At 41.7% G+C, this 72,089-nt stretch overlaps 3 long non-coding RNA genes and 1 pseudogene across 3 annotated transcripts; 2 read left to right on the top strand and 2 right to left on the bottom strand.

Annotated features, from left to right (window-relative positions):
- The first annotated feature begins 22,507 nt into the window (after positions 1–22,507).
- Positions 22,508–25,044, top strand: Gm31472. Its single transcript, XR_374665.1, has 4 exons — positions 22,508–22,664; positions 23,614–23,745; positions 24,550–24,614; positions 24,932–25,044. It is a non-coding gene; the product is annotated as a predicted gene, 31472 (long non-coding RNA).
- Positions 25,045–32,934: 7,890 nt separating this feature from the next.
- Positions 32,935–39,675, bottom strand: Gm38603. Its single transcript, XR_866447.2, has 3 exons — positions 38,129–39,675; positions 37,515–37,689; positions 32,935–34,860 (listed from the first exon to the last, which is right to left on the bottom strand). It is a non-coding gene; the product is annotated as a predicted gene, 38603 (long non-coding RNA).
- Gm13668 (predicted gene 13668) lies at positions 40,253–41,470 on the top strand (annotated as a pseudogene).
- On the bottom strand, positions 51,782–61,786 carry Gm39851. Its single transcript, XR_866446.1, has 3 exons — positions 61,765–61,786; positions 53,025–53,106; positions 51,782–51,886 (listed from the first exon to the last, which is right to left on the bottom strand). It is a non-coding gene; the product is annotated as a predicted gene, 39851 (long non-coding RNA).
- Positions 61,787–72,089: the final 10,303 nt, after the last annotated feature.

The raw sequence follows: 72,089 nt of genomic DNA, 5'->3' as shown, positions 1-72,089 counted from the left end.
CCTTCTGCTGGAGACAATATAAGGACATTGGAAGAAGGGAGTCTAGCTCTTGCTCTTGCTCCTTCGCCTGCTTGCTGCGTGAGACTGAGTAACTGCTAGATCCTTGGACTTAAAGGGGACAGATTCAAAATTCGGAAAGGAGAGTGGCTGATCCACACTCATCCAGCTGTAATCAATGAGCCAGGATTGCACTGGTCTCTCTCTAGAGCTGATGTTCCACACTTGGATGAAACAGTGAATTCTGGGAATGGTATGGCCTCCTCAATGCACAGTCCACCTTTGCTTTGCTTTACTACTATCGCTAGCAGTGGGTACTGGGTCTCCAAAAAAAAAAAAAAAGTTGTATCCAACTCACAAGTCCAAGAGGATGGCTTCTCACTGCCCATTCACTCCAGGCTGCTTCTGCCAGAATGCAGTGCTTTTGTTAAATGCTTCATACTAGTGTCAAATTCCTGAAGAACTCGAATGTGTGCAACTGAAGGGAAATTATCGTGGTGCTAGCCTTCACATTACTAATAAACATAAAACAGGAGAGATGAGACAGAATAGCTTTGAGAGAACACCTGCTGGCCCCACAGCCTTAGATTAGAGGCATTTCTATTTTTCCCCCGGTCCCAGAAGCCTGTATTTCACATTTGAAGACAACTACTGGTGAGAAATCAATGCTCCTACCTCAGGGAGGTGAGATGAGAAGCAAGAAGAGAAGAGGAGGAGCCATCTCTCTTCCCTATCCTCAGCGGTGGGGTACAGCGACAGGGATACACTCTGCACATGGAACACACTGAGGGAAATGTTCATTGCAGAACCCAGATGCCAACGTGGAGAAGAGACGGAGTGCTTCCAGCAGCTGCATCTGGCTGTTTGGCACGCTCTCTGCACGGTGGTGCTTGTCCTGCCCCCCCCCCCTTCACCCCCAATCTGCATTTCCACAGCTATGCCAGTTACCTGCTAACTTCATTTCAGCTTCCCTTATGACACACAGCTTGCTACATATGTAAAGTTACTGCCATAGTTTCTGTTTTCAAACTTCTGTGGACCATTCTAAAGGAAGCCATATCAAGACCCTTTCAGCTACCAAGACCTAAAGAAAAAAGAAGAGAAGAGAAGAGAAGAGAAGAGAAGAGAAGAGAAGAGAAGAGAAGAGAAGAGAAGAGATTCTTTATCCTGGACCCCTTGCATCCAAGCATCCCAATCAGATGCACATGGAATGATTTTGAAAATCAGGAGAAAAGTCTGCTTTATCCCAAGTAAGCATGTTTTTCCTGTATGTGAGGGGCAGAGTGCAAAGGGTTAATCCCAAGGCTGTACAGCTAGGGAGATCCTAAGTAAATTTAACCTACAAGGAAGTTTTTCTTTTAAATCCTCGCCTTTAGCAGAGCCTTTTTTTTTTCCACATCCAAAAAAAGTAAGACACCTTCCATGGGTTTCCCTCTCCACGTTTTTATAATATACCTTTCAGCAAAAGCTTTTACAATGATATTAAACATTAACTCTAGATGGGTTAATCCCAAGACATGGCAACAGCCTTAAGGTTAATAGTCCTTTTAATTAAAGGATAAGTCAGTTATTGAACACAGAAGCTAATCACAAAAGGATTACCAGTGAAAATGAACATAGTCTATGCAATTAGTCTGATAATTAAGTCTTAAGTACTGGACAGAGATCAAAGTGCCTGTAATACGCAATAAAGTTCCAAGAGTTGTAAGGATATTCAAAATGTTAGCTTGTGCTTTATTGCACCTTTCATTTATCATGTACCCATGATAGCAGCAAACACGTTTCCCCCATGGATGTCAGCATGGATAACTGCAACAGCTGTTACTACATAAGCCTGGTGTTCCTCACAATATGATTACTCTGTCAACGACGGCCGTAAAAGGTGGCATCTGCATTCATCAAACAGAGTTATCAATAAATGTAAAGCCATACAACAATTAGAGATCTCAAAGGAAGAACAAATCCAAATAGAAAAAAATGCCAACCACACTCTTTAATTACCAAAATTGTTAATCAATAAAATGTGCTCATAACTTTTAATTAAATTTTTATTTGAACTGGATGTTTGGAGAATCAGATTCTTTGTTTTCATTACATTTAACAGTTGCATTAGAAAAATCCTGGTGGCGGCTGAAAGGCCATTCCCTGGGGAACACTTTGTATCTGTAATTGCATATTCTCACCTACAGAGGGTGTTAAGAATCCTTGTAAAGAAAAGGAGAACAAGGAAACATCTCACAGTAGCGATTATTACAGAGCAAATTACTAGGTAGAGCAATCCAGGAGCTGTCAAGAAAGGTTAGCAAAAAGGAGTGTGAAGAAATCAACCATTCAGCAATTCATCATGGGCCAAAATCAGCTCTGAAGTTAAACCAAAGGGAAGGGCATTGGTTTTCTGAAGTCAAGACTCCCTCTGTTTATAGCAACAAATAAAGATTATAGGTTACTGGTGATGGATAAGAAGATGCAATGACAAGGGAAAAATCAATTACTTTAATCATACTGATGACACTCAGGCACGAGATGATGAGAATAACTAGTTATAATTCCCAAACTGTTTCTGTATACAGTACCATTACTTTACTTTTAAGGTGCGTTGATAAGCATCCGGGTGATTCACATAACCTGTCCCAGAAGTTGGCTGAAAGAAACCCCATACAGAAGTCTCAGTCTCTTCAGGCTGAATGCAACCTTCCCTGTTACACTTTGAAACAATCTCTTTTTTGATTTGTGGAAGAAGAAGAAGAAGAAGAAAGAAGAAGAAGAAGAAGAAGAAGAAGAAGAAGAAGAAGAAGAAGAAGAAGAAGAAGAAGAAGAAGAAGAAGAAGAAGAAGAAGAAACTAGATCTTGACTTTCCTTCTCACCTGGCTTTCCTCTAGGCTGTCACCCTCAGCTCCAGGCCACAGGAGCAAACCACCCACATCTCCTGATGCTGACCGCACTGGTGATGTAAGCGGAAAGTTGTCCATTTGTATTTTTGAGGGTTGATAGTTGAAGAATGAAGAATTCATTTAGAGGTTCATTCTAGGGCTTTCCTTAAACGTACATTGATTTCCTAAATTCCTGTCTGAGATAAGAGTGTGAATGGTAGCCACCCACCTACCCTCTCAGGGTTCCAGCAAGGGCCACTGATAGGACTTGTAACTCCAGCATAGTGACCCTGACATTTGAAAGAGAAGCAGGAGCAGGATGTCTCTGCCCTTCTCCCTTGAAGCAGGATGCAGAAGCGTTCTGACTCTCAGAACTGGTTCCTGTGATGCTCACTTCAGAGACGACGAATCCAGAACAAAGGAAGTCAGGTTGAAGTGTACACCATGAGGTCCTAGCTCTATGTCCAATACTCCTGCATACCTACTGCCCCCTTGCTGATTTTAACTTTAAAATGCAGAAGTTTCCCTGTTTCTGTATTTTGTTCCCAAGGGCTCTTGGACCACATAAAACTTGTACTTGATGTGTATGTTTTTCTCCTGTTAATCTGTCTTTCATTACATAAGCCAATGCTGTGAGCTGGGTGCTGAGTGATAGAAAGATATTACTTTCTCCCCCCTGTATAGCAAATCTCTCAAATTCACAGCCCATAGCAGATAAAACAGCTCGCGTGTGTTTTGCTCCTCTCAAGGAAAGTTACTGTGCTACCATCAGAACACGGCTTGGGGAATTGGCTAAGGAACGGGCTATATTTCACCAAGAGGTTCCCCCTTCTGTTTCCTTTAAGTTCTTGGAAATAATGACTACTCCTCTGGGATCAGGGTCAGATCTTGGGGAAATGACAGTTCCTTAAAGTTAAGTAATGAATAACAGATGCCAGAAACTATTCTGAATTCCTTACAGATATTAATTCATTTAAACCGCATATAACCCATAGGAACTAACTTTGGTTTCACTCTAAGGAGGTCAGGCATGTCCTCTATGTCATATTGCTGCCAAGGCTGAGCTATGAGCCCCACTTACCGACCTCAGAGTCTGTGGCCTTGACTTCTCTTCTGCTTTCAAAACAATACAGTAACAAGAACAAAACAGCATTTATTTGGCATCTACCTAGTATAAATATTCTATTTGATGTTTTATTTCTTCTTGCATAATTCTGCAGATAGGTCTTACAGGTGGAAAAATTAAGACTTAATGGAAGGAGCTGAACCTGCTCCAAGTCAACTCAATCAATAGGTACGCCTAGAGTCAAATATAATTTTGTATGGTCCAAAAAAATTATTTCCTGGAGTCAAGGTAAAACCTGATCACTGGATTTCCATTCCACCAACTAGCAAGGATGGTTGAGCGCATGCAAAAGGAGGGGCCAGGGAAACTCCATGTGTGTGCTAAATATTATTCCTTCCCTTTTGGTAAGAAAGTACACTTTGGCTCCAAGACAAAAGTATTATCAAACTCCCAAGCGGTGAGTTTGTTACTAAATGGTGTTCAAATATTCTAAGGCATTTGAAAGAGGATGTTCCACACTGATATCTTTGTCTGTGTGGCATGGTAGAGGGAGGAGAGACGTGATGACATAAACACTTACACAGAGAGGTTCTCAGACACAGTAAGGTCCGGGATTTGTCACTCCCCTCAAAAATGAATATTGGATTTGTGAAGTCTGTGCTGGAATTTGCTCCTCCATACCAGAATAGGAAGTGGCATTTGGATCAACACCCAGAAAGAAGCATGGTCATCAGTTCACAGGCGCTAACTTGTGTCTGGATAGGATGCTGAGTTTCTTCCCCTCTGTGCTACTGCTGTATGGGGAGATGGGAACCACAGTCTCTCCAAAGACACTCATGGGCCGCCGTCTACCTTCCAATAATGCTATTTCTCTGCGCCTGCGCCTTTTGACATTTAGCATTTAGCCTTTTCCTGCTTTTCCCTCCTATCATTCTCAAGCGTTGTTAGCTCTTTAACCTCATGAAGTTAAGGGTTCAGGTTGGAAACCATCCCACCTGCTTCACCAACTATAGATTCCAAATGTCACAGCAGGACCTGGTCTTTTGCCCCATTGCTTAGCATGGCCTATATTGTTACAGACATAGCAAAGACGGCAATGGAAATGGTACGTAGTCGTGAAATCGTTTAGTATTTTGTTCATACCTATAAACAAAGCACAAGTAATTCCAAGCACTTTAATCTCCTTCATTGCATACAAATGGTAGTCACACTTGAGCATCAAAGACGTTTCAAATCTTAAATGATATGTGATATGTGGGGAAAAAACATTGCAGCCCCAGAGTGTTATTCAATTTCTATGTTTCGAGATGATTGAAAATGAACCTGATTGAAATATGAAAGTCGTATTTTTTAAAACTTTCATTTCGCAAAGGTTAATTGACAAGCAGTTTGAGCAGAGGGAATGAGCTACAAGTAAGTTTCCAATTACCAGAATATGGACTTGGGAGAACGTGTAAAATATATAAATCTTGAAATGCTAAGAGGACTTGCATGTGCTAGACAGAGGAGAAAGCACCACGCACTTGAAGACATTATGAGTCACTTTATAAAGCTATAACTGTCTATATAAAGAAAAATAAATATCTTGACTTTAATTTCAGGAATAGAGTATACAAAATCTTTCCATAAGAACCTTACATGACTCATATGGCAAAGTTCTTTCTCTACTAATAAAAGAAAAACTGCACACGGTTACCATTACATGGTCGCATGAATCTCTACATATTCATATATAGACAGAGATATGCAAATCTGCTGCCAAATAGATTAGCAAAATGTAAGTGGCATGCCGTTTGTAGGAGAGTCTATCTTGCTGCAATTTTAAAATTTCTCAATCCATCAGTTAAATGTGGATTCAGGGCACAGACTCATATTTCCTTGTCAAATAAATTATGTCTTACATCAAAGACCACACAGATTCCTACTTAACAAAACAGGAGAATGTCTGAATAGACCATAAATGTGAAATATGCAAGAGAACAAAATGAGACAGCCGATAAAAATAAAAGATTTGTTAGTCCGCTCAAAACCATCTACAAAATGGTACTGCTGACAATCAGAATCGGTGATTAAAGAAATATTCTTTTAAACTGATGCTAATTTTTTTCCATGAGAAATGAGCTGGGGTAATAATGTGAAATGGTAACAAATTGCTATGCATAAAAAGTTTGTAATTGGGCAACACAAATGTGAATGGGGTTTGTTGTTGTTGTTTGATTACCAAAACATAATATGGAAAAAAAAGAAAAAGAAATGTGCGAAGTCTTTAAGAAATAAGACAGGTAGCAAATTATTGCCTAACTGTAAATTCATGGGTCAATACTATTTGTCGTTTCCATTTGGCTTTTCCCCCCATTCCAAGTAATTTATAGGAATTAATTCTCATTTATAGTAATGTTTCCTAGTCTGTTATAATTTTTTTCCTAAAAAGATACACTGGAAAATGCAGCTGGCCCTGTGTAACAATCACTACTAAAGACTTAGTTGGCTTAATGATTTAGGTAAATTCATTTGTTAGTAGACCTTAGATTAATACCATCCATTTTTATGTTAACTTATTTTATTTATGTGAGTGTTTTGCCTGCATGTGTACATATGTAGCATGTCTGTGCCTAGAGTCCATGGAGACCAGAGGAGGATGTGGGATCCCACAGAACTGGAGTGACAGGCTTTTATGGGTACTGGGAATATCCACCAATACTCTTAACCAGAGGCATCTTCCTAGCCCCCTCTAATTAAACATACAATACAACAAATTATAGCATAAAGAAAATTATTTAAATTTTTCTGTAAAATTCCTTTAAATTGCATTATTTTCTTAAATAAATCAGAAGACAGCTTAACAACTCAGCCAGAAAAGTCAGGAAAGTTGCCTGACAGTTGCTAGCCCAGTATGGGCTCTTAGAAAATGAAGGTTCTATATAATTTAGACCTAATAAAAACTGACAAAGTTCTTTCCTATCCATAGTTCATCATGCATGTTAGCAACTCCTCTAGGCTCCACCCAGAAGCTACCTAGCAACAGCTTGTGTCTTTGCCCAACAGGTATGAGCTAGAGCAGGTGTATAAGAAGACAACTTCTCTCTCTCTCTCTCTCTCTCTCTCTCTCTCTCTCTCTCTCTCTCTCCCTCTCTCTCTCTCTCTCTCTCTCTCTCTCTCTCTCTCTCTCCCCTCTCTCTTGTCCTTCTCTGTCTCTGCCCACCACTATCACCTTTCTTTGCCTGCCTGTACCTCAACTCCATGTCCCCTTCCCATCCTCTAATAAATTTCCTTCTATACTAGGCCTGTCGTAAGGCTGATTGTTCAGTACGACACCTCTGCATGGGCCCACTGAGATGCTCCCTCCTGCTGCATTATACCACCATTTTATAAAACACAACAATGTGTGTGCATCCTTAGCTTTCTCCGGCTGCCATAACAACATACCACATGCTGAGCAATTTACAAAGCAAAAAAAAAAAAAAAAAAGAAAAGAAAGAAAAAAGAAAAGACCGCTTCTTTTTGAAATGTATTTTCTCCCAGTCTTGAGGTCCAAGATCAAAGTGCTGGTTTCACATAAGGCTCCTCTCCTCTGTTCACAGGTGGCTCTCCTCTCTGATGACTGTGTGTGTCTAAACCTTCTCTTTTTTATAAGGAATTAAATTAGATTGGTGGCTCCTTGGAAAAAGCACTCGCCATCAAGTGTGAGCCAGTGTTCTGGTCCTCCAAGCCTACATAAAAGCCAGGTAGATGAGAGTTCTCTGTAATCCCAGAACTCAGGAAACAAAAACAGGATATCTCCAGGGCAAAATGGCTAGACTGACTAATCTTAATTGGCTGGTGGGTCCTGGTTTCGGCAAAAGGCCCTTCTTTAACAAATATAATAGAGTGTGATGGAGGAAAGCATGCAAGGTTAATTTCAGTCCTCAGTGAGCATGCTCATACATGCATATACACGCACATCGATGCACATAGGCACTGTTTGTGGGGATGGTGCGTGCTTGTGCATGTGCGTTGACTAGACTGGGGAGACTCTCCATTCACTCACCTCTTTAAAATCCCTATACCCACCCACACACACTGAGACCTAAGGGGTTGGGGTTTCAGCCCAGGAGTTTGGAAAGGACACACGATGCAGGTCCTTACTGAGCAGTTTCACCCTGCAGATATTCCTTGGGATGAGGTTGGCCTCTACATCTCTGCATTTCCCTGCACTAACACCCAAATTTCTTTGCCCCAAGTCACCCTTACTTGAGTTACAGTGGGAATGAACAGTGTGCCCAGTACACTAAACGGATATGCCAAGTCCACACAGTAGTGGTCTCAAAACATGCTCTGGTTAATGGCATAAGTCGAGGGGACGGAGAGGGGAGACCAATGGCATAAGTCGAAGGGATGGAGAGGGGAGACCAATAGGAAGTTTCACAGCCTGAGCTGCACAGAAACAGATTCCATCACCCAGACTCTTTTCTACTTTTGCTCTCTCTTCCACCCTATGGAGTGAAGGAAATCAAATCCTGAGGAGGAGGGGAGAGCTGGTTATCCTAAATAACAATGGTATCTGTGGGGTCAAGGTCAAGTGGAGATAGAGGAAGAGGAGACCAGGAGGGTGCGCTCCAGTTAAAGGGACCTGAAGAGACTTAGAACACTTGTCTCAGTATCAGCAAGGTGTTGCTTTATCCTTGTTCATCCCTGTTTGGTTGTACTCTAGAAGACAGTGAGTGTGCTCATCAGGAAAGTGTCCCCCTTCCTCAAAAAGATAACAGTGTCCAGGAGGCCTGGGAATCCTCCAGTAGGTTGTAGAAATACACACAGCATGAACATGGAAAGGAAAAACACAAACAACCCATTCCCTGGGCTGTTTTTCTCCTTTCCCAGTTACAAGAGGAGGGCTTGCAAATGTGAGTGTCTGTGTAATTCAAGCCCTGGCGGAGTGCCTTCTACAGGGCTCTGCACTGTGTTCGATAAATGGATGTTGTCAATGACGACACCATTGTGCAGTCACATTTGTTTCTTCGGCCGGATGCACGGCATCTGCATGGTTCCATTGTTCTTTGGGGGCTCTTCCCTCCTTAAAATGATGGATCGCCCGGTAATAAGAGTGCTTGTGCCTTTATCACCGCCCATTGTGCCTCCTTTGGCTTCCCTTTCACTGCCAGGGCCATCGGCTGAGGATCCGCTCAGTCTCTTGTTGGCTTTGTGGTACCTAGCAGCTCCCAGCCATTCTGGTTTTAAAATATCGGAAGCTCTTTGATTGTAATCATCGGGGTTTGTCGGTTAGAGGAGGTACGGATTGTGTTTTAATTGTTCGGAAACAACAGTATCCTGACTAGCCTTAGCCAAGTGAGTCTCCCCTGAGCAAAGATGACCCAGCTGGTGAAAATGAAGGAGCAGATTCAGCAATAAAAACCAGGGGGTGGCCTACCAGACGGGTTATCTTCTTCTTTAACCTTGGAGCCAATCTCCAAATGCAGATGTCGAAAATAAAAATATAAATGAATACATTAAGCACCTAGACTAATGTTTTAGCAAATAATCATCACAAGCTGTAAGCTTGATCCCTCGTCTCTGTATGTGGCGTTGCTACTGTGGCACTCGCTATGATACCCATTACTGCATCCACAGATCAGAGCCCAGGAGACAACAGCCCCTGGAGGAAGAGTCAGTGGGAAAACAAAAGCCCCAGTTTTTATTTTCCACACAATCACAAAGTGCAGTGAAGGTGCTGTGATAGAGTCAGATACCATACACAGGGTACAGCGACAGACTCCACAGCTCAGGGACAAATCTCACTGAGGAGATATGACCTACACAACTACAGTTCCCAAAGGATCCCCCTGATGTTTAGGCCTGAATTAGAAATCTGCATTAACAACTTAGTCATTTTTCTCCTGCATTGTATAACAGTTACAATGTATGTGCCATTTGCCTTACTTAAAGCCTTGACTGTGTCCCCTGGGCTTTCTGATAGCTCTACCGGTGGCTCTGGTGCTACCAGATGTTTTGAACAAGCAATAGCACAACTGTCTTCCCCAGCCTTTGTTGAGCAGTAAAGATGTAAGAGCACTCCATCTGGACCTTGTCCTAGCCCACAGACAGAACAACAGCACCCTACAATGGGTATGGGGGAAGGAACCCTAAAACCAGATCTAAGAGATCGGGGTCCTGCTGCCTGACTGCCATTTCATTAGCAGACGAGGGAAGGTCATTGTAGCACTGTCACCACTGGGGACTGTCACCACTGGGGACTGTCACCACTGGGGACTTTGGGCATCCAGCAAACAAAACCATCCACAAGAAAGTATTGACTAAGCCGCTGCTCTACCCGTTTCCCTCTTCAAATGCTTCTTCAGGCTAGGAATGAGCAGGGAAACTCTTGGCTCCTCATTTTAATGTGATAGTTACATTTTATCTTATTCTAAATTAAACACTTGAAAGAGGCTTTGGCTACTTTGTTCGTCAGTGTTCTGAAGCTTCTAGCTGGAGAGCTGAGGGATATGACTATGGAGTCCATAAGCCATGGGTACTTAGAAATATTTAGTTATCAAGGGCGCAAATTTTTATTCTAACACCAATGAGAAGGACTTATCATTTTTCTTCATTAAAAACAGAGTTGCATGTAATCTTTGTAGGATAAAGCAGAATGTAAATAAAATTAAATAAGATTGTTGACTATAACTATTTTATACACATCTTAACTTGCCCTAACAACATAAGTTTTAACTCTCTTATGTGTATTTTTGCTAAGAAATTTGAAAGATAGATTTTTTTTCACCCCCAGCAATTTCTCTAAAGACTTTTCCAAGGTCACCTAAAAGAAAAACATAAATATCCACTCTTCATCCGAAATAAGTTCAAACCTTTATTTTAATCTTGGCTTTTTCCACATTGGAATGAAAAGGAAATGATAGGCTTTTTAAAACTCCCTCCAGGCCCAAATTATGCCTTAACCTACAATAAGCTGAGGACAGGTAGGGAGCTTTTATGATGATCACCAATCCCTGGCATCTCAAAACAGGAAGTGCAAGCGGGACGCATCCCTCCTTCCTCTGGTTCCACCACCAGCAGCTTCACCCCTCTCCCAAAGCACGCCATGTTTGCTATGTTATCAGGGGCTCTGCTTACTAAAAGGGCTATGCTTGCTCTGCTCATTGTCTCCATACCTGACTTGCCTTCTCAAACATGTTCAATAAATTGCAGGCTAATAAGTAGTTCCCAGACCAGTCCTTAGAAGGGAAACTGATAGATACACAATTCCCAATTTCAGGTTGTGCAATTGGTTTGAAGCAGAAAAGAACACAAACCCAGATCTTTTTATTTACAAGCAGTGGACATTTCAGCCATTAAGTTGAACCTGGATACCAAAATCTATTTAAAAAAAAAAAAAAATGCGCTGAATGCACATTGTAGCTCATGATGCCTAATTTATATACTTTTTGTGAAGATGTTGTCCTTAATACTATAAGTGTAATGAATTATTATCCTAGCCCATGGAAATGTCTAGCAGGAAACCACAGTGATTCAGAGCACAGTGGATTCAAATTCCAGGTCAGGCAGCAGCTGTGTGGCCCTGATGAGTTCCTCCGTGCAACCCTCAGATTTACCTCTACAAAATGAACACAGTGATATCTGCCTCCTTGGGGTTGCAAGGACCAAGAAAAGCAAAACATATAGAGCACACAGCTCAAGATCTGCCCATGGGACTCCCTGTAGCAATAATTTAAACTGTTGGGCAGGGATGTGTTGAATCAATAGAAAAAAAGTGCTATAAAAACATATTTAAGTATGCTTACATGCATATGTTTTTCCTAAGCATAATTAAATAAATATAAGTATGATATATATAGTCACAGAGGGTAAATACATATCACACAGAGTTATATATCTAACATGGGAAGTATATATATATTATATAGAAGGGAAAATGCACAACAAAATATTAAGAAGAGTGACTCTGGAAAGAATATTTTATTTCAATCTATATTCAAATACATTTTCTACAATAAGCATGAATGATAATTTGTGTAAAACAGATTCATATTTTAACATAATTATTGACTCCTATCCATCTGTGTAAAATCTCATGTCTCTGGGGAAAGTCCTAAAATCACTTCAGTGTGAGCTACTGAGTCAAATTTATACCATTTTTTCCCAAAACCATTGCTGTGATTTTCACTTTTAATCCATTAACTTTTGCATTTACTTATTCTCCTGAACACTTGCTATGTGATTGACACTGTCCTTGGTGCTTTACATATTCACACTCGCCTAAGGAAGAAGGCTAATATCCTATTTGAGGAGGAAAGGAGATGCCGACGACAAGGGTTTTAAAGCTACTTCTATCTGGGACAGCCAGACCAATGACACCACAGGCAGGTAGAAAGTTCTAGAACTTATTTTAGTTGTATACTCGCAATAGCCACTGAAATGACTAACATGAGTCATATTCTGCTAAAATGCTAAAAAAGAATATTTTTAAACAATGTGGGTGTGGTTTTATAAAGCATAACTTTACAAAGAAGTCACCAAAATCTATATAAGCTACGTAGCAGACCCCTCTCCTGCAATATTCTTTCCTTTTTAACTGACACTGTTGATCGGTGCATGCCAGGGAACTTCAAGTGTGTGATCTCAAATGTAATGTTATAAGATTGAGAGGTCTTCCTCATTATCTCCCCCTTCACACTCTTCTCTGCACACAAGAAGCCCACGAAGCCAGCAGGCAGACTCCATAGCTGTGGAGGTCACAGAGGGGGCACAGTGGTGTGCAGTACTTAAGCTGGTACTCAATATGATATACCTTCAGAATCAGTATAATCACCCCGAATAACACAGGAATATCGTGGTAATATACAACAGACTATCATTTTTCCTTGCTTTTCGTTATGTGGCTCTGATGACCATAACTCAACAACAGATTTGTCATAGGACCTTGCATGAGAGTGGATAATATCAGTAAGCTTGCATCCACCCAGGGATCACAGAGTGGTTTTTTTTTTCCTAATATAAATCTAGATATATTCACAACCACATTTGCTTCATGTATAGAAACAGCTATTCTCAGACAGCAGTGCCTCGGAGGCTAACTGTGCCAAATGCGCCCCTTCTGTTCTTTGAATGTTTGGCAACAGAACGGAAGCCTTAGCATATATATTGAGGCAGAAGCCTATTACACAGCAGAAGCATCACTCAGGATCCTGGACTGGGTATTGCAGGGAAGTCACGGCAGCAAAGGCCTGCAGCCAGAGCTGAACCTGGGGAAGAGGAATTGCTTTCCCACCTGCCCTAATGCTCACGGTGCAACAGAGGATGAGCCCGTGCTTGAAGCCTTAGCACGAAGCAGCAGTCAGCCTGGGCTGCCCTGGTTCTCCCTTCTTACCACCTGTGCCGACTTCAACAGGCGCCCAGTGTGGGCAGTAGCTAATGGCTACCCTGGTCATTGGCTTCACACCAAGAGATTGGACAGCAGAGAAGTGTTGAGCCATCTGTTCCTAGGGGTAAATCAGAAGACCTTTTCCAACTTCATAGGGGTGAGGGGAGCAGAACTCTCTAGAAAAACGTTGCTGTCTTTCATAAGAAACCTCTTTTTTTTTTTTAATGTTTGCTTGTTTGTTTGTTTGTTTATTATATGTAAGTACACTGTAGTACTCAGACACTCCAGAAGAGGGAGTCAGATCTCTTTACGGGTGGTTGTGAGCCACCATGTGGTTGCTGGGATTTGAACTCCGGACCTTCGGAAGAGCAGTCGGGTGCTCTTACCCACTGAGCCATCTCACCAGCCCAAGAAACCTCTTTATGTATGCTAAACAGTAAGCCCAAAGCTTAAAGTCCCTGAGCCTAAAAAGGGGCAGAGTGCAGAAGACAGAACAAGAAGAGTAGAGAAAAACGGGAGAAAAGGTGTTTAAAGTTCACTGTGCTCGCCAGCCCGAACCACCCACTGACAAGGAAGCAGACACCCAGAAAACTAGTCTAGTTTGGTGAATCTCAGGGGCATCCAGAGGTGGAATCATCCTAATTCTCTCCGGCCTTGAGGCTGTTGGGTCAGTGCCCACCCCATGCCCCATAACTGGCTGCCTCACAGTGAAGAGCAGGGAGCTACTGAAGGTTTTTAAACCAAAAAAAAAATGACATGATCATCTTTGCATTTCAGGAAGTCTGACAGCCCCATATGTAAAGTGGATTAAAGGACCAACATCAGCACCAGAGAGAACAGCAGAGCCACAGGACGGGCAACCGAGGGAATAAAGTGGAGGAAGGTGAAAGAGGGACTTGATTATCCTCATCCTCAGAGGCTGTATGAAGGCAGAGCTAGTGGCTCTGTAGTCCGGAACAGTGTGCCTAGTGAGTACAGGGGACGCGGCCATTACTTACTAAGCGAGCAAGTGAACTGAAGAACTAGAAAGGATAGGAGTCAGTTGGTGACTTCTGGGTAAAAGGAAGAGAAAGAGAGAGCCAAAGGGTGTCTCGAAATCTGTGAGCTACATGAAAGAACATTGTAGAAGCAGGAGGTTTAAGCTAAGAGAGAAGTAGGGAGTTCACTGGCATCCAGGGTGGGTTTGGAGAGAACTTTGTGGAATTAACGAATAGAAAAGTGACTGGCAAACTCCACAAAGCATGGAAACAGAGTCGAGGCCAGAGAGCTTGGTGGGGCTATTCTGTGGCTACAGGTGGGTGCTTGGGTGATGGCTTTAGACTTATAGTTTTGCACACTTGAGTGACAGAACTACAGTTAGAATTTTGTTTAAAAGCATCCTGTGATATTGTTTTAGAGGCTGTTTAACTTTTTTGTTTCATGCTAAAGAAATATGTTGATTTTAAAGTACACACCTAATTGGGGAAGAATGCATCCTCATCTTTTTAGTGCATGAACCAGACTACAGACAAGCCCTACCGCCCCTGCTCCTAGAAAAGGCAGCACAGGAAAACATCATCTCTGCAGGAGCCCCGGGCACAGGCTCAACGTCAACGCCCGCATCTGCTGTTGGCCATGGCAACCTGCTCAGAGGTATCTTCCTGCTCGTCTGCTCCTTCTATCCACCTGGACCATCAAATACCAGATCTTTAAAAGGAATGTTGCATATTCTGTTAGTAATACACAAGATCATCAAGCCATAAATACCAAGATACACAGAACCCAGCATGCCCTTAGAGTTGAGCTAAATCCCCTGAAGGGAGCGGAGAGCCAAGTCCAAGCTCCCAGGACAAAACAGTGAGGTTCAGGCAGGGATGCTGTTCTCAGCTCTTCTGCCGGAAATGAAGCTGGCTATGAATACAGGCTTCCCACCGTTGAAAGTGATCTGGCAGGACAGCGTACAGCCAGTTGGCTTGAGTAGCAGAGTCTCAGATACAGAAGGAAACAGTGTTGCAAATAGAAAGTGGAACCTGGAGAAATGGTATCCAGGGAGGGATGGAGGGATGCGCATGGCCATCACAGACGCAGACTAAGGAATATTCTCTTCAAAACGTTCAGAGTAACCACTTTTCTGGAAGCCCATCTCTCTAGCACTCTGTAACATCAGTAGATTCTCATCTATGAGGCAAGTTAAATGTAGCAGTGAATTAGTTAAACGGCTTTGGCTCCTGGCGGGTCGTGCGCACACTGCACCAGCCCAAGAGCTCTCTGGATATGTGAATGAGAGACACGTATACATCAGCTAATTTGGGTATGCCTTGACTAAGACTAATTATAGTCTCGAAATCCAACTTAAGTTGTTTAACATAGAGAAAGATGATATAGAAAAGATGATTTTCGGATGATAATACAAGTTAAAGTCAAAACATAAAATTATAAACTCCTTAAGTCAGGATAAATAGTAGAGTACTTTATCTAATTGACAAATATGATAAACTAGATGTTAATTATATATCATATTTGTAATTTACATAATTATTGTGGTTATACTCAATTTGTATCCAAGAGAAGAACCTTTTTTTTTTTTTTTTTGAAAAGAAAAGGTGAAATGTTGGAAATTGGTTCTAATGCTTTGTCTTATTTCAACTCCCAAAAAGCAGAGCTTCCAGACCTGAGGGTCCCCACCCCAGCTGGCTTTGATTGATAATAAAATTTGCCATACAGCCATTGGCTGGGCAGCAAGACAGGGCAAGACTTTTAGATTATGTTAGGCAAGAAACCTAGAGAGAGGAGAAAAAAGGGAATCACCATGACAGGGAAGGAGAAAGATGAAACTTAAAGCCCACCCCCCCCCCCACCCTACTGCCACCCCTAACTCCGAGCATGTAAGAATCCAGAAAGTGGCCCTAGAGGTCCCTTCCCTGATTGGGTCTGGGGTAGCAGAGATAAAATGAGGACTTAACAAACTGACTCAAGAAAGTTGGAGGGGAGAATGTATGCTAGCCGCAGGGAGGATTAGGAATGCCCAGCCATTGAGCTAGTCAAGGCATATCAAAATTGGCGGACATATGTGTGTCTCACATCTACAAATCCAGAGAGCTCTGGGATAGGCGCAGCATCTGAGACCTGCGAGGAGCCAAAGCAGGTTAACCAATTAACCACTATGTAAAAGTCTGGGAGCAATGGGCAGTATACAGTAAGGCTGTATGACCCAAAGAATATGTTGATTATAAAAAATAACAACATCATAGCCTCTTCAGCAGCAAATTGACTAAAACGGACAGTATAGAGGAGAATAGCGTAGCACCTGGGCAAGGATAATACACAAATTCATAAGCATCCTATACAAAATAAAAAAAGAATACCAATATTAATTTGCTTTGCAAATCGAATTTATAAATGTTATAAAATGTTATAAAACTTTAAAGTGTTATAAAAAATGTATTAGCCGTCTTTGAATTTTTCTCAGCTTGCTCATCGATTTCTCTACCCACCTCCATCCCAAAAATTAACCCATGCATTTGCTTGCCTACTATTTTCCCAGTAAATGTATACAGTTTCCCTATTTTATTTAACTGTAGTTGACAAAATTCAGTGGAATCTTCAAAGGATAATTTTCACTTACTGCTCACAGGAATCCAGCTCATTTCAGCTTTTATTGTTTTTATTTTTCTAAATGGAATTCTACTTTTATAGTAGAAACCATTTTCCTTCTGCTGGGGTTATCTGTTTTTTTCTTTTTTTTGTTTTTTTTTTTTTGTTTGTTTGTTTGTTTGGTTGGTTTTTTTTGAGCAAAATAGGGGAGGGAGAATGGAAGTTCCCCTGACACAAAGTCACTGGAATTTCACGTATTTTACCATTCTCAAAAGAAGTGAGAATTTGTCATCTGTCTTTTAGGAATATTTGGACATAATTTGAAAACCACCATAGCTTTTCCTGGCTCCTGACAGGAGCTGGTTGGCAACGTGTTTATTTGCTCTGTTCACTATGAGTTGGATTTCGACTTTATTCAAAGCCTGTGTTCTCAACTTGGTCCCCCTCCCCAGCCTCCTACCATGCCAGCTGCTTTCACCAGTGAACTCCCCAGTGGATGGTGATATCACACAAGTTATTCTCCACTTTATTTTTAATTTGGTCCACAGCCAGTATTTTCTGCAAAAGGCATTTGCTCTTCACCAAAAGAAGAAGAAAGAAAAAAAAGAAAAAGAAAAAAAAAAAAAGAGGGGGAAAAAAAAAGCTGTCTAGTTTCCTGTGGACCAAATCCCGCAGGAATTCTGTGAACTCTGAGAAGGAGGAAAAGGTTAATCGTTAACAGTCCCATGCTTGTGTCACTTACAGCTCTTACCACTGGATTCTCTCTGTCTAACACCCTTTCAGCGGTAGCATTTAGCACATTGAGACCAGACTGAATTTTTTATTGCAGACTTCAATAAGACACGGGGTGAGTTTAAAAAAGGCCATCTTTAAGATTTATCCATGTGTCCTGGAATAAGGGTTCAGTAATTCCTTCAGTCCATGTTGTCATCTCCCTTGGCTTTACGCTTTGCGTTAGTCTCTTAACATCACACCGTATTTTAACAGCAATCATCACAACACAAGTAGCGCTAGCAAGATCTCCAGTCTAAGCCTTGAAAGGAGGGCCTGCTACATCTACATTGTTACTTCTAATGAGGTCATCTATCTCAAAAAAAAAAAAAAATAAACTGTGTACGTCCCAACTGTTTTCTGTAACTTGTGTCTCTATAATTCACTTTTAAAATTCTCTGACAATAAACCAAAGGGACCAATTGGATAAATTGTGTTTTGAAAAGGAATTAGTCTCATCCAATATTCCTTTAACACTGGTTGAAGCATTAGACATGAACCTGCAAATGTACCATAAAAATAATTGAAATTAATAAGCAGGGACAACTGAAGTAAGAGTTGAGCTTTAAATAGAATTCACAGGCTCCACTTTCTTCTGGGAACTTTAAAACTACATCAGTTGGTGATCTATCTGTGTGTGTGCCCTTAGATATCACTAATTCTTAGTGAGCACTGCGATTGATTTTCTACTTCAAAAGATGGGACATAAAAGCTTCATTTCTAGAACATTCAGTGTTTGACCAACAGCATTACATTTCCTGAAATGTCAAAAATATCCTATACCTACGTATGTCTAGATACTCATCAAATGAGATTTGAGTGGCTCACTGCTTGAAAACAATGTGAGTCTTTACAATGCTAGAAGTAACCTAACAGAATCATTTGTTTTTAATTCACAAGCTTGTCCCAAAACTGGGTCTCTGTGCATGATGAGATGTGATGTGCATCGGAAATAATGGCCATCTCTAGAAGCTTATACTTAGTATAATTTTATAATTCCATGTTTTCCTTAGAAATCTATTAATCCACTATTCCTGAAACCAGCCTCTAAAACAGCAGTTCTCAACCTGAGCATTCAACCATGGGGGGGGGGGGGGGGGCAGGGTGTCAAATGACCCTTTCACAGGGGTCACCTAAGACCATTGGAAAACACAAATATTTACATTACAATTTATAACAGTAACAAAATTACAATTATGAAGAAGCAAAGAAAAAAGTTTTTTTGATTGGAAGTCACCACAATCATGAGAAACTGTATTAAATGGTCATAGCTTTAGAAAGGTTGAGAGCCACTACTCTAGAGACTAGTCATGAACTTTACATGTTAACTGATGCCTGCTGGAACCATTTCTGTATTCCAAAAGAGTCTAGAACCTTTGAAGGAGTTCAAGTACACACTATTACCTTAAAATGTGGGAAGATCTGCCTTGAAAAAAGACAGTAGGGAGGGGCCCTGCAGTTTTACTATGTAAAACTGCATATATATTTATGCTCTTTTGTCTTATGCAAAATAATATTTTATAAAGAAAGAATCACACACTGCTTTACAACAAATGAAAAACAGATCTCAAAGTCAGTAGAGATAAAGAAGGGAGAGATAAGTCATAGCAAAGATCAGACTTTAAGGACTAGAGATATGTATGTTCATCCTAAGAACTTATGTGTTGCATGCTCTAATGAGAGGTCACATACCTCTCCCTTGGAGGTTCTTATCGTGGCAAGAGAGAAACAATAAGGAAGGAGTGAGAAAGGACAAAACAGAGAGCAAGAGAAAGGAGGAAGGGCTGTTGGGTTGTCTAATCTGTGTTTCCAAAACTCACTGGACCAGAGTCTGTGAGCACCAAAGGTATGCTGTGGAGTGTTCAACCAACAGCTTCCAAGAACTAAAGAGGACCTAGTCTGTGGCTTTTGCCAGTTTCCATGGTGTAAATACCCTTTCCACAACCAATCTCAAGCTGCTAACAGGGCATTCACTGACCAGTATAGCTTCCCCTCCTACCTAATCCTCTCTCTTGGGCTTGCCCACTTTTAAAACAAGCCAACTGAGACCCAAATAAATGAGAGATGCTATAAAAACTGTACAAGGGTGCAGCTGCTCACGCTTACTGGCATCTCTGCTCTTCTTTCTGAGGTCAATAGTGATTCTATATTGTCTACCTACAAAGATTCAGCAGTATGAGTGGGAAGGATAATCCTACAGCATCCAGTGGTTAGAAAGGAGCCCTGCCTCTGAAATACAACTTCTCGCTGTCCTCTTACATGCTCAGCTCTTCTGCGTAGAGATACCACGATGTAGCTAATGTGCCGTATTACCAATGCCTTCTAAAACATAATGAGAAATTCAGGTTTATTTGTTTACAGTTTGTTTCAGTGCATAGTCGAAAACAGGAGTATTATAACTTAAAATATTATTATGAAGTAAATCAAGTCTTGAAATCTCTTGGATCTTGGCTTAAGTTAATCACCTGGGCTAGAGTGGATTAGAAGTAGCACACTTAGAAACAAAGGCAAATTAACTTGCATTATTTTATTATTTGTGATGTTCTGACTTTTCTCTCAAATCACACTTTATTTTACATTTCCTTTACTTCATCATCCTCTCAAAGAGGAGGATTTGTTGAGATGCATGCCTTTAACAGATGAAATTGTTTTCTACTTATTTTTATACATTTCCATGAATAAATTTGATTTTGTTCGTCGAAAGTGCTGTTCCTTCCTTAAGTTCAAAATGAAAATATCTCTTTGTCATTTTCCTTTGAGGCTCATTATCTTTTGTGGCAGAGACGTCCCTGAGAACATTTCTATAAATGGATTTGTCGCTTAAATCCCAGGTGCCACCCTGACCAGCTTCCTCTGAGCTCAGATGAGTCCCCAAATCTAATAACTGTAATTTGGTTTCTCATAAAAAGGAATAGGAGAACAGTGATCTGTGTTTTATAGGGTGGTTGGTCTCGAAACACAAAGATTCTGAGTACTGACCATCATGTTCATGAATTTCATTCTAATTTTTGCCCATTTGATAACATCACCATTCTCTTACTGAAATCTTGATGGGGAAAACCGCTAGGGTTCAAAAGTTTTTTGTTTTTTGGTTTGTTTGGGTTTTTTTTTCTTTTTTAAACTACCGAGAGCTGGAAACCATTCAGATTCTCCTCCTGTCTCATTAAGAATGGGTGCCAAGAATTGGCACCAGTGGACAGTTGGTGTCTTGTAAATGTAATAATGGATGTTGGTGGCTGCTGTAATTACTTCGTGAACAGCATGACTACAGAGACCGTCTTAAACACAAAGACCTTACAAGATTCAATAAGCCACAGACACAAGATGAAAGGAAAGGCAGCTGGATAAAAAGTGGAAGAAATTACGGGGAGGAGGAGCTCCCTGCTGGTGGGACGTGGGGGGTTTGTGACAGGAATACCTCACACACCTCAAGGTGCACAAACAACCACATCCTCTGCCGCCCCTCTCTGGGAAGCTGCACTTGGGATTTTTCAGCTATTCTAATAAAACAGCAACATCTACCTTTTTAACTTGAAATTTCCCCTCCCCAGCTCCTAGATGCCCTCCGGCTGTGTAGTGATGGGTTCCTTTGGCCAGCCACAAACACTGTACCGTGAGAAAGTTTCCTGTGAGAGGGAACGAGTCCTTCAAGACCTGGAATCTGATCCTGCATCTTCATTGCTCAGCCCAAGTTTCTTCCAAGAAGTTTCTCAAGCTTCTCGTAGGTGGAATTACTGAATGAGGGAGTCCAGGGGAAATCTTGAAAGCGGTATTACAAGAAGTAAAGTAACATTTAAATAGCACTTTACCACCCACCACATCTCTCTCCCAAGCTGCATCATTTAAGCCCACAGTAATTCTTCTAAGGTGTTGTGTTGTTTCCATTTTATGGGTAAAGTTAGATTTCAAGAAAATGACTTATTTAGGTCAATAGAAATCTTTCAGAGAAGGATCTAGGATCCAAATACCAAATTCTGTGGCCTCTCATTGCGCCATGCCAACTCTTAAATGAACTTGGTACGGCGTGAGCTTGATTAGGTCCTACTACGTAACTACTACTTACTGGTATCAGTTTGTCCCCTTGACCAGGGTAACCATAATAAAAGTTCAAGTAAATACATGACCTCTGATATTTAAAATAGCATTTTGACAGACAGATGCAGCAGGGATAGACCAGACAGCAGAAAGGGTGTTTGGTAATTGGACATCCTGGCCCTAGCACCTGCATCCGTGACTCAGTTTCCTCAAACAGACAGTGGGGACAACCCTAACACTTGCTAATGTTTTTATGTGGGTCAAACACAACAAGCACTCAATAAATCCTACCTTTAAAAATATATCTATGTTTAGGGCAGCAAGATGCCTCAACAGATAAGGAACCTGGTGATCTGGTATCCTAAGTTCAAAATAAAAGCCACTCTTAGGTCTGTAGACCTAGAATCCCAGCGATATAGGAGGCTGTGGAGGTACTGAGTTCGGATCCCCGATTCTCCTGTAAAAAGTCAGGTATGGTGTGGGCAGGCTGTGATCGAAGAGCTGGAGAGGTAGAGAAAGAGGGAATCCTGAAGCTGGTGGCCAGTCAATGTAGCCAAATCGTATTAGAGTACTGAATGTTTAAAGTATAAGATATATAGAAGTGAAATATGTATAGCATCCGGGACATGAGACTTAAATGTAAGCATACAGTCTCTAAGACAACCAGCGCAAAAGTCGACGACCTGGCAATAATATAACAATGGTTATTGATATGACCCAGTATAATGATCTTGTCTCTCCATCTCAGCATCCACCTTGCCTAAAATTTAAAAACTCTCTAGTCAACTCAAGGCACCCGCACAGAATGTTCATATGGGGCCCATCATTCTGGCCTTAACGGTGTGCGTCTGCAGAAATCTGAAGACCATCCCAGGCCGCCGACTTAATTACGTCCAGGATGCACGCCAGAGGTGAAAAGCCGCCGAGCACTGTTTTTCAATCATCATCTCGCCAACTGACCTGGACTAGTGACACTAAAACCAGCAATTAAAAGCCTCAGGTTTGGAAATACGTTCAGTTTCCCAAGTCCCCAAACGGCAAAGGTTAAGTGAATTATGTGGAGATAATTCGCCAGGTCCCTCGGGAAGGTCTTGCCGACTTCAGATGGCTGGCCGTTTAAGCCTGCTTTTCCCCCTCTCAACTCATTGGCTTTAGTCATGGTCCTGCCAATGTAAACATCAAGAAAACAAGAAATTCTGTAGATGGGGGGGGGGGGGGGAATAAAACCCCTTCAGTATGTTTTCTAGGGGGAAACCGTGATTAGCATACTCAGTATTTCTGTGACACCAAGGGCTTTTTCTTGAAGCCATTTACAAGAATAATTGTGAGTAAATTTACACTCACCTCGTATTTAAAAAAAAAAAGAGAGAGAGATCTTTACTGTGGTTGCTTTGCTACTTAAATTGGACCGTGTCCCCGGGTATCTTACTGTGTGAGACCATAATGGGACCCGCAACTCACCTCCGGGCTGAATTAGAACCACCCATTACACCTCGAGTTGTGTGGTAACACCTCCACAGTGTTTCCAATTAACTTTGTAAGTTTTTAATCAGTGACAAATGCATCTTTGTAAATTCAATTTACCTTTTATTGCAACGCTATAAAGTGTCTCGCAGCATTCTGGTGCGTTGTGAACATTTTACTTGCTACTGACATAAGACAGCTGTTGGACCTACAACAAAGGCGAAGTTTTATGAGTTACCTGAATTAGGATGTAGGTGAAGTAATTAAGCCCCAAAGGGAACGAGGGGAGGAAAGAGATAGCCCTCCACGATGCACATATACACCAGTAGGTTGGTGGTAACTCTGTAGCAGCTCTGAAGATTAAACCCCCCAAAATTCCCTTTCTGATTTAAACTGGTAATATGTTGAAAGAGGCAGAAATGTGGAAAGGTCATGCGTGTTTTATTAATAAATCTATATGGCTATTTGTTTTTCCTTTTAATCAGATTCAAATGCATCCTGTTAAGGAGCCATGGGTGATTAGATCATAAATCTGAGTGACCTTGAAGATGATGAAGGAAATGTGCTTTGTAAGGCCATCATCTTGCCACCGATCCATCACTGACACATCTTTACAGGTGCAAGGAAAAGGTTTAATTTCAAATCACTTGCAAGAATCACTCTGAATAAAATATTACTTTATAAGATCACCACACAATAAACAAGCCAATCATACAACCTGACAGCTTAGTTTCTAGTTGTGCTCCTAAATAAGCAAAATTAAAATAAAAGAGGTTAGTTATGAATTCTGACCTCATCATATTTACTCAGGATGCTGGCTTATATTTGTTTGTTTGCGTATTACTGATGTCACATTAACTCATTAGCCTTGGTCACAAGTCAGTAACTAATTGTAGTGTGGCCGGCCATGAGGTGTAGCCCTTCTTACATATTTAATCAAAAACCTGCATTTTTACATAGCCAGCAAATTTATGAATGACATTTATGGTTTCTTTCTAAAATACTGAGGGATTCCTCGCTCATATTTTTAGATTTATCACTCAGCCATGAGACATTTAACATTCAGGATATAGATCTGAGGCTCACTATTATCACATTAGAAATACTGTAGATGTAATTTGTCAAGAGTTTTCGAGACTGAAATTGTTCTAATTAACTAATTCATTCATTTATTCATCAAGCGTATTAACTACCTAATATCTGCCAACGTGGATACTGAATAAAAGTGCCCCATCCCCAAAGATTAAAGATTACATATGCAAGAAAAACACAGACCTGTATTTATTTATGTATTGCTCATTTTGGACTTTTATTTGGACATCATGTGGTTGGTTTTTTTTTTGTTTTGTTTTGTTTTGTTTTTTTAATAATGAACCATGACCTAAAACGTTCTACTGAATCTGTATATTATCCTTTCTAAGTTACAGCCTCAGCTTTCTTTAACCTTTTCTGGAGGGCCTAGTCTGAATTCTGTTGAGCTCCTTCGGTATGTATTGTGGATGCTTTTGATAACGTATGGATTCTTTATATTAAATGAACTAGTCAGAATGCAGCTTTTATTTCCCTGCTTTCTATATGCTATATGCTTTATTGCATGCTTTAAAAAAAAAAAAGCCTGATCTAACTGCTTCACGTGGGGCTTCTCGAGGGGCTCAGCCGTGGCAAGAGTCCTTTTACATTGCTATGGGCCAGTCATCAGTTTCCTTTCTGGGTGCCCAGAAGAGTAGAATTAGACAAAAAAAGAGGATTTCTAGCAAATAATATTGAATTCATGCTCACTAAATCACAGTGTGATCTTCACAGGGCAGAAGAAATGCTCTCACAAACCTGTGCTTCGAGGAGGAAGAGACCTGGGGCCCTACAGTGTGATAGAAAGAAGGTAGAGTGGGGGAGACTTTCCAGAGGTTGCTGACCTTTCTCCGCCTGTTAACAGCCTAACACTAACAAACCCAGACATTCCCAAAGACCTTCCAGGACCTGGGCTTTCATTATTTCCCAAGATCTCATTCTGACACCCCAGTGTGATTCCCAAAACACTCCTTAAGAATGGGGCCAATCAGAGTTTAGAATCAGAAGCTTTGGCATCTAGCACACTGATTAGGGGTCTTTAACAGTACTAACCTACAAGAACTTGAAGCTAGGCATTTACCTGTCAATATGATATTCTGGAAGCTGAGGCAGGAGAGTTGTCACAAGTATTAGGCCAACCTGAGCTTCATATTGAGATCCTGCCCACCAAAATGAAAGAGGTGGAGGTGAGGGTTGGGGGGGAGGTGATGCCTGGATTTGCAAGTGTCAAGCTCACCACAGCCATTCCACACAGTGGAGAATAAGGCCCAGGGAACTCCCTAGAATCACAAAACTTGGGGTCTGGAACTCAATCCTGTGTTGGGTACCACCAAACCCAACCCTCACCACCCCCACCCAACCTTTAGGAACCAGAATGTCACACTCTCTCGAAAGTCCGAATCTTTATTCTTTGAAAATTAGGTCGGGGGGGGGGTGTGGGTATGGGGGACCTTTGGGATAGCATTGAAAATGTAAACGAGGAAAATACCTAATAAAAAAAAAGAAAAAAAAAGAAAATTAGGTGGGGAATCTTGACATCTCATCCAGCTGCATAGGTAGCAGAGGATGGCCTTGTTGGACATCAATGGGAAAAGAGGCCCTTGGTCCTGAGAAGGCTCGATGCCCCAGTGTAGGGGAATGCCAGGACAGAGAAGCAGGAATGGGTGGGTTGGTGAGCAGGAGGAGGGGGTATGGGATAGGGGGTTTTTTGGAGGGGAAACCAGGAAACAGGATAACATTTGAAATGTAAATAAAGAGAATATCTAATGGGAGGAGGAGAAGGGGGAGGAAGAGGAGAAGGGGAAGGGGGAGGGGAAAAGGGAAAAGAAATGGCCCTGCAAAAAAAAAGGAGAAGAAGGAGGAGGAGGAGGAAGAGGAGGAGGAGGAGGAAAGATTACACTCCCAGAAGTACATCCTCACAGGAAACAGGAGAACATTACTGCCTTGCTTCTATGCTCCCCCCTCGCCCCTCCCCCTCCACACCCCCACCCCACCCCGTTTACTTTGAGCTGCTAAGCCCTTCGATGCTGGCTACTCTTAACATCCTAAGAATACACTGAAGCTAAAGACTTGCTTTAAAGCAGCAAGATCCTGCTCTGTTTTTACTGAAAAATATGTCTCTATTTTAGGAAAGTAGATTAATTTCCTTCCTACTAGATTGTTTCCATTTAAGCTATCTTACAGCCAAAGCCTCTTTACCATAATTTATGCTTAGCTTTTTTATAAAAGGCTTCTAATAATGTCTCTTGCACAGGATGGATTTTATGGTATTTCATAGGATATGCAAATTGTTTCCATCAAAACCAATCTGAGAGAAGGTTTGTATTCTGTGTCATTTGATGATGCAAAGCTCTGGCTTTGGGAAGTTATTCACTAGGGATCATTGAGAATGATCATTTTGGACCTGGTCATGGAACATTTTAAAAATCAATGAACATTTGAAACATCATTCTCTACACACCCAAAAGGGGAGAAAAGAAAAAAAAGATTAAAAGCAAATCCCCAGGTATCATCAGGCATTCACCACAAAGCTCACATCGTGTGTTGCCTGCAGCAGTTCAGTCAATGGAGAAGAGTAATGTAATAATTGCAGGAGCGTTTTCTGTAATTCCTCATCGTGGTGGCAACAGCATTTCAATAATATTCAGAGAGACTATTTACGGTGCTTAAGGTAAAATGCTTCTGCCATGTGCTGAATAGCAAAAGTGAGTGTCTCTTTAACCCTCTGCTGGAAAACTCTCCAGAATGTAAAGAGGAAGTAGTGATGACTCAGCATAAAGCCACAGTCTTTCTACCAGACTGGTCAGAGCATTAGTGTGCATCATAGGTCACTTTAGAGTTTAAAAGGAAGAAATTTAAGGGTAGAAATTTGATTCTATTTATTTTCATATTCATAAGGACCTCTGAGGGCTATATTTAAAGCTAGCTTCAGCCTTTTTATCTAAAAATATGAATGGTGGGTAGATGGCTGACAGCAATGAAGGCAAGAGGCCTACATGAGTGAGTGTGTGTATATGCATACATGTAATTTTTAATACTTATTTTACTTATGTGTGTGTCTATGTATGCACGTATATGAGCATGGAGGTTGAAGAGAGGGCATAAGATTCCTAGGTGCTGGGGTTACCGCCATTGTGAGGCACCCCTGTGAGTGCTAAGATCTGAATGCAGGTCCTCGTGATTGAGCAACAAGAATTCTTAGCCACTGAGGCATCTTCCCAGCCCCCTCCCCAAAAAAGATTAAACCTTTCGAATGTATTATTTATCCAGAAAGTTAACTTAAACATTTGTTTAAGTACTATAATTAAGTACCAACACAAGCAAATTGAATACCATGGAATACTATGAGACCATAAAAAAGAATGAGTAACTCTTTATGTACAACTTTAAAACAGTGCCCAGATATGCTATTGATTTTTTTTAAATCCATGTACAGAAAAATGTCCTTAACTCACCACTTTGGTAGAATAAGGAGGAATATCAAGTTGTGTCCACTTGCGTATGCCTAATTGTCTCTGAAGGAAAATATGGAAATGAATAATGGTGGAAGGTTGTGTTGCTGGGAGAAACTGTGAGCTTTGTGTGAGAATGGACAGGGAGCCTTTCATTGTATGTATGTATGGGCTTTATGCTTTTTGTTCTTATCTATAACAATGTATTTCTCACTATGAAACTGAAATTCAAGCATTAGCTTTAAACTGTTTAATTGTGATCACTGCCTTCCTCCCAAGGAAATGAAAGAATGAGTCAATAAATTGATCTCAACAAGCTCTTTGAAGGGTTTGACTCAAGCCAAACCTTTTAAGAACAGTGTTGCAAACAACTAAGCCAGCCACAGTCTACTGCTGATGGGTTTCTTATTTTATTTTAATGTGCTTGTGTCTTTTGCCTGCATGTATGTCTGTGCACCATGCATCACAGAAGCCAAAAGATAGTGTTAGATCCCTGGAACTGGACTCACAGATGGTTATGTGCTACCCTTTGGTACTGGGAATCAAACTCTGGTCTGATGGAAGAGCAGATATTGCTCTTAACCACTGAACCATCTCTCCAGTCCCCTAATGTTTCTTTAATGTGATAATGTGTTTTCATTGATTCAAACCTACTTGGTAAAATTAACAGCGTTCATTTCTTCCCAGATATATAAATAAATGTCATACTGTCTCCTCCTTCCCCAGCCCCAACCCTCCTCTCCAGGAAGGGAGACTAAATGAACTGGGATCTCATGATTTAAATTTTACCTGGTTCATTATCACTGCTAAATAATTTATGCATTTTCAACAGCTGCTTTTCTTCTCCTTATGTGTCAATCATGCAAATTAGCAAGACCTCAAAGAAACTAGCCTATAATAAATCAATTTTTAAACTAAGTATTTCATGGGATTATCTTTCCCTGCTCAGATCTTAACAGCTGTAAAGCAACCACACTCCCACGTTGTAGCAGAAAGATAATGAGCTGTGTTTAAACACTTATACGCTCTCGTCTATATTCTGCCACTTCCAGCAGGTTTTTGCACAAATCATTTCACCCCTGTGAGCCTCAGTTTTCTTAGTCTGTAAAATGGACATGGGAATGGGTTTTTCACAACGCTGCCTGCCATGGTAATCAGAACAGTAGGGTGACAGTGGGTGACCATGGGTCTCCTTCAACGCTGTAAGTCATGTATTCCAGGAAACTACTCAGTCCCAGCCAGACTAGGACAGCTTCTCACCCTATCAGATACAAAGGAATATTTAATGTGATGTTTAAAGGACTTTTAAGAAACCTTAAATGTACATCATTCTTAAGGGACTTTAGTAGAAAAGATACAATAAAATCAGTTTGGGAGACCGGAAAGATACCTCCACAGTTAAATCTAGTGGCTCTTTCAGAGTAGCAGTTTCTCACTCACAAATGCCTGAAACTTTAGCTCCAGGGAAACTGAGGTCTTTCTGAACTTCTCAGACACACACACACACACACACACACACACACACACACACTCATAAGTCCACACATGCTCATGCACACATTCTCACACATATGTGTGTGTGCACACGCTCACATATACCCATAAAATAAAACTTACAAAAAAATGTGTTCTGAAACTTTTAGGCAGTAGAAATACAAAACAGGCAGGAAATGTTTAAGCAACTCAACCTGAAGGCCTAAATTCTAGGTCTGGTTCCACAGAGTAACCAAGCGTGTGGCTGCCTCAGTGCCCTGCGGCCTTGGTTTCATCATCAATAAATCAGGGATTGGAGCCAGGTCTTTCCATAAAATTCTATTCTGAGAAAAGTCTGAGAGTCTCTGCATGGTGTGAGCAATTTCTGGCCAACAGCAGCAGGAGATGAAAACGCTGGATTGATCGAGTCCTGCCCGCCCCTCCCACAACAAATCAGCCAGGGAACCTTGAGCAGAGAATGAGACCAGTAACACCAGTCCCCAGCCCTGAACCATCCCCAGCCTAGGGTGACAGAAACTCTGCTAGAATCTAAGAAAACTCTAGCAAAAATTGGGTTGTCCGTTGGGCCGGATGGTAGATTCGAGTGTTAAGAGCAACTGAGTTACAGAGTGCGGAGGCGACTTCCCACCCTGCCAATGGTAGAGAAAACGCTGGTCCTCCCAAATCCGACCACAGAAACTGCGCGGCGAGCTCGACGGGGTTTGGTGAGAGCAGATACAAATATTCTGGAGAGCCGTATCACTAAAATCAGACCAGTACCACCCATCCTGTGAAGGGGAGAACACCTAGCCTTGGGTAATGAGGAGACAGCAAAGGAGAACCTGAAGGAGAAGGAGGGAAGTGGAACCCTCTCTGTAAGTGGAAAGCTCTCTGGAAGGAAGGAGGGGAGCGGAAAGCAGGCTAACCAGGGGCAATAACCGGCAGAGGCGGAGACACAGTGAGGAACCAGCTTATATTTTCCGGTTTTAGGTGCACAAAGAAAGGATGATTTTAGAAAAGCTGGAAATTATTAGAATTTGGGGCTGGTAGTGTCAACCAACAATATAGAGTCAGTTAGTCAATGGTGAGCCTTTCTTTTCAGCGAGCTTAATTACCATTTCAATCCGGCAAATTACCTTCATGTGAACATACCAAAAGCAGTATGCTCAAGAATAAGACATTTCACTTAATGTCTTTGTTGGCTGTAGGGGTTTTCAAACAAACAAACAAACAAAAAAGAAAATGTGTGTGTGTGTGTGTGTGTGTGTGTGTGTGTGTGTGTGTGTGTGTGTGTATTATATATATGAAATTAAAGTATGAAAACAACTCCAAAAAAAAAAAAAATAGAGGAGCTGGAGAGACGGCTCAGTGGGAATGGTGCCCGCTGGGTAAACATGAAGAAGGATGTCAGCTCAGATTCCTGCACCCAAGACAAAAGCCAGCCATGGCCTCTGACACCTATAATCCCAGTTCTGTGGGTCTCTGGGGCTTGCTGGCCACCAACCTACTCCAGTGTCAATGAAAGTTCCTGTCCGTCTCAAAGGAATAAGGAAGAGAGTGACCTCTGGGCATACTATGTTCATATACCACACACACACACACACACACACACACACACACACACACACACACACACCAATCCATGTACATACACAAATGAGACTTACTAGTGAAATAGTTTATTAAGAACCACTAATTATGGAAAATAAGAAAACTATGAAGGGTGCCCTCCCTCACATAACACACAACTCAAACACTAGTGTTTGGGGACCAGTATTTCCTTCTAGCTTCTCTCTAGGCAATTTTTATGGTTATGGTATTAGGTAAATAATATGTATCACAGTTGGGTGACTTTTTCACTTAACCATAAAAAGCAGGAATTTCCTCATATTTCTATAAACTCTTACAAGAGTTTGCTAACAGTGCACTATTTTAATACCTACATTCCATGATGGGGTCATATCATAAATTATTAGTCACACCTCTACTTGGTCCTTTAGATTGTTTTTAATTTTTTGCTACTATGCATAATGCTGAAATGTGTACCTTATGCACAAAGGGGGTTTTCTCATTTACTTGGGGCAATTTTCTTAATTTTGGCCCCAGAAATGTAATCACTTTTAACAGCTTCATTGAATACTGTTCACACACTGCATAATCAACCCATTTAAAGAACAGAAGTGAATGTTTACCCCATGTGTGCACATGTACATGTAGCCAGCACCATAGTCAATTTTGCAACATTATTATTTCCCAGAAAAGTAACTTAGTATCCTTTAGCTATCAATGCCTCACCTCAGTTGAGGATCTCACCAGAACTAAGTGATCAATAGTGTTCTTTGTTTCTAGAGATTTCCTTGCTCTGAATACTGTATATGAATAGAACCAAGTGTGGTCTTTTAATTTGCTTCTTCTACTTGGTATGTTTTCCAGGACCATATCTATTGCAGCATATATTAGTGGTTTATTCCTTCCTATAACCACAAAATCCCCATTGTGTGGATACACCACATTTGTTTACCCATTGGTCAGTTGATAGTTATTTGAGTTATTTCTTCACTTTGCCTTTTATGAATGATGTTGCCATAAATGTTTATAGACAAATTTCTATGTAGACATGTGTTTTCATCTCTGGAATATGAATGCCTAGAAACAGAACCACAGGAATAAATGACTAGAAATGCAGTTCTTGAATAAAAGGTTTTGACACTTTTAGGTCTTTTAATATGGTATCATCAAATTGCTTTTCAGAAGTATTTTGTATTGAGTTCTAATTCTGATTGAGAATTATACTGATATTAATAAATAGTTGGTTCTCCGGAAACAAGGATGCCTATAAGAGAAAGACTGAATAATGCTAACCAATAGAAATATAATTTGAAGCTCACAACTTTAAATTTCATAGGAGTCATGTTTTTTTAAGTAACAAAAAAAAAGTGGAATTAATTTTCACAGTACATTTTGTCTTCTTCTGCTTTGTTTGAAACAGAGTCTCACCATGTATCTCAGGCTAACCCAGAACTCACTAAATGTCTGTAGACCATGCTGGCTTCAAACTCATAGAGATTTGCCAGCCTCTGCCTCTCAAGGACTGGGGTTAAAGGCATGCACCACCATGCCAGGCCACTTTTCACAATGTGTTTAACTAAACTCTATATTTACAGTATTGAGTTTCCCACCTGTAATTAACTTAACAATTTAATGGGATATTTTACATTTTTATTCACAATTCCTGAGGTCTGCTGTGCATTTTACACTTCAGCATTTCTCCTTTTGAACTAGTCACATTTAAAGCTTTCCGTAGCAGCATCTGGATAGTAATTCTTACATTGGAAAGCACGGAGTGTCACTACATCTGCATTGGGAGGTAGTGGGAACTTAAAAGAAAATACCCTCACATTTATTTCCTCTTAATAACATCATATTTTTTATTAAAAATAAAAGCAGGAAGAAGAGTTAGTCAGTAAGCCAACTAAGGCTGACTCCGAGGTGAAGAAAGAGTAGCTAAGTCCTTTCGCTCTCACACCTTTCTTCATCACTTCTACTTGGTGAATTACAATGTCCAGCATGTCATCTAAGTCTCCACTCTTTTACTCTAGTTGACTTGGACAGACTCTGGGTCTTCTTCCTCCTTAGATCCATGGGATCCTGCTGAACGCTGAACACCAAGGCTAACGTTCCCCACACTGGCAAATCATTTTCTTTATTGGGTCTCTAATGATGAAGCGAACAGAGAAGTAGAGAAGGCAATAAATAAATTGCACTGTGCTACACATTGGTGAAAATCATGTTTTCCAATTTATTCTTCACAACAAAGCATATTTGATCAGAGATTCTACAGACTCCCAGGACACCATGATTGGTGTATGGCAACTTTCTGCCATGAATAATTATTTTCCAGAAGCATATCGGGTCAGATATGAAGTCGAGAATGGGGAAATGAATCTCCGTGGTGACCTCAGGCAGATCTCTCTCTCTTTTTTTTTACACGTGCAAATCAGCTGGATAGTTATTACCACCTGGTGCTGCTGATGAGTCTAGTCAGGGAAACAAAGCCGCCAATCACCCCACAGCAGACTACAGCAGCCCAGGGCTGGGGAGGGCTTGGGCGGGGGGGGCTGCTGAGCACAGGCAAATGCATTTTAAGGTATTCTGACAATAACAAGCAAATTCCTTAGTTTGAGAGGAAATGCGTTGCTTAGAAAGCATTATCAATGGTTGATTCAGTTGTTCTGCTGTAAACTACATATTTTACTGTATTCACAAAATAACTTTAAAAGCTTAAATAAATTAAAACAATTTATTTATAGTGTTTTTGGAGGAAACCAGTCCTCTTTTTCAAAAGAAGGGGGGGGGGTGATTTTTACTACTGATTAAAACCATCTCTTAACAGTCTAAATAGACATCAGAGCACAAGCATTCATGATAAGAATCTAGTATTACAGAGTCCTACATTCAAATTTAAGTTGTGTCGTTTATGACTTCTGCCTTGAAACAAGTTGTTTTTCTGTGAATTAGACACCCCTTTCCTGGTAATAGGAATAATGGGAGTTGAGTTAATGGGATAATAGATTTATGGGGCTCAAATGCCTGTCTTCATTTACCATGCTTCTTCTTATTACCACATCTTGTGAGACCCAAGTTTTAGCAGCACAGAGACTAGCAAATAAGAAATCCAGGGAATAGCAAGTCACCAAATATCAGTTATAATGTGAGCTAGCAGCCATGCTGTGGCCAGGCATAGCTAGACCAGGAACTGTTTGCACTGGGCAAAGAGGACTCGAGTCTCAGGCAAAGGATACTTAGGAGGACACAGGAAGGTATTGTCCCAAGAGGATGATTAATTACTACACCCTACCCATTCATTAATTAATTCAATACATATGAATTGAGTACTAAGTGTATTCAAAACGCTATGTCAAGGACCACAGTTGCAAAGATTAGCTTGGTACCCGCCCTCGGTAATCTTTATGCTCATTGGAGTGTCGCCTGATTTATGCCTGGACCACACTGCTTTGTAGTCATGGCTTCCTCTCCCTCCCCTGTCTCTCAGCGGTGAGCAAGTTCGCTATTCTAAACACATTTGTACAAGAGGTACTTAGTAAATGTTTGTGGAAGTGAATGCCTTAATATCCACCGTTGCTGGACTTCCAGCCACTCTATGAACCTGGAAGGTAGACAGACACATGCTTGTGAATTAAATTCTTAATGCCAAATGAATGCAAAGGGTGCTGTTTATATAGGTAGTGGTTTTGTCGACATCTTTGTTAAGGTGTGAGTTGCTGTGTAATACCAAGATACAGTTACTACTTTCTCAGTTTAAATAGGCTTCTTTAGTCACAGTAGGTGAGAAATCAGCGTTGCTTTGCATTGTTGAAGCTCACTGGGGGAAACGTGACAATGGAAAGTGCTCTGTGAGCCAGTGATTTGGTTCACTGATGACACTCCCTCTATCTTTCAGTGAGATATAAACAGGAAAGGCAGCCAAGATAAAAACAAAATAAAAGTTTTCCACGAGTCGTGTTGAAGCTTCGTAATCTTGTACTTGGATTATTGTAGTACATTCTTATATTAAAACAACTTGTAAGCTTCGGATAGCTGTGTTTAATTGGTTTTATAATCAGGGTCTCTTTTCCAGTTCTATGGATTTGATATCATCGACCAGAAGCAGTTCAGAAGACTGGTGTGGTACACTTGATAAAAACAGCAGCCTCTCAGGAATGTTTCCTCTCTGATGTCCTGTGGAGTAAATTGTGCCTTGTTGTATTATTAATGAACTTTGTTAGGTGGTGCAAGCTTGCGGATGACGCTTTGATAGGGTACATGGAGGCATATTGCTGGACTGAAGCTGCTTATAATCAGAAGTCTGGAATCGACTGCTAATAGACAGCTTAATCCAAGCATGATGACTTCCCATTAATCTGTGATGGGTTTTTATTTCCCATTATAAACTAAATATGTAAACACAAAAGAATTAGCAGGGCCGCTTTGAGAGGATTTAATTCTCAGGGCTCCCTCTGCTGGTGGTAGAGGGCGACAAATTGCCAGAGAACTGAAGGATGAGGGGAATGTCCTTACCATGATTTTGCCATTTATATTAGAGCTAAATTTACCGTTGGACACTCAAGCAATCAAACCAAATATTTTGGTTTATAAACTAGCTAGTTTTTCCCCTAAAGATTAAGTGATATTCTTGTGGTTGAATTAATTAGTCTTTTCATCACAGAAAATTGAGCTATTTTGTATTTAAAATAAATATTTGCCAGAGTTAGACCAAGCAATTTTTAACATTATTTATACAACTTATTACCAATAGCTTATAGAATAGAAACTGAGCTGTTAATAGAAATGTAGCGAAGATTTACTAGCTACCCAAACTACTTCACCCAGCCTATATAATTCCCATACTACATAAATACACCCCACAGAACTACTGATAAAAAGAAATCACTTTCTGAGACATAAGCCCATCTTAACATAGCATATAGATTACATTTTTTTAAAAATTGGGACTATTTTCCAAGTGGAGCCCTCTGAGACTGAGTACCCATGTCACATGGCTTCAACAGGCATCTTCTGACGTCTATGGTAAGATATACTTTTTCAATAAAAAGTCCTTTTCTATTTAGCATCACATTATGCTAACAGTCCTTAAACTGGAACAGACACTATTATTCCTGTTTCACAAACTCGGGGACAGATCTCAGAAAAGTTAAGGGACTGGCCCCAAATTACATACTCCCTAGTGGAAAAGCTCCTTGGACTTAAAAAGACTGCGTCCTTTGAGAGCTACCTAATAAGACATCAAGGAAAGCATTGCCGGAGACGTGGCTCTGTGGTAGGGCTCTATCCTAGCATGCGTGAAGCCCTGTGTTGGATCACCACCACCACATACTGCAAAACTTGAAATTACTTTTAAAGCCACCTAGGTTTTAGAAAGCATCTTAGCTTGGCTCCACATCTGTACTTCATAGCACATCTGTACTTCATAGCACATCTGTATTTCACAGCACTCTACTAACTTCTTAATGAACTCAGGTATCTTGAAAGCTGTAGCCAGTTTCAGCTAAATACCCTGGTAGTGAGAAGGGAAGAGAGAATATAAGGTGCGTGAGACTCAACCAGGTGGGGTTCTAGAAGGATCTTGAAACTTCAGCTAGTCCTCAGCAAAACTGCAAGGGGGCAAACATTGTTGTCAGGAGACATTTTTTTATCCAAGAGAGATCATCCTAGCATCATCCACTGTGCCAGTGTTCAGAAGCTAGACTATGTCTCAAAATTCTGAGATCCAAGATCATGTTAGAAATCTAGGATTGTGTACAACTATTACCTGGGCTCTAACTGTGTCAGCCTCGAGGTAAGAACAATTGGATACTTCAGTTCCCAGCATCCCCCAGGCCTGTAAGCAGGCAGTCTTTTGAAACCAAACCACGAACTTAGCTTTTTCTCCTCCCCAGGCATACGTGAACAACCTTTTAGCAAAATTAATGACAAAAGTTGAAAGCAAAGAGCCAGGTGTAACTAGCAGCCACCGTGAAATAGGTCTGATGGTTCCAAGCACATCAGGAGAGCACGAGGGCACAACTGATAGGATGCTGGTGAGGAACTGATATACAGATCCGCAGATTAAATCACTCCTTACCCCGAGAGATACTTATAGATGTGATCTATCACAGTTACAGGGAAGGACAGAGACAAGTCGTAAGAACAGTCCACCTGAGTTGTATGCTGGGACACAGAGACACCTGCAGGTTTGCCCTTGGTGCCTAGCACAATTGAGACAGTTGGTTAAAAATGTTTGGGTGGAAAAAGGTATGCCTGAAGATTGATATCTGATTGGTAGGCTCAGTAAAAATCTAAAAGCCTATCAATTTACTTTAAGAGAGATACTGCTTATGTCTCAAAATAGATGTGAAATTATTATTTCCACAATGAAAAGTTTGTCTAGAATACATGCTACTTATAATCCTAAAATAAGAAATAAAGATGAGAAATATAAAATTATTGTATTTGTGTAAGCATAATATCCACCCAGTTGTAAGTGTGTATATATATGTGTGTGTGTGTGTGTGTGTGTGTATATATATATACTTAAATATACATTTGTTCTGTCAAGTGTCAGCATTTGCCTCTATATAGCTTTCCAAGAAATCAACTCAATTTCAACTGCATTTCAGTGTTAGCTGATGCAGACCGGTGAAAGTGACATGTTGTGTTCCACGAATTCTACTCCAACCACTGTTCTTGAAAAATGAATCTGCTGACCTCTGACCCTTAGACTTCAGCTCACACTCACCCACATGCAGGTTTCTTGATTTTTGTCAAAAGTTGAGCAAAAAAGGCTTAACTATATGTTCAAAAGTATACTCATACTTAATTTATCTATATCTCACCTGTCTGACTGATTCATTCTTCAGAAAATGACCAAAGGATCAGATGAAGACAGAAGAGGCATCTACAAAACCCCAGGGCAGACTTCATCCTCTTCATTCACAATGACATGCCGTGGCCTCTCACTTACAGTCCATGTGCTCTTGTTTTCACATATATGCCAACCAACTTGTTTACCTGAGAGGAAAAGTGATGTCAGAGATGGGCATAGCAACAAAAAGAACAGCATCTATGTGTACCAGATGAGAACCAAATTACCACTCAGGTTGAAAGAAATGGAAGATTGAAAAATTGCAACACACACACATCGCCTCTCTAGGCTAAATATAATATCAGAAAACAAGATTACAATGTACATTTTATAATCTCAGGTGCATGATAAAGTGAAGAGCCTATATGGCCTGCTAACTCCACTAAAGAGTTTTTACACAATCACTTGGCTAAGACCAGGCTGTCAGAGGCCTAGGGAGAGATCCCGTAGGTTTACACTAGGGAAGAAAGGACAGGTCTCTTCTTCCATGCCTGAATGCAAACCCAGCTGCAGAGGCCCAGGAGGAACCCAGCAGGGAAAGGGACAGATAAGGGTTGGCAGCCAACGGGACCAGTAGTCACTTACCCACAGAGGACAACCTGGACAGCCTCTATGGCAGAGCCTTTGATGTGTGTGTGCAGAGACACAGGAAAGACATGTCCCCACTCCTTCTGGGCAGCTTCCAGAACTGGGGGTCAGAGAATAGCTTCTTCCTTTCAGCATTAAAAAAAAAAAACGGTCAGAGAGCAAAAGAAGAAAAACTCAAGACATACTGTCCTCTCAAACAGTAAACCATGCTTAGGCAAAAACACTATCAAATACATAATGCCAATTGACCGGTCCAGAATTTCTCTCCATAATTACTATAATCTTGATAAAATCATGGTTCTTATCAGGGTTCCTGTGTATCTTTGGTTTCTCTCCAAACTGTTATGCCCAACAACAATACAAAATAAGCATAATACCACAAGAGAAATCTCTAGTCTTAAATGGATGTGCACTCGTGCGCGCGCGTGTGTGTGTGTGTATGTGTGTGTGTGTGTGTGTGATGCATGCACACATGTATGGAGGTCAGGGTTTGATGGCAGGTGTTTTCCTCAATTATTTCTCCCCTTTTTTGTGGGGTGGGGGGTCCTAGACAATATCCCTTTTAGTAGCCCTGGATGTCTTGGAACCAGACTGGTCTTGAAATCATAGAGATCTGACTGCCTCTGCCTCCCCAGAGCTGGGATTAAAGGTATGTGCCACCACTAACTGACTCTCTCCACCTTATTTATAATGGGGTCTGTCTTAGTTAGGGTTTTACTGCTGTGAACAGACACCATGACCAAGGCAAGTCTTATAAAAAAAATTAAAAAGAAAACATTTAATTGGGGCTGGCTTACTGGTTCAGAGGTTCAGTCCATTATCATCCAGGTAGGAGCAGAGCAGTATCCAGGCAGGCATGGCACAGGCAGAGCTGAGAGTTCTACATCTTCTTCCAAAGGCTGCTAGTGGAAGACTGACTTCCAGGCAACTAGGGTGAGGGTCTTAAACTCACACCTACAGTGACACACCTACTCCAACCAGGTCACACCTATTCCAACAAGGCCACACCTCCAAATGGTGCCACTCCCTGGCCCAAGAATATACAAACCATCACAGGGTCTCTTACATAATCTAGAACTCACCAACTGGTTAGAGCCAAGCTGGCCAGCAACCCTGGAAAATCTAACTCCTCTCACCACAAGACAGCACTAAACATCCTAAACCTTTAGGATCTGCTAACCAGGAGGCTGCATAATAAGGAGAGCTACTGGTAAAGTCACAGTTACTTTTAAGCTAACTTGTATTTACTAAATCCTATCACCTGCATATACTGGAAACAAAGTGGCACTTGTAAAGGAGAGACAAATGTTTAAGATCTACTCAGAGACTTTTGGCAAGGACTCCTAGAAAATAGCCATGGGCTGAAAACTACTTCAGAATGACCAAACTCATGAAAACCAGGAGCCACTGAAACATCTGACCATTTTAAGTGTGATCTGGAGTTGGGAAAAGGATCAAATTAAATGTCTCCCATTTTAAAACCAAATGCATTTTAAACGTGAAGACTCTGAGTAGACATTAACCTGATGACAATAGAGGCTTTACATTTAATATAGAAAAGGACGCCATTTAAAAATTCTCCTCCTCTTGGAAAAAAAAAAAAAAAAAAAAAAAAAACTCTTTACCATTTCTTTTTTATCCTGGGCGGTGAAAAAAAGCATGGAGGCAAGGCAAAGCAGATGGAGTAGTGACTAAGCAGTAGAATCCCACCACAGTGGCTGTGAGGCCAGCCTTCTGAACAGGACAGGCAAGAGGTGAAGCCAGGACTCAACTCTAATCAGCTGCAGAATCTTAACAAATGTCCTCGTGTTTCTGAGTCCTTGTCAGATATAAAATAAGAATAATACATACTTCAGAGAAGCCAAGTGCTCCGTGCAAATTCACAGCATGGTTGTCGTCACTATTATTTTTTATTGCTATTATTTTTTATCATTATTAGTAAGGAATTTTATATATAAATGTATATTCTGGTCAGATTTGTCTACAAAAAAGGTTTTTTAAAACATAAAGGACAAGTTAAATAGAGGGCAATATGCTAGGTTTTTAAATTTTAAGAAACATATGAGGGCTCTCTGCTCCTCCCTGTTCCAGAGGCAGCCACATCATTTTGTGCAGTGCCAGCCTTGTCCCGTAGATGAGGTGAAGGTCGGTGTGAACAGATTTGGCCGTACTGGGTGCCTGGTTACCAGGGCTGAGGTCTGCTCTCCACATGGCAAAGTGGAGACTGTTGCCATCAACAACCCTTTTATTGACCTCAACTACATAGTCTATATGTTCCAGTCTGACTCCACCCTTAGCAAATTCAACGCTGAGAATGGGAAGCTTGTCATCAACGGGAAGCCCATGACCATCTTCCAAGAGCAAGATTCTGCTAACATCAAATGGGGTGATGCTGGTGCTGAGTATGTAATGGAGTCTATGGGTATCTTCACCACCATGGAGAAGGCCGGGGCCCACTTGAAGGGTGGGGCCAAAAGGGTCATCCTCTCTGCCCCTTCTGCCGATGTCCCCATGTTTGTGATGGGTATGAACCACAAGAAATATGACAACTCACTCAAGATTGTCAGCAATGCATTCTTTTCCACCAACTGCTTAGACCCCACCCCCACCCCAGGCCAAGGTCATCAATGACAACTTTGGCATTGTGGAAGGGCTCATGACCACAGTCCATGTCATTGCTGCCACTCAGAAGACTGTGGATAGCCCCTCTGGAAAGCTGTGGTGTGATGGCCATGGGGCTGCCCAGAACATCATCCCTGCATCCACTTGTGCTGCCAAGGCTGTGGGCAAAGTCATCCCAGAGCTGAATGGGAAGCTCACTGGCATGGCCTTCCGGCCTCCAATGTATCTGTTACGGATCTCACATGCCGCCTGGAGAAACCTGCCAAGTATGATGACATCAAGAAGGTGGTGAAGTAGGCATCTAAGGGCCCACTGAAAGGCATCCTGGGATACACTGAGGATCAGGTTGTCTCCTGTGACTTCAACAGCAACTCCCACTCTTCCACCTTTGATGCTGGGGCTGACATTGCTCTCAATGACAACTTTGACAAGCTCATTTCCTGGTATGACAATGAATACGGCTACAGCAACAGGGTGGTGGACCTCATGGCCTACGTGGCCTCCAAGGAGTAAGAAACCCTGGACCACCCACCCCAGCAAGGACACTGAGAGCAAGAGAGAGGCCCTCAGTTGCTGAGGAGTCCCTGTCCCAACTCAGCCCCCAACACTGAGAATCTCCCTCACAAATTCCATCCCAGACCCCCATAATAACAGGAGGCACTTAGGGGGCCCTCCCTACTCTCTTGAATATCATCAATAAAGTTCGCTGCACACACACACCCTCCCAAAAGAAGCATGCAGGCAGCCAGGAAGCCTCTCTCCTCAGACAGCTCTAGAGATGGACAGAATTTCTCTTGTGATTCTGTGCCTGGGCTCTGCTATGGCAGCAGTATGAACCATTCCCTAGGATCTTGACTCTATAGGTATATGTTGCTGAGTAATTAAGGCACTTTCTAGCTAATGTTGGCAAAAACAACGCATAAAGACTTAACAGAGGGTCTGAGATAACTGGGTTGTGAGAGAAATACCACATTAGAACCTGTATATCATTTGAGGTATATACGCTTCTCCTAAAAAGAGAGCTAACTCTCTATCTCTAAATATCATTTTCCAAGCCACTGTTATGTTTCGCAATCACTTATTCTCAAAAGGAACTTAGAAAGGAGTAGGTTAATACTGCATATTTTTTTGTCTACTAAAACATTAACTTCCCTTTAACTATTTTTCAAAAAAAAAAAACGTTTAAAAAAATCACAAATCACAAACATGTTGACTTCTAATAGGAAAACAAATTTTTGACTCACCTTTGTACCTTTCTGAATATCCTGTGTTTCCATTAGTATAACAGTAATTAGGTAGAAAGAACTATGTCCCCATCTTTGTCTGGGGGTGGGAAGAATGCGAAACACAGCATGGAATGGCCTTTTTCTTGAAACTTGTTGAAAAAAAAAAAAAAAAAAAAACTCTCAGGAGCCAAACATTTAGCTTCACTTGAAATAAGGATTGTAACACCAAGAAAGTGTCTTTGGTCTTTAGGGATTTTTCTTGAAGTCTGCAGAAAACCATGTTGATAGCACCTGAAGGATCAGGGGGGGATAGTTCAATTACAGTCAGAAAGAGCTGCAAGGCAGAGCTGCACGTAATTCTCACAGTGCTCATTACCTCTGGCTCTCTGCCTTAGCAACTGCCATGTACCACATCAAGCGTGTAAATGTTCTATGCAGAATGCTTTTTGTCACAGCCTTTGGGCCCTCAGGGCACACGCGGGGCTAAAAGAAAGTTAGCATGAGGCTTCCGGGACGAAGTTCCTAACTTTTCAAAATGTGGAGGTTTTAATCATGAAACTCAGGATGAATAAATAGATCTAGATGTACTCCAAAATGTACTCCAGAATGACTAGTTGTATAAAGCATGCAATAATCCTACAGAAGGCATATGACAGTGACCCTCTTCCTCTGCGTTTGGTGTTTAGTTTCCAGTAGGAGGCCTGAAAATTGATCCTGAACCACCCAACACCGTCTGTCTGCTTGGCCCAAGCCCTCTAATCTGTTATATTCTCCTGAGTTCAAATGAAACCTGGGCTTTGAGCTTTCAAATCCTTAGCGTCCTGTTCAATCTCCTATCATTGATAAAGTCACACATCCATTTCACAGTATTCACGGAGCATATTCTGTGGGCGCGAGACATGAGAGATGGGCTCCTTCCCCTTGTACAGTTATCCATATAAGGGACAAGCCAACTGCAAGTATACACTTAGTGTGTGTGCTCCCATGTGCACGGACGTGTATATGAAGGTTAAGTAGAAAGGACTCCTTTGGAATGGTATTTAAGCAGTCTGTTGATGATTTACCAAAAGCAACAATACTCATGGATTCCTTGGTGTACCTGGAACCTTAAACAGACACGTGACTGGGGCAGAGCAGAAGGAAACAATGTAGCTGCCATGGGGCAGAGTAGAAGGAAACAATGTAGCTGCAAGCATATTGGAAGGTAGTTTGGACCAGGTCACACAAGACTTTACAGGGTGTTAGGGTGTTTCCCTCTGGGTTTCCTAGTCAGGCATGGTGGTACCTACCTGTAATCTGAGCCCACAGGAGGCTGACACTGGATGATTACTTCAAGGCTGGGCTAGACTACATAGTAAGACCTTATCTAAAACCAAAAACCTGTTACAAACTGTTACACAGTGAGAAGGTTTTGAACAGTTCTAAACATGCCCATGAAGACCTCTACCCGCTAGGTACTAAGTGGACAGAGGCTGGGATAGGAAATGGATGGAGGCTTTTGCAAGCAGCCGTGCTAATAGAGTAGGTCTCAGCATTTTGACTCAAGAGGACTATAAATGCATGGCTAGGATGTAGCCCAAAGGAAGAGCTCTTGTCTGACACGAATGGGACCCTGGGTTCAAACCTAGCAATTTGAGAGGCGGATGCTGTAAATGGACACAGGTATTTCTGGAGAGACTTGCCATCCTTGGGGAACAGTATTGAGGATTATACAATAAACTGAATGAACATGATGTACCCAACAATCCCACATCATGAATGGCATGCCATGGCACATAGTAGGTATAGATAAATTATATTAGTATCATTTTCCATGAAGTAGCACTTCCTTAGACCCCCAGAAATCTCCATTTTTATAGTCAATATCTTCATTTAAAAACTTGCTGAGATATGAAAATTGCCTCATTTAAATAAATGTCTTCTTTGTATTTATTTTACATTTAGGAACAGAGGCTGGTGTTATACGTAAATGAATAGTCTATTAAATATATGCAAATCAATCAAAAGCCTAAAAATTTAAAGTCTAGTATAAAGGTGGGCATGATGGCCTGTGACTGTGGTCCCAGATAGTCAAGAGGCTGAAGCTGAAGGATCGGCTGTGCCCAGGAGTTTAACAACAGCCTGGCACCCCTGAAAGGTGAAAAAAAAGAAAAACAGAAAGAAAAAAGAGAAAAAATGAGGGAGAAATGAAATTGTGTTCAATGCCATCCTGGTACCTTTTTTTAAAAAATGTCTGGTTAATATATAGTAGGGTATATTTTATATTTATCTCCTCTCTCTTTACAAATATTTATACATAGTATGCATAAAAGGGGGAAAGCCAATGTCTACCCCATAGCTATACACAATGTCTTTGAGAATTTTTAAGTTCTTTCTTTTCCCCCACAAATTTAAAGTAAACTTCATCACAGAACTCCAGTACTGAAGGTTGTCTAATGGTCCCTTCCTGTCTTGACTGTGCATCTCCGAGACTATCACCAACCCAGCATTCGGAAATCTCTCAGCAACTCATCACTGAGCAACCCTGGTACTTCTTGCTTGGAGTATAGTTCTTGCCACCACTTTCAGAGAACTAGAAACTTGGGCTGTGCCCATGATTCAGATCATGAAAGAAAAGATTTATCAGGAAACAGTTGACTAAAATTTTTAATAGACATTTTTAGGACAGTTTTAGGTCTGTGGTTTAGGATTAAAACTGAACACAGCTCTAACCCATTGCTGATAAAACCCTATGACCAGCACTTTGAGAGGGGGTTTGTCAGTTTCTTTACAAAATTAAATATGCCATGCAAGTCCACAACCATACTCCATGGTATTTATTCAAATGAGTGAAAAGTTTACATGCAGTCTGGTGTGGGGGCTCATACCTATAATCCCAGCTCAGGACGCTGAAGCAAAAGTTCTGCTGAAAGTTCAAGGTTATGCTTCCAGGATATAAAGCCCTGCCTTAGAGAGAGAGAGAGAGAGAGAGAGAGAGAGAGAGAGAGAGAGGGAGAGAGAGAGAGAGAAGGAAGGAAGGAAGAGAGAGAAGGAAATTTGCATCCAAACAAAACTCGATTATCAACTTGATTTGCAACTGACAAAGTGTGGAAGCAACCATGACCTCCAGGTAATAAACAATGATGTATCCAAACAACAGAAATCACGGTTAAAAAAAAAGAGAGAGAGAGCTATCAACCCAGGAGAAGACACTCAAGAGCCTTAAGCACAAGATACTAGTTAAAAGAAACCAGTCTTTAAGAACTACTGCTATATGATTCAGCTATGACATCTGGAGAAAGCAAAGCCATGGAGAGAGTAAAAGGACCGATGGCTGCCAGAATGGAAGAGAGTGGTGAGGGCGTGAAGTACGGTGGACTTGCAGGACGAGGAGTCTGTTACTTTACATCTGTCCAAAGCCATGGATGGTAGAGCACCCAGAGGGAACCCTGGTGCCAACTCTAAACTTGGGTGAAAATGAAGTGTGGTCACCAGCTATGACCTATGTGCCATTCCAGTTGGAGAGCTAGGGATGAGAAAGGCCGTGTGTGTGTGTGTGTGTGTGTGTGTGTGTGTGTGTGTGTGTGTGTGTGTGTGTGTGTAAAGGTGGGGCCTCCAGGAACAATCTCTGTACCTCCCACTCAAGTTCTGCCCAGGAAAGCTCTTATAAGCAGCCTGCTCAAAATGCCTTAGGATACATTAACTGACTTCGCTAAGATGCTGCATGTGTGACAGTTTTATGTCTGATGACATTTGCTTCTAAATGCAACCTTGTTGCGGTGTCTCTCCTCCCAAATACAGCCCTGTGAAGTAAGTTCTGTCATTACCTCCATCCCCATCTTACATGAGATTTGAAGAGGCTGAGAAACTCGGCCAAAGGTCACCATCAAATTGGACAAAGCCTAGCCTAGAATATTGGTCATCACACCAAGTTGTCTCAGGCCACAGAAAGTATTTCATTGTAACATATAAACAGGCTTGTTGATAATGATGGGATAAGAAAGACTGTGGACTGAAATTTTGTATGAAGCTATTTACAAATAGGCCCCACAGCCCCAACACCAGTGAGTGAAAGAGCGACTTTGTGTCGGAGAGCTTTTCCTGTGTGTTCACGTGATATTTGCAAACCTTTTTCTATCAAAGGGAGAGGAAAAAAAAACAGCTAAAAGTTTTCTAATGTAAGAAATTTAAGTTGCTTCTAATGATTTATGTCCTCACTAAAAATGAAAAAGAAAAAAATGGTCCTTATTATGTGTAAAATGAAGTAAAATATGACTTCTTCACTTTTTAATGATTTATGGGTTGTACCTCATACTGCGCCCTCACAGGGCACATACAAAGGTAAGACTCGGATCATTAATAATGCACAGGACGCCACATCTGGTTGGTCCTCCCAGGTGAATCAAGCCAAAGCCTGATTTAACAGATGGACACTGCACCGTTTCCTGATGGTAAAATCACCAGATGTTTAGAGATTCCAGACGTACAGAGGCAGGAGGAACGTGTTAATGATGAGGGTCCTAGCATCCCTCTGAATTAGCTTACTTCTTAACACTGCCTTTTTATTTTAACACATTGAATATACATATATATATGAATTGTGCTATTATTTGAAATTTAATTAAAATAAGATTTTTTCCCTAGAATATTCTAAAATTAAACAACAAAGTTCATGTTCTTACATGCTGTTACCGCACATTCCCCAAAGCTTGTCATTTTTTTTCCTTGTTTCATTTCTCGCTGACTTTCATCTGCAGATGCCCTCCCATTGGCCTGGGCCAGGGGCCTTCTGGTGTAGATCTGTTATTCTTGCTAGGCTCTCTCTCCCTGACTGTGCAGTTGACCCTCTATCTCTGCTGCAGGGGCGAGCTGCCTTGCTACAACACTTTCTTGGCTGTGTCTGTTAGTTTTAACGCCCTCCTTCTAAGACAGAGAGTTGATTCCAGTCTCATTCAAAAAGAGGAAGGTTAAAGGAAGCCAGCAATAGGGGTGTCAGGGAGTGAAACTAAAACAGTGCACCCAGTAGGGCTACAGGAAGGATTTCATTCTGTTGTAAGGAGGAGGAACATGAGATTGACAGCCATATAAGGAGAAAGGCCAAAGTTCAAATCCTGACATCAATAATTACTAAGTGATTTTACCCTTGGACAAGTCACTTAAATCACTGCACCTTGGGTCTCAACTTTCTCCTCTGTGCATACTTCCAAGGATTGCGTTAAAGATTAAATTAAATTGTGGGATGAATAGGAATACACTTTGTACTTTGTACAGAATAAGTTCTAAGAAGAAAACAGAGAGATAACATGTGGACTTCACACATTCCTTTGGGATATTTCTGGGTTAGGACCTGGCTTATACCAGCTTTAATTCAATTGTTCATCTCACTGATCAAGATGAGGATCCTGCACTTTCCTTAAATAAAAATGCTTACTTAGAACTGGAAGCTGGCTAAGCTCCCCACCCCCACCCACCCCCACAACAGCTAAGCCCTTCCTTCTGAGCACAGTTCTTCACTATGGTTCCCCCACTCAGGTGGCCCTCTGGGTCCATCTATCTACAAAAATAAGCTACGATTAAAAAGAAGAAAGGGAGGACTTTCTCCAAGGACTTTCCTGTGTGTTTTTAACAGGGTGAAGTTGCCCCAGGGTTAAGCACTGTGTTACCAACTGATGGAACACAGAGGCTTGGTCCCTGAACAGTAAGGTTCAACTTCCCTTCTTCATATTCTCCCCCAAATGCCTGCTGGGTGTCTGTTTAATTAGTGAGCAAATAGTGATTCCCAGAGATTATAGAGTCTTTAGCGTTCACGAGGAGAGAGTCCCAAATGTTTTCCCAGCAGTATACACAATCATTTCCTACTTTTAAATAGTAGGCTGATCTGAATATTAACTACTTGCCAATTTCAACACACCTCTCCTATAAACATCCCCTTCCTGGGCTGGGAGGAAGCCCACACGAGGTGATCCTGTGTCGTTCTCTAACTTTCTTTTTTTATGATTGGTGCAGAGCATCTGATTATTTCCAGGTGTTTCAGATTTTCTCATGGCCTCCTTGTTATCCCCCCACCCCCACACCCTTTGAGTCCCTTTGGCAATGAATGTGACCATGAGATCCAAAGCCGTAAAGGATGTATTCGCCACTTCCCTCTTATGTCTGTCTCTTTACTTAACCACAAGCTCACTGTCTTTATCCATGTTAATTCCCTGGGGTATTCACACAGCATTTGTGTTGAGTGCCTTAATTTTGATCTTCCCTAATCAGTCCCTGCCAGATGGTAGTTAAAGTTTAATGGCCCCTGTAAAAAAAATGGTTCCCTTTCTTCTTTCATCAGTCATGTGTGTTTACTTAGCGAACTGCTGGATGTTCGGAATGAACACAAAGTGACCACCAGCAAAACGAATTCAACAAACACACCAACTTAATACTTTTCATGGTAGCTAAAGATGTTGCCTGCCGCTATCCAACCGCCCATTACCCTTACCTTTTATCATCTCTCCGTGGCTGCCCTGTTAGTTTTCTCTTCATTTTATCTCCTTTCTCGGGTTGCTGGAGGCCTGGCAGTCTTCAATATGAAGCGATTAAAGTGTGTAGACACATCTCAGCTCAGTCACATTTAAGTGCTAGCTTGATGGCATTTGGCATGTTGGGAGAGCTTTCCACACCCAAAGGATCCAAGAAAAGCATCGTTCTTTATGATTCAGATAAAGACGCAGAGACAGCTCAAGAGGCCACCCAAGAGGCCATGATAGAAACTTGGCACCCTCAAGAAATAAAATAAAGAGGCCGATACATATAACAAAGCCATCTCTAAATAAATACCATGTCCTTTGTGTCTTTACTACATCCTACCACGATTCCTGAGGGAGCCGGTCCAGAACTAGTAATTAAATAAGGACAGTACATGCCATTTTACAGATGAAGTAACTGAGATGAGTCATATCACCTGATGTCTTGCCAGGCCACACACATATCTCTACACGTTTCCCGTCTCTTAGATTTATGGTCAATTTATTAAAATATGTAAGGCTATTTAAAAGAAAAATAAAAAGAAACCAAACAAAAGAGTATCAGCATTTTTAAAACAAGCATTCTGGGTGACTTTATATACACGCACCACTGAAAGCGTCTTGGTCAGTGACCAGCCAACTCCCCTGTCTGTTTTTATAAATAAAGTTTTATTGGTGCATAGTCGGGTTCATTCCTTTGCTCACTGTTTATGGCTGCTTTTACATTGTGGGACTTTCATTCTGTTGAATTGTTTCACCAGACACTGGATATCCTACAAAACCTAAAGCCGTTACAATCAGATCCTTCCCGACAAGGTTTGCCAATCTCTGCATTTGGAATTATGTCATTGTATATTATGCTATTTCTACTTTAAAACTTTTACTCATGGCACACGGAATGTTTATTAGGTGTTGTCAAACACTGATTGAAATGACGTTGATCGACAATAGCATTTCAAATGTGAAAGGTTCTAGAATCACCTATTAAAATGTCTGTTTTAATTATAGTGATCACCTTGAAGAGTTAAGAAACTACAAATGCTCAACAACCTTTACAAGATTTATTTAATTCTTAATTAAATATATGTGTCTCTGTGTGTATGTGCGTGTGAGTGCAAGTTCCCACAGAGCCCAGGAGAAGGCATCAGGTTCCCTAGGGCTGAAGGCATCTCTGAGTTGCTTGGTGTGAATGCTGGGAACAGAACTCTGGTTCTCTGAAAGAGCAGGAAGTACTCTTAACTCACTGGCTCCTCACCAATGTTGTGATAATTTAGGAAGCAGCATATGGCCACTACATAACCTGCAATGTAGACAAGTCACAACCTAGCAATTGGGGGTAAATACTGATATTTGGCTACATTTTTAGTATGTAGTTTAAAGAAAGATCTATGATCTCTCTAGTTTCTTCATCTAGAATTAGTGTTATATAATCAGTATTCTTAGAGCCCGTTACAGCATATTCTATTGCCTTATTCTACCTTCCCAAAGTAAAAATAGCCTCCATGCTCTTGCACCCCACCAAGAGAGAGAGAGGTTGCTTTACACTCCCATGAGTTTATGGTTAGTCCCAGTTTTTACAAAGCCCCTACAAAAGCCCTGAGTTCTGCATGATCTCAGTCTGATTCTCAGGTGAGTAAAGAAGAAACCGTACTTCAGAATGAAGATCATCGGGTTGTACTGTGAAAAATATTTAACTCGTGACTACATATCAGGAGACTTGTGGTACTGGAGAAATGGAAAAAGTGTGCCCAGGTAGAAGACAAGACAGGCCTCAACTTTCCAACAGGATTTTGAATGGAGACAAAGCATTAGTTAAGAAATGTAAACGTCAGGGAAGGGAAGGCTGGAGAGAAGACTGGGTCTGTAAACTAACTGCATTGCAAGCTTGAGAAATGGAGTTTAAGATCTTCAGCACCCTGTGTAAAAAGCACACACACACACACACACGCAAAATCTTTTTAAATTAAAAAAAAAGTAAGTAGTGATTTCAAAGACCTTCCTAGAGTGAAATAAACCATCCATGCTGTGGAGCAGGATTCAAATCTCAGCATCCATTTTAAAAGTAAACTACAGCCTTGCTTTCAAAATACAATATAACTTTTTGGAATATTTTGTTCATAAACAAAGAGCTTTGGTGTTTATAGCCAAGACCCCCTCCCTGTGTGCTTGTTCACTGTTCTTAGTGACCAGGGGCCTCTAAAGGAAAAGTTAGAGAGGCCTTTCCTATGGGGAATGAACTCGGAGAGTCTAGTGGCGGGTGGGGAGAAAGGCTCTTGTACCTTTGAGTTGCTGTGTCAGAATTTATAGTCTGACATCCCTGTGCCTCAAAACTTCTACCCAGCCCTAAGAAGTTTATTCCTCCAGTATGTGTGTAAGCAAACGATCAGAGCAGCTGATTTATGCATTCTCAGGAGCTAAGGTATGCTGTCCTCATGTTCAATAAATTACTGTGGGCAGACGTCAAACAGTGTACATCCACCAACTGATCTATACTTTCCAAGCAAGGGAGACAGTGGAAGAAGATGAAAGATGGGATGGGAACCAAGCCAGGACATTCTGTACCAACTTACGGACTGAACTAACCCAAGTACGGCTTTGGGCTGTGATTTCTCCATCTGTCCATGAGACTTTAGACCTAACCATAGATCCACATGTGCTAAATATAAAACCTTTAGAAAATCTCTTTCTTTTTATGTATGCACACTGTAGCTGTCTTCAGACACACCAGGAGAGGGCATCAGATCCCATTACTGATGGTTGTGAATCACCATGTGGTTGCAGGGAATTGAGCTCAGGACCTCTGGAAGAATAGTTAGTACTCTAAACCGCTGAGCCATCTCTCTAGCCCCCTCCTTTATAAAATCTTAATAGCTACTGTGTACTTGTTACTACTAGAATCTTCTTTCTTTCCTATATACAAGCATATCCTGCCTACCATGTCTCCTAAGGAGTGAAAGTACAGTTATTTTATATGGATGGCTAATCTGTTACTTTGTTAGAAAATAATAATCACTGCAAGCAATGCTGGTAGTGGACAATTTTGTTAAAAAGAGTGTCTGGCAGAGAGAGATGCAAAGATGCTATCATCAGACTCAACAATGCAGCTTAAGAGAAAAATGTTCATTTCTCTCTTGGGTTATGACAGCTGCAGATAGGCAGCCTCTGTTCCAATGCCACCCAGAGACTAGAGATGGGAACATAACTGCTTCTTCCTCATGTGGCTTCCAGGGTCACCTTGTTTTTGCTATCCCAGCCACCACGAGGAAACAAACCAGAACCAGATATTCACAAAAGGCAACTTGTTTACCTCACTGCCTCGTTGCCGCCTTCCTTCCGTTGGTAGCAATTCAATCATATCTGTGCCATTAGTCTTGCAATGAGGAGTGGGAAATGGGCCATGTCAGCGCAGACAGATCTCCACTCTATTGGAAGAAGAGCAGAGGACAGAAGCTCATGATCTGGGGAATGGGAGGAGGCTGAGGAGGAGGTTCGTCTGTTGCTCAGTGTATAGTTTGATACACTCACGTGTAATCTTAACAATCTCACATTTATACAGAATATTTAGATAAAATAAATCTGTTTCAATAAAACGCAGTTCACTCATTCTCTGTTTAGGAAAACTTGGAATTTATACAATTGAAGACTTCAAACTCTCTCCCCTCCCAGAACAAAGAGAACCTTTATTCTGGATATGGCCTTCACTTCTCTGTTAAATTTTGACATTGTAAAATTTAAAATAAAAACATGAAAACACACAATAATATGATTAATAGTAAAAACAAGCACCTTTTTTACTATGTCTCATAGTTATTAGAATTTTTTTTTTTTTTTTTTTTGGTTTTTTCGAGACAGGGTTTCTCTGTGAAGCCCTGGCTGTCCTGGCACTCACTTTGTAGACCAGGCTGGCCTCGAACTCAGAAATCCACCTGCCTCTGCCTCCCAAGTGCTGGGATTAAAGGCGTGCGCCACCACGCCCGGCTTAGAATTTCTTATATAAAACACCTATTCACAGATTTTTTTTAAGTTTTTTTTATTAGTTCTTCAAGGATTTTGTACAATTAGTTTTGACAATATTCACAGGCCATCACCTCCCCTCAGACGCACCCCTTTCCATACCCACCCACTTTGTCTTCTCTTTCCTTTTTCACACTTCAAGTCTAATTGTGCAGCCCATATGGTCAAAGATGTGTGGGCTTCAGGGCATGGCCAACCTTCCAGTGAAAACTCTCTTGAAGTAAATGGACTCTGTCTCCCAGCAGCTATCAGTTGCCTATGGTTCCTCAGCTAGTGGGGTTTCATGTCCACCTCCCCTCTCCATGCTGGGAGTGATCTGGCCTGGACATGCACGGTTTGTGTGCATGTTGTCATAAATACTGAGTTCGTATATGCAGCTGCCCTGTTGTCTTCAGAGAGCAATGCTGTCTTCTACTCATTCTCTGCCTCCGACTCTCGAAGTCTTTCTGCCTCTCTTCCCCAAAGAGCCCTGAACCGTAGGAGGAGAGGGAACAGTGTAGAGTTCCACTTAGGGCTGAGCATTCCACAGGCTCTTACTCTCTGTACCTGGGCCTGTTGTAGGTATCTGTGTTAATCTCATCTGCTGGAAATAGAGGCTTCTCTGATGAGGGTTGAGAGATGTGTTGATCTGTGGGTATAAGAACAAGTCATTAGGAGTCAGTTTACAACTGAAAGTAATAGATAGTAGAATGATAATAATAGGCTCTCGCCAGTGCCTGACCAAGCATTTGGAACTAAGAAGCAGGCAGGTAGGGTTATTCTACTATCTAACAAACCAGATTTCAAAGTGGACCATTCTTCTCTTTTGCCCAATTTTTATTTTTATCTTTTTTTAAAGATTTATTTATGTATGAGGACTCTAACTGCATATACACCTGCATGCCAGAAGAGGGCATCATACTGTAGATGGCTATGAGCCACCATGTGGTTGCTGGGGATTAAACTCAGGACTTCTAGAAGAGCAGACAGTGCTGAGCCATCTCTCCAGCCCCTTGTCCAATTTTTAAATTACGTTTATAAACTTTTCAAATTCATATCAAGGATATATACATACATATATATATACACATATATACACACACACATATATATACAAAAAAATTAAATACACAGCACACATATCTTTATAGATATGTGTGCTGTGTATTTTTAAAAGAGTATTGTTCATTATTATGAAGCCATTTTTTACAAATATATTTAATTATCTATCCAACACCAAATGGTCAGCTCTGAAAACATACAAACAAGTAATAATATACAGACTGAGCAGGTTATATTTAGGAATGTGTTGTGTGTATGTGTGTGTGTGTGTGTGTGTGTGTGTGTGTGTGTGTGTACATATACATATATGCATGTAACAACAATTAATAAACACAAGAGACCATGAATTTGAGAAAGAGAAGAGAGAAAGGAGGGAGGGAGAAAGATTGCTTATATGGGAGGGGTTGGAGAAAGAAACAGGAACTAGAAATGGTATAATTATATTATCTCAAAATTAAAAGAAATGATTTTTAAAGATATACTTATTGTCTTTTTGTGGGAGTGTTTTGCCTGAGTGTGTATGTGCTCCACATGCATACCTGAAGCTCATAGAGGCCAGAAGAGGGCCTTGGGTCCCTTAGAATTGCAGACACAGATGGTTGTGAGCCGCCATGTGCATGCTGGGAACCAAACTTGGGTTCTCTACAGCAAGTGATTCTAACTGCTGAACCATCATCTCTCCAGCCCCGATGAGATTTTTTTTTTAAATTCTAAATATTAGACAAACATTAGATCTCTTTCTCCCAGGTAGCGGATGTTCTTTTTAAGTCTTATTTAGGAATCTTCAAGTATATACAAAATTGAGATAATACAATGAATTCCAATACACCTGTCACTCAGTTCACAGTCAGCCCTGCTTCATCTACTCCATTGTCCCTGATCTTTTCACACTGGGTCATTTAGAGAGATAAATTTATTTCCTAGGTAGATATTTCAGTAAATATCTCTGAAGATAGGAACGTCTAAAACCGGAGCCAGGATAACATTATCAACTTACTAACATGCTTTCAAAGAACCTAATGCGGCACTCAAGCACGTGCCCTGATCCCTGATCCCGCTGGCCGTGGGGAGGCCGGAAGAAAGACACCAAAACACACGCGCCGTGTGTGTGTGCACTATGATGAGCAAACGTGTGATGGACAGATGGGAAAGATGGAGTACTCCATGGAGACATGGAAGAGAAAGCAAAGCTGAGGGATTCGGACACTGTGGAAAAAGGTAGAATTGGAGATTTGGAGATTCAACGGCAGTGAGATATGAGGCACCTGCGCGGCCACCTGATGTCCTAGCCCTGGCTGCCCCAAGGGCCATGTCTGGATTCAGTGGGTCTACTGCACTGGGATCTGTGTCCAAGTCTCTGGCCTGAGTTACCACCAAAGGCCATGCAAATGTTCATGATCTGGGCTGGCACCAGGGATCATGTGGATATGCCGTGCGGGGCGGGGGAGGAGACACTACGAAACAGGGAATATGACCTGAGTGGCTTACACTGACACCAGAAGCCATGGTGAGATTGGGATGCATGATGTGAAATTCACAGTCAGTAAAAAGAAAAAAAATTAAAGCATGTTCCCCCTGGGGGAAAAAAAAGAAACAGAGAGAGGGAGAGGGAAAGGGGGAGGGGGAGGGGAGAGGGAGAGGGGGAGGGGGAGGGGAGAGGGAGAGGGAGAGGGAGAGGGAGACTAATGCCAGGTATAATAAAATTATCCAGGCATTTTTCAAATTTCCCACTCAAGTTCCTGGGCACCCAGACAGGAACCACGAAGAATTGAGGAATTGTCGGGGGAGGCACGTGAGATAAGCCAGGGGCAGGAGAGGGAATCTGACTTAGCTCAGAGTAAATGCCAGGAGTACCGAGGGGCCTTCTGTGGGAGACTTAGGCAAGCCTCTTTATGATGAAGCCCCGCCCCAGGCTGTCCTTGATGAAGAAGACAGTCCTTGCCTATCCAAACTGTTTATTCATGGTGGGGAAAGATGCATATGCCTTACTCAGTGTGAACCAGAGATTAAATACCCTTTGCAGGAAGGGATGCCCAGGAAGGGAAACTCATTGGCTAGACATTTGTGACCTATCTAGATCCCTCGTTAGCATGGGAAACGCTAAGCTCTATGCTATGTGACTGGTTGTCATGGTCCTCTTAGTGGGTCATGTGCTCCAGGACAGGAACCTGGTAGGGAGTAGATTCAAACACCTACCATTCTCAATTATGAGAATTGCTGGGGCTCCTTGATCTGTTCAACCTTACCGGTTCTGTCTGGTGGCACCGTTCCACTTGCCCCACATTTCCCCCTTAAATTTGTGCTTCATTATGTTTTCTTCAAGAAATCCCCCCTTATCCTTGCATCAAAAAAAAAAAAAAAGCCTCCTAAATTTTTTAATTGCCTTTCATATCTAAGTCTTACTTCAGACTATTTTTCAATATCATGCTAGAGATGTTTCAATGTTTAATTAAAGTCTCAGAAGGAAAGATTAGAGGAAAACCAAAGAAGATATTTTAGAAAAACTGTAGCTAGGACTTTTCTGGAATTAAAGTATAAATAAAAAAGAAAGCTATGCTCCAACACGTGCAAAACAGCAGACAAGACACATGCAGTCAGTAAAGGAGGAAAAGGGGTGTTCACGCGCATGAATTCAGTAAAGAACCGAGGGTGTTCACGCGGATGAATAACAAAGCAGCATTTTTTAAACATTTGCTTATTTGGGGGCAAGGAGCGCGCACATACCACAGAGTGCATGTGTAGAGATCAGAAGACCACTTGCAGAAGTTGGGTTTCTCCTACTACCATGTATATTCCAGGCATCAACTTCCTGTTGTCTAAGCACCTTTAACCAGCTCAGTTACCTCACTGGTCCTGTGGTTTTCAATGTCAGTAGTGAAAGTCGGGCGATTTTATTTCTCCCAGTACAAAGGAAGAGAGAAAAGTCTCAATTTTAAAACTGTGCTGCTCTCTGCCTGGAACCCTGCTGACCAAGCTGGCCTGGGAGTCAGACCAGTGTCACCCTCGGCCATCATCAGAGAAGGTTCCTCCTGCAGTAGATGGAAACAAAAACAGAGCCCACAACAGGACAATGTGCAGAGCGCCCTGCAGGCCCTAGGAGCCCTGCAGAGTCTCGGGGAGCCCTGAAGAAGAGAAGGCAGAAAGAGTGTAAGAGTCTGAGCAGCTGGGGCGCACTAAGGAAACAGGGCGTTTCAAAGACAGCTCAGCTGACACTCATATGTCCTTACAAAGACTCTAACAGTGTGTGCAGGGCCTGCACAGGTCTAAGGCAGAAAGAGAGGAAATGAACACAAGTCCCCATCCCTAACCTAGAAGCTATCCTTAACTAATAACCCCTCACAAGTCAAAAATAAGTTTTCTCCAACTGAGCTGTGGTGGTTTGAACGAAAGTGGTCCCTGTAGGCCTAGAGCGAAAGGCGCTATTAGGAGGTGTGGCCTTACTGGAGTGGGTGTGGCTTTGTTGGAGGAAGTGTGTCACTGGGGGCAGGGTGGGGCGGGCTTTGAGGTTTCACGTGCCCAAGCCAGGTCCAGTTGTCTCTCCTTTCTGTGTGAGGATCTGGACATAGAACTCTCAGCTCGACCTCCAGTCCCATGCCTGCCTGCCTGCTGCCGTGCTTCCCACCATGATGATAGTGGATAAAACCTTCGAAACTGTCCTCTTAAGGACAGACCTCATGCCCAATAGTAGATATCCAGCACAAAACAAATTCAATGGTATTTTTAGAGGTTCCTTGTTCCATAACGCTCTGTTTGGATGTTACTTTTCCCCTTATAGGTCTTTGCATACATATATTGTGGTTTCCAGCATTATGTTTCTATAGGATTCCTCTGTATGTCAATGTTCATGTCTCGGCATCTGTGAGTGTTTCTTGTGTCCCTATCCCCAGCTCTTTTTCCCATGTTTGTTTGTTTGTTTCACCCTATTCTGGTTTGTTCGTTTTTATTTATTTTATTTTACTTTACTATTTTAATTGTTTGTTTGTATTCTAAAGGGAGAGAGAGAGAGAAGTGTATGGATTTGAGTAAATAAACAATTCCTACAACTCCATAAAATAACAGAAAGCTCAGTTTCCTAAGAACCTGAGGCGGGCACTCATCTTAAAAAGACAAACCATATTTTAAAAAGAACAAATATCTGAATATACAACTTTCTAGGGAAGACATTTTAAAAAATGTCCAGTAAGCACTGAAAAGATGTTTAATAGCGTTACCCAAAGACATGCAAACTGAAACCACGACAAGAAGCCAGGCATAGTGCCACACACCTGTAACCCAGTTTGGGGGAGGCCAAGGCAGGAGAATTGTAAGCTCAAGGCTAGCCTGCACTATACTGCAAGGTCCTAGCTAAAGAAAGAGAGAGAGGAAAAGAGGAAGAGAGAGAGAGAGAGGAAAAGGGGAAGAGAGAGAGATGAAAAGGGGAAGAGAGAGAGAGAGAGAATACAGACTAAAATATCCATACTCACAAGCACAGTTTTTCTTTTTAAAAGACCTTTGTTGGAGAAACGTATGTTATTGGTGCTAATGTAAAGTGGCACTGTCACTTTGGAAAAGTTAGGCAGTTCCTCAAATGTAAACATTGGCTTGTTGTATGTGATCCAGACATTCCACTACAAGATCTTTCTCCAAGCAATTCAAAATATGTGTACACCAATGTCATACACAAATGTTCACAACAGTATGCTCAAACCAATTGAATTTGTTCTTCCTAATATAAAATATTAACTCATAGCAAAAATGCAGTACTGACATATGGCACAACGTAGAAGACTTTTGAAAACATTGAAAAAGAAATCAAGTCACAAAAGGCTGCATGTAGCTGGCACAAGGGAGCAAAGGTCTTCAATCCCAGCACTTGGGGAGCAGAGGAAGACAACACTACGAGTTCAAAGCCAGTCTAGACGAGGTAGCAAGCTCTAGGACAGACCTGACTACATAGTTAGACCTGCTTCAAAATAAAATGAAGACTGAATTGTATATGATTCTATTCATATTCAATGTCAAGGGTAGGCAAATCTATAGAGAGATAGAAAAATAGATCCATAGCTACTTAGGACTGGGGAATTAGGGAGAAATGAGACCACTCACTGATAGGAATTTCCGCTATGGGTTGTAAAAATATTTTAAAATTGACTCTGCTGATGGCTACACTAGACTCATCTCTAGCCCTCAGCTCCCTGGTTGGTATGATCTCCTCAAAAGAATTCAGAATAAACACACACAGTGTAGTATAGGAGATAGGATTTATTAGAGTAAAATTAAGCTCTATAAAGACCTAAGAGTGGACTATGACTATAAGGACCATTGTGACCATCTAGATTTTCAGTAGGCTTTATAGTATCTCTAAAGGCTCTGGGGAAGGCAGCTCTCCATTTACAGGAAACAATGAAATGTCATTGTTCCTTGCCAGAAAGCCTGTGGGTAGGTAGTAACTTTACGGCCTGCCAGAAAAATCCAAAGCATCATATCCACAACCAGGATCAAAAACAGGACTTGAACTTGACTCATTTTATCAGTCTTCAGAATCCACAGCTCCAGTTCCTGATTTTACAAGCCCTTTGTTGTAGTTGCTGTGCTGGCTAGTCTTATGTCAACTTGCCACAAGCTAGAGTCACTGGAAAGGAGGGAAGCTCAATTGAGAAAAAAAAAAAAAATGCTTCCATAAGATCCAGCTATAAGGCATTTTCTTAATCAGTGACCAATGGGGGGAGGCCCAGACCTCTGTGGGTGGGGCCATCCCTGGGCTGGTGGTCTTGGATGCTATAAGAAAGCAGGCTGAGCAAGACATAGAGAACAAGCCAGTGAGCAGCTCTCCTCCACAGCCTCTGCATCAGCTCCTGCCTCCAGGTTCCTGCTTGAGGTCCTGTCCTGTCTCCCAATATGGAAGTGTTAGCCAAGAAAACCCCTTGCTTGCCAACTTAGTTTTTTTGTTTGTTTGTTTTGGAGGAAGTCATGGTGTTTTGTCACAGCAGTAGAAACCCTAATGGAGACAGTTATCTTTCCTGTTGCTATGCTGACAACAGCAGCTTAAGTAAGAACAGCTTTATTCCAGCCAAAGGATCCCGTTCATCACAGCTGTAGAGCCAGGGCAACAGGGGCTTAAAGCAGCTGGTCACATTGCATCCACAACCAGGAACAAAGAGTAATGAACACATGCTGATACTCACCTAGCTTCCTTCTTTCCCCATCTGCCCCTCTCCTTTTCACACATCCCGTGAGCCAGGCCAGAGAACGGTGCCACCCACAGTGGCCCACTTTTCCCACCTCAATTAAGGCAATCAAGACAATCTTCCGTAAGCATACCCAGAGCTGCATCTCTCTGGTGATTCTAGATTCAGTCACGCTGCCAATTAACATTGCTCGTTACGAAGAAAGGTGTCTATCCTCAGTGACCTTCAAGCGCCCCCACCTCAAATGTGTAACTAGCTACCTAGCATAAGTTAATGGAATGAAAAATCCTCACTTGTGCTTTCTGCACAGTAAGGAAATTATATATCCAGCAAAGCCGCTGAAAATAGAGAAAACAAATGAAAAGATTGTTGGAGCCAGCACAGTAAGCTCCTCCTCTGCCTTGCATTTGCTTGTCTCCAGTATCAGCGACTGAGCGTTTACGGTACGGGGAGGCAGTCCTAGTTGGCTTATAGATCTAACCTACTGAGAATGGGACTTTTCTTCCCTGATCTTGTTTAAAGTATCGCAGGAGAATGTCTCGAGCTGGCCCTACTGACGTCTTGCCCTCATTCTTCAAGCCACACTGGCAAAAGGCATAAAGGATTGTGATGCATCAAGGCTGGGGCAAGTGGAATAGGCTAGGCTGTTACCAAAAGTCAACAAGAGAACAAAAGAAGGAAGAAAAGAAGGAAAGAAGGAAAGAAGGGAGGGAGGGAGAGAGGGAGGGAGGGAGGGAGGGAGGGAGGGAGGGAGGGAGGGAGGGAGGAAAAAGAGAAGAGACAGAAGAAAGAAGAAGAAGCAAGAAGGATAAATTCTCAAGCTGGGATTTATAGTTTACCTACATCCCCACATCAAATAACTTGTTTATAAATCACAGTCAAGAACCTTAATCAGATTCCTAACCAAATAATTTGCATCTGGGCAATAGAAACATCCAGCTCATGGGTCAACCTGTGGATGCCCACATTTATGTGAGCCTGGCCAGCTACTTATTATACAAGCCTTTGTCTAAAGAAGGTCTATTCTACTTGAGTATTACACAATGCAGAAAGGTTACATAATTGAATGATTTTGTCTAACTTTATGATGACATTTATGTGATTGCTTTTTGGCAATGACCAAGGCCAGAGTCCCTCTGATAAATTAATTTCTTTTAATATCACTCTTAATCATTTTCCTCAGAGGCTCATATACTTTAAAATTTACTTGTATTAATTCACCTCAATAAAAAAAAATCATTTTTTCTTCCTTAGCTTCTCATTTATTGTGCTTTTTAAAGTCAATTTTATCAACATAACTTCCAAAATTGCCAAAGTACAAGATGAATGTCAGAATGCCAAGGGTTTTCAGATGAATCTGACAAGACAGAAAAGGTCAGAGCAGATTTCTTCAACATGTTTAAATGTGGTCCTGATTATAAAGATTTTACAAGGAGTATTTAGGTTATTTCTTAAAATGACTGTGGTATTCCACTCTACTTGACGGATTAAATTTTGCTTGGACTGTTCTCTCTGGAGCTCCCACCTCTGCCTGCTTTCCAGTCTGCCCCACCTCATGTTTCTGCTTTGGTTTAGATGTCATCTCATGAAGGGCAGGACTGGTGCCATTCCAAATACCCTCCATGGCACAACTGAATTGAGCCAATTAGGTCAGATAGTAATATTCTATAAGGTTTTTTTTTTTTTTTTGGTTGAATCAGATCTGGCTGAAGGACAGAAGAGAATTTTTGAATCTTCAGACTAATCAACCTCAAATTATTTCAACATGGAAAGCTATTCTTTAAACAGAAGACATAGGTATGTATCTGTTGATTTAGTATAGAGGGGACAGAGGGTGGGGGTGGAGGACATGATGGAGAGAGGCAGTGAAGGCCAGACGAATGAAAGCCAGTAGCTAACTGGCTTTGGTAAGTTGAGCTAGAGGACCGGGCTTAGAAATTTATTGTTGCTCCATTCTCAGCAGCCCTATCAGAAAACCCTGCTTCAACCACAACCATAGGTAATCCTTTGCTACTTAGTCCTGAGTTTTATTCCATATGCTTTCAAATTCTGTTTGATTCTGTGTAGCAAATACTTACCACATGCTTCTGTGCCAGGTACTAGAGATAAATGCAAAGGTAGTGAAACTGATCCTTGCCCTGGGCAGGAGCAGGGCACAGTCCAAAGGGAAACTGAAGTTACAAAATGCCCACACAGTGAGAAGCATGCAGCTGCAGACTCAAGATCTAAAGTAAAGAAGCAACATAGTACTTTTCTCGGATCACAGAGGCTTCACACAACAGGGGACGTGCAAGCTGAGGTTTGAAGACCAGTAAAATTTTCCCAGGCAAGAAATTTTCCCAGGATGGAAAGAAACCTCCAGGAACATCAAGTATAAGACCTAAGTTGTGACAGAGCTCCCAATGGAGAGGCTAGAGAAAGTACCCAGCATAAAGGGGTCTGTAACCCTATTCTTACACGCGTTCACGCGACCGGCCAGGAAGAACGCAACAAACCGGAATCTTCTGCGGCAAAACTTTATTGCTTACATCTTCAGGAGCAAGAGTGTAAGCCCCCCATTGCTTACATCTTTAGGAGCCAGAGCGCCAGAGCGCCAGAGCGCAGAGCAAGAGCTCTATTGTTTACATCTTTAGGAGCAAGAGAGCAAGCCCCCAAAGGAAGAGAGAGAAAAAGAACAAGAACAAGAAAGCAAGAGAGAGAAAGCAAGAGAGAGAATGGCAAAACCCCGTCCCTTTTAAGGAGAATTATCCTCCGCCTAGGATGTATTACTCCCTGATTGGCTGCAGCCCATCAGCCCAGTTGTCATCACGAGAAAGGCAGAACACATGGCAGGAAAACTGCCCCTGCACGTGTGCAGATTATGTTTACTACTTAGAACACAGCTGTCAGCGCCATCTTGTAATGGCAAATGTGAGGGCGGCTTCCCACACCCTATAGGAGGAACAGTAATATGAACTAACCAGTACCCCCAGAGCTCGTGTCTCTAGCTGCATATGTAGCAGAAGATGGCCTAGTCGGCCATCATTGGGAAGAGAGGCCCCTTGGTCTTGCAAAGATTATATGCCCCAGTACAGAGGAATGCCAGGGCAAGAAAGCGGGAGTAGCTGAGTTGGAGAGCAGGGCGTGGGGAGGGTATAGGGGACTTTCCGGATAGCATTTGAAATGTAAATTAAGAAAATATCTAATAAAAAATTTTGTTTAAAAAAAATACCTAAGTTGTGATGAGTTCTGAAGAGTGAATTCAGCAGAACTAAAAAAAGGAACACACACACACAAAGCCCTTCTTTGTCGGTAGCTTTATTGGACCATAATGCACCCATCACTTGGTCCGCCTGTTTAAAGCCTATCCTCCAGTGGTTTCTCAAATCTTTACAAGGTTGTGCAATTGTCACTACTATCTAATTTCAAAACATTTTGGTGGAACTGGAGAGATAACTCAGAGGTCGAGAGCACTTGTTGCTCTTCTAGAAAACCCAGGTTCAGTTCCCAACATCCACACAGCAGTTAACAATCATCTGTGACTCCAATTCCAGAGAACCTGATGCCCTCTCTGGTCTCCATAGACACCAGGCCTGCGTGTAGTTTACAGACATACATGCAGGCAAAACACCCATACACATAAAACAAAACAAATGGGTTTTTTTTTTTTTGGAAGAATAATTTTTCTGGGGTTTGGAGAAATGGCTCAGCAGTTAGGCGCATGTACTGCTTATCCGTACGGCCTGTGTTCAGTCCCTAGCACCTGTGTCCCATGCTCACAACCACACGTAACTTCAGCTCCTGTCATGTTAAATTATGGCCCGCCCTAATCTAATATGATCTTATTTTGACTTGGTTAGATCTGCAAAATCCTTATTCCCAAATAATGTCATGGTCATGAACACAGAGGACTGCACTGAACATATGAGAAGGACACAAATAAACTCATAAGAAGATGAACTTTTCAGTTGTTCTATGGGAACCTTTAGAACACAAGTTTTGTTTTGTTTGTTTTGATGAAGTATAACATCTGTTTTTCTTCTGCTTATGCTTTGGCTGTTGCTTGTGCTTATAATTTAAATCCATTTTGAACTGCTATGTAATATCCTGGTGAGTTTTGATTCTCAACTTGAAGAAACTTTGAATCACCTGGCAAAAGGGAACTTCAGTTGAAGAACAGCCTCAACTGGCCTGTGGAAGTATCTGTAAGAGATTGATTGATGGCTGATGTGGGAGGGCCCAGCCCACTGTGGGCAGCACCATCCCTAAAGAGGTGAGCGTGAACTATATAAGACAGCCAGCTGATGAAGATATCACAAGCTTGAGACATAGAGCAAGGAGAAATCAAGCTGGTACCAATCTAGGATCTTCGTCCCTCTAGCTAGCTTTAGTAGTGCTAAAAGGTTCTGTGCATGTAACCAGGAAAGCAAAATTATCATCAGTCTTACCCAGCGGAGAACTATGTGAACTACAGTAATTTCTAGCCTAAGAAGACATGCCCACTGGTATCATAGTGGCACAAATGTAATGGGAGTGACCAATCACCTTACACTTGGATCTAAGGCCCATTCTACAAAGCAGAACACATGCCCAGCACCATCAACAGGGACAAGAACCTTCCTTTCCTATATATGTTGAAACTGTCTGCAGATGAGTGGAAGTACCTTGTGGGAAGCCACATGTGCCGTTGCAGAGTGGCGCTAGCTACTGCTGGCCACCACGCATAAGTTTGGACAAACAACCAATGTGTACATATGCAGTAAAGCTTTTTGCCAAGTCACTGCCTGGCCCGGGTATGTTAATGAGGTTCTGAGAATATAACCAATCAGATGTGAGACATGCAAATGAGGTATGTTAATGAGGTTCTGTGAGAGAGTAGCCAATCAGATGAGGAACATGCAAATGAGGCATAGTGCATAACCAATCCGGGTGTGAGACACGCCTCTCCTAGGCCTATATAAGCAGCACCAGTTCTGGGCTCGGGCTCTCTTCTCCTCTGCAATCAAGCTCTCCCAATAAATGTGTGCAGAAGGATCCTGTTGCAGTGTCATCGTTCTTGCTGGTTGAGTCGGGTGCACGCAAGAGAACCTAACACAGTACAGGCGCTCTGTAAATAATTGTTAGACCATGTTGTCTGGGGAAAGAACGACAAAAAGCCAGTACATGTTTGGGAGAGGTGAATTTTGTTCCTACTGATTTTTCATCCACACTTGAATCCTCTGTGCAGACTCCACAGATATAGACAGCCAACTAAGATTAATAACTGTTCCAAGGGATGTTTTCCTAACTTGTGGTGGGACGGAAGTACTCTAGGAACTGCATGCTACCCCGATTGGCAAGTCCATGAACAGAGAACCTGGAGCCCAGTACTCTTCAGTCCTTTCCCATGTGCAAAACTCCCAAACAGATAATTTCTTGACTTTCTAGTAGGTTGTCTCTCAAGCTCTTTGCCCACTTTAAAACCATGTGTTCTCCTTGATCACATTTTATGAAACAAATAACATAATACATGCTAGAGCCCATAGGCTGATCTCCCAAATCCTGTTTTAGTAGAGTCACAAATCCAAACTTGAAATAAAAAGAGATAAAAAATCAAGATAAATCATTTTACTAATACCAATTTAATTACTTAAGGTTTTTTTTTTAATTAACTACAAACCTTACCCTTCACAAAAAAAAAAAAAAAGTATTTATACAAACAGTTGGGGAGATGGCCATTTAAGATAGCCATGGAAATTCTAAAGGAGACTCTAATCACTTCCAAGGGGTTCAGGAGCTACTAAAGCATCTTGGCTGATTCTCTTTCTATCTTTTCTAAATACACTTTTAAGTATGATTTTGTGTGTGTGTGTGCAGCCAAGTGAGGATACTTAATAAATTATTTTAAGCTTTATGCATATTTTTATGTAGGAATTACAGCAAGAGTACCCTTTCTAGGACTTGGAATATATAGTGCTCTAGACCTCCAGTCCCCTTTTTAGTCCCACCTAACCCCTTATAAGTCCTCCCACGGCTAAGAAAGTGCTCTGCCTCCTTGCTTTTCCATTCGCTGGCCCTTACTTAGCTATGTAGTTCCAGGACTATCAGTTTACTTTTAAAATTTGTTTCTTTTTGCTCTCTGCCCCAGTCTCTCTCTCTGACTCTCTTCTCTCCCTAGCCTCCCCTTTCCCTCCCCCTCTCTACCCACTTGTTCTTAGCTAGCCTCTCTTCTCCCTCTCCCTCAAAAAAAAATTGTTTCTTTTCAAGTCTTAAAATCCAATGGTTTCTTTCTTTTAAACAGTGGCTGTGTGCTGTGTGCTTTACTTTGTGTTTGTTTGTTTGTTTGTTTTAAGCTGTGCAAAGGGCCAGGCAAACCTTTAATCCCAGCACTTGGGAGGCAGAAGCATGTGGATCGCTGTGAGTTAGAAGCCAGTTTGGTTTCCATATAATGAGTTCCAGACCAGCCTAGGCTCCATAGTGAGAGAGTCTAGAGAAAAGTCCTAAAAGACACAAAGAATTTTTAAGCCTAAAAATGAATGCTTTGATGTCAAAATAGATCAAAGATATCATTTGCCAGTTTTGATGAAGAGATAGGTAAAACAATGTGTATACTTTGATTTAGAATCAATGTACTTGATTTATAGTATAATGGGAATTCTGTAGCAGAAATCAGACTCTGCATCCTAACTTTATGATTCATATTTTAAAAGCAAACTCAGACTTCCAGGTTCCAGTGTAGAATATAAGAGGCGCGGGTGTCACACATTCTGTGACAATGAACATGAGTATGCTGAGTGATATTCCATGTTCTTGGATAAGCAGATGAGAAGAAAGTCCATATCATATGTTCTCAGTAAAATGTAAGTTAAGACAATGAGGTAGCCACTACATAACTAGCCCAAATTCAGAACATGGAAAATGCCAAGCTCTGGTTAAGGTATGGGCAACACAACTATCATCCATTGCTGGCAGAGTTGTGAAAAGCCACAAACATTTAAAGAGACATTTTGTTTTGTTTTTGTTTTTTTAAGGTTTATTTGTTTTATGTATATGAATATGCTATAGCTGTCTCCAGACACACCAGAAGAGGGCATTGGATCCCATTACAGATGGTTGTGAGCCACCATGTGGTTGCTGGGAATTGAACTCAGGACCTCTGCAAGAGCAGTCAGTGCTCTTGCAGTCAGTGCTGAGCCATCTCTCCAGCCTGAGAGACAGTTTTGAAGAACTGAATAACCCAGCAATCATGGTCCTTAGTATTTACCCAAAGCAGTTGGAAAATTATGTTCACATGAACCACTGTGTGTATATATATTTAGCACCTGCATTTGTTATTGCTAAGTCTTGGGAACAAACAAGACTTTAAGAAATTAATAAGTAAGCTCTAACACACCCAGATACATCCAAATAATCAAATGACAGAATATTATTTATCATTAAAAAAGAAATGAATTATCATGCTATGAAAAGACGTGGAAGAAGTGAGATGTGTGGTACCCAGACAGTTGACCAGCTAGGATTCACTCACTCAGCATCATGGAAAGGGCACAGTCATGGAGACAGTGGGCTCCTGGTTGCAGGGGATTAGAAAGGAGATCTCAATGGATGGACCAAGCACAGAGTTTTAGGTTCTGTAAAACTATTCTGCATGATACAGTCATGGTGAACAAATGTTATTACGCATTTGTTTCAACTCATAGGATGATGACAGCAAAGGTATAGAATGAAAACTATGGGCTTTGGATAATGATTTGTCGATGTAGGGCCATCAGTTGTGATGAATGGACCAGTGGGGAGGGATGCTGACAGCATGCATGGGGATCAGGGCATGAATGAGCAAATTCTGTACCTTCTTTCGATACAGAGAACCTAGAGTCAACCTAAAAAATTAAATCTATTCAAAGCATATGAGCTAATTTTACCTAAAAGGCCAAACTAGAGAAGGTTTTCAAGTACAGATTATAAACCTACAAGGGAGAGAAATCTAGATCAAAACTTAAACCAAAAAAGAAAAGAAAAAAGGGTGAAAACAAAGAGCTAACAGCATCTTCAAGGAGCAACAACAGCTAGCTGCCCAAGCTTCCATCTTTTAAGCATTACGTGTGTGCAGTTCTTTAGAATGGCTTCCATCTCGCTGAAGAGAGAGTGCTTCTCCACAGGCCGAATTACAACACTGAGGCAGATCCAGAGAGGAGTATAATCAACCATTTGTTGATTATTTATTCTTTAATCATGTCCTCAAGCACCTACAGATGTAAGGAGGCATGTGGCCTTGGACTAAAGCTGTTATGGAACAGCAGGATTGCCTGGCCCAAGAAATGGCACTCGCTGTGTGATGAAAGCCGCCCCTCTAAAACCGTGTTTGGTTAGCACCTATGCCCCACTGCAGTTGGCAGGGCACATCCTCTGTGGGCATGCTGCCAGCCTAACAGATGGGCCTGAATGTAACCCTGCCAGAAAATCAGTGTGTGCAATGAGTTCACAACTGTGGCTAGATTCCTTTCCAAGGATGTTGCATCTACTGATGCTGTCTGGCAAAAAAACAGACAACTTCCGTGTTTTCAAATTGCATTAATAAATATGGAAATCATTCTTCGTGTCAGTGGTTCCCTGGAACTGCAGTACCAGCAGCATCGGAAAAATTGGTAGAAGTGTGGCTTCTTCGGCTCTACCCTAACTTAATAAACCAGAAACTCTGGGAAAGACCCAGCTATTTATGATAGATATATCGAGCCCACCAGATAACTCTGATGCAGCTGGTATATGAACTACTGCTCTAAACCACTGAGGTTCCCAGTGCATAGCATTATTTGAGAATTTTTTCAAAATAATGTTATGATGGGAGAGAAGTCTCAGCAGCTCTTGCAGAGGACTGGAATTTGATTCCTGGTGCCCACATTATGTGGCTCACAACTGCTTATAATTCTAGCTCCAAAGGAGCTGAAGCCCCTTCTAGCCTCCAAAGGCACCTCCACACATACACATACATAAAATAGAGTGTTTTTATAAATAAAAGAAAAGCATTTAGCCAATATTGTCAAATTTCCTAATGTATACAAGATGGCTTTAATCAAAATGGCAATGACGTCATAGTGAGAGCAAAGTCAACACGAGAGCAGACTCTGAGACGTGACTGGGATGTGAGAAAGATCCCCAGAACAGGGGCTTGGAAATTGGAGTTCAGGCTGGCACAGAGGATTAACTGAGCCCAAGAGTGTAAGCAGAGGCCTTTGGTGTGGTATTTATTAAGTAGCAGCCTTGAGACATTCATCTGTGGAATAAAGGGGATACAAACAGGATTGAGCAGAGGCAGAATGGGAAGAGTTGGAGCCAGCGAGGTTCAGCAAAGTCCTCTTAATTTGGGCAGAGATAGTAGGGCTAAGGTTCGGGTTATGTAGGTGATGTATCCTGGGGAGGTATGACCTGGGACTAAGCTGTTCTACTTTGCTAAACACTGAAGGGGACAACAAGTGATAGTTGTCAACCCACATGGCTCTGAGCAGCTGAGCTGACAGGTCCTTCATTACAAAGGCATCTTTGCGTTGCATCACAGGGATGAACACAATATGCAGAAAATAGGAAACTCTAGGAACCATGACTACCACATTGTTTCCTAGGTCAGCCTCCAAAATGAATGCCCTAATCAGAACAGACTTGCCAGAGCCTGGTTGTGACCTCTGATGATGGGAAGCATGTTTTCAGATTAGTGCCCACTATCTTTGTGTTGTTGTTGTTGTTGTTGTGTGCACATGTGTAGTCATATATGTGGGACTGCACATGCATGTGTGTGCATGTAGAGTCCAGAAGACTCCTCAAATGTCATTTGAGGCCGTCTCTTATTGACCTGAGCTTCCCAAGTAGTCCAGTCTGACTGGTCAGCAAGCACCAGGGAGCTACTTGTCTCCAGTCCCTTTTGTTAGGATTATGAGCACAAGCCATGGTGTCCAGTTTTTTTAGGTGTGTCCTGGGGAATCAAATTCTTGTACTTACACAGCAAGCACTTCACCAGCTGAGCCATCTCTCCAGCTCCTCCATATCCCATATGTTTACTTAGAATGGTCTAAAAAATGGAATTGGTCAATGGCTCCATGGAACTTCCCTCAAAACCGACAGCAAGACACTGCCCCACTGCCTGATCCTCCCTGTTCAGTACAGAAACAGCCACTTCACAGAGACAGGCTACCACTCCCACCCAGCCCAGCTGGTAACTGCCCAAGTATGGCTGGGCTTTAGACACCACCTCTCTGTCATTTCACTAGCTTCGTCAGGATGAAACATTGACATCTGCCTTAGCAATTTAGTCAGTGTGACCTTTTGATAACAGCTCCAGCCTATTCAGTAGTCCATGCTGCCTTGAATGTAAGACTGTTTCACTCAGACTCTGCTAATCCATCTAGCCTTGGCCAAGCTATTTTCTCAGAATCTATGTTGATTATGCCACATGCTGTCCAGGATCCTGCTTTCACCTAAATCAAACTCACTGGGCATCACCAACATAGCTGCTGCTCAGAGAAACATACAGCAGGATTCCCAGTTCACCTTAACTAGCATATTTTTTAAAATAATTTTTTTTTTTTTTTACTGATTGTACTGGCTGGTTTTGTGTCAACTTGACACAAGTTGGAGTTATCACAGAGAAAGGAGCTTCAGGTGAGGAAATGCCTCCATGAGATCCAGCTGTAAGGCATTTTCTCAATTAGTGATCAAATAGGGAGGGCCCATTGTGGGTGGAGCTATCCCTGGGCTGGTAGTCTTGGGTTCTATAAGAAAGCAGGCTGAGCAAGCCAGGGGAAGCAAGCCAGTAATGAACATCCCTCCATGACCTCTCCATCAGCTCTTGCTATCTGACCTGCTTGAGTTCCAGTCCTGACTTCCTTTTGTAATCAACAGCAATGTGGAAAAGTGTAAACTGAATGAACCCTTTCCTCCCCAACTTGCTTCTTGGTCATGATGTTTGTGCAGGAATAGAAACCCTGACTAAGACAAATTGGTACCAGGAGTGGGGTATTCCTGTTACAACCTGACCATGTTTTGGGAAAGACTGTGGAAGGACTTTGGAACTTTGAGCTAGAAGAGCCACTGGGATGTTAAGAGCTCTGTGGGATGTTCTGTAGGAGCTTGGAAGATAATGTTGAGAACAGTGCTGAAGATGGAGGCCTGGCTTGTGAAATTTCAGAGGGAAGATTAAAGACTCTTATCAGGCCATTGCTGTTTTGATTGTGAAGATTCTGTGGTTTTGGTTAGCTGGGGCTGAAGAATCAGCTGTGACTAACACGATACCAGAACTACTAAAGCAAATCCTTTGCATTACTGGGACTATTGATGCTGGTTACCTGAAGCAAAGAAATTAAGAAGTGATTAAGAAGAGACCAGCATCATTGAGGTGATATCTTCTTAGAGGTGTTTTCTGAGAGCACAAAGAGGTTGTGTTCCAGAGATAGCCAAAGTTGTACCTTGTGCTATGGCTGGACTTGGTAATGTGTAAGAGTCACCCAGGTGGTACTGGTTTTGAAGGCAGGAAGGGGTCATGCAGAGCAGCTGAGACTCGGCACTGTGAGAGGCCATGGAATGCCATTGGGGAAGGTGCAGCCTCAGTAGCAATTGATGTCCCAGGACTGAAGGGGTCATGGAAAGTAATTGAGGCTTGGCACCATGAAGAGAGCCTATGAGAGGCTATTGGTGAAGCCTAGTTACAGGGGAGGACAAGCAGTGTTTTGGAGATGCCAGTACCATGAATGACAACCAAGAACAGCAACAATAGTGGAGTACAGGCATCTGGAGCCTAGAGGACAAGGTGTGTGCTACAAAGGGCAGAGCTGGAAAAGTGACCCAAGCCCTTGGAGGAATCCAGAAGATTGTGAGTGGACCCCAGATATTGGACAGTTGTAGTTTGATTTTGATTTTGATTTTGATTGTGACCATGCCCTGATATTTTTCCCTCTTAAAGGAAAAAAGTATTTTAGTGGAGCCTGCAGTTAAGAGACTTTTAAATGTAAAAAGACTTTGAATTTTAAAAGATATTGGATATTTTAAAGGGATTGAAATTTTAAGCATTTGCAAAGACTGTGGGACTTTTAAAGTTATTTAGATCTTGGAGATGAATAAGAAAATAAGGTTTGAGGCTTAATAGTGATGTGTTTGTGTGTCAAGTTGACAAGGGATCACTGTACTGGCTGGGTTTTGTGTCAACTTGACACAGGCTGGAGTTATCACAGAAAAAGGAGCTTCATTTGAGGAAATGCCTCCATGAGATCCAGCTGTAAGGCATTTTCTCAATTAGTGATCAAGGGGGAAGGGGCCCATTGTGGATGGTGCCATCCATGGGCTGGTAGTCCTGGGTTCTATAAGAAAGCAAGCTGAGCAAGCCAGGGGAAGCAAGCCAGTAAGTAACATCCCCCCATGGCCTCTGCATCAGCTCCTGCTTCCTGACCTGCTTGAGTTCCAG

This window comes from Mus musculus, chromosome 2, assembly GCF_000001635.26.
Source record: "Mus musculus strain C57BL/6J chromosome 2, GRCm38.p6 C57BL/6J".
Lineage (NCBI taxonomy): Eukaryota > Metazoa > Chordata > Mammalia > Rodentia > Muridae > Mus > Mus musculus.
This window is presented reverse-complemented; position numbering and strand designations above follow the sequence as displayed.